Source organism: Dendrobates tinctorius, unplaced genomic scaffold (genome assembly GCF_039654945.1).
Source record: "Dendrobates tinctorius isolate UK_male_01 unplaced genomic scaffold, ASM3965494v1 ptg000136l, whole genome shotgun sequence".
NCBI lineage: Eukaryota > Metazoa > Chordata > Amphibia > Anura > Dendrobatidae > Dendrobates > Dendrobates tinctorius.
The window spans coordinates 6095032-6167120 of NW_027361804.1; the positions used below are offsets into that span (position 1 = coordinate 6095032).

The 72089-nt window shown below is 46.7% G+C and overlaps 1 protein-coding gene across 1 annotated transcript; it reads right to left on the reverse strand.

Moving 5' to 3' along the window:
* Positions 1-30885: 30885 nt before the first annotated feature.
* On the reverse strand, positions 30886-33790 carry LOC141048528 (E3 ubiquitin/ISG15 ligase TRIM25-like). The gene has a single exon (XM_073544218.1). The coding sequence runs from the start codon at positions 33770-33772 to the stop codon at positions 31736-31738; it is 2037 nt and encodes a 678-aa protein (XP_073400319.1). The 5' UTR covers positions 33773-33790; the 3' UTR covers positions 30886-31735.
* Between the last annotated feature and the right edge of the window lie 38299 nt (positions 33791-72089).

The window sequence follows — 72089 nt, forward strand, 5'->3', positions numbered from 1 at the left end:
GACGTCCAAGAAGTCAACACCTCTGTCATCATACTTATATGTCAAATGGATGTTACAATTGTTGTCATTCAAAGACCTCATGAAGTTCCCAAGCTGGTCGACAGTACCGTCCCACAAAAATATAATGTCATCTATGAAGCGGTACCAGCACAGCACATGGGTAACTCCCTGCGGGCCCCCGTCGCCAAACAGGTTCCTCTCCCAGGCGCCCAGGAAGAGGTTGGCATATGAGGGCGCACAGGTCGCCCCCATGGCCGTGCCCCGCCTCTGTAGATAAAACTGATCCTTAAAAACAAAAAAATTGTGGGTCAAGATAAAGTCAACCAGCTCGAGAACCAGCTCACATAGAGGGCCATCCAAAAACAAGCGAACAGCATCAACACCCACCGAATGGTCGATACAAGTATAAAGGCTTTCAACATCTGCAGTGACAAAGATGGTAGAAGGTTCCACAAGGATGCCATCGACCCATGCCAGGACGTCCGTCGTGTCACGGATATAAGATGGAAGTGTTTCCACCAATGGTTTTAAATAAAAGTCTATAAATCGGCATGCAGGCTCACATATACTGCCAATTCCTGACACGATAGGACGCCCCGGGGGGTCGAGGGCATCCTTGTGGACCTTAGGTAGGAGGTAGAATGTGGGAGTTCAGGGGAATCTCACCACTAAACCATCCAGGACCTTTTTGGTAATAACTCCACTTTTAAATGCCCTCTCCAAGATTAATCTGAGCTCGTGTGAAAAACGAACCCCAGGATTTGAGGGCAGTTTTTGGTATGTTACTGGGTCCCTCAATTGACGGAAGGCTTCTTTTTCATATTTACAATTAGGCCACACCACTACATTCCCCCCCTTATCAGCTGGCTTAAATACCACATCCCCCAATACCTGTAATTGGGAGATCGCCAAGCGTTGTTTTTGGGTTAGATTGTCCAATCTCCGCCGTGAGGACAGCTTCTTAAAGTCCTCACTCACTAATTTAGTGAAAATGTCCACAGAAGGACTGAGCGACAAGGGGGGGAATCTAGTGGATTTAGGCCACACCGAAGGAGGAAACTTACTTGTAGATGGACCATTCTGTTCAGCAAGCAAATCCTCCAAGTCACGGATTGCCTCCCTCTCAGTAACACTCAGGGACCCAGGAACATGACATACGGTATGGAGTTTTTTCAAAATCAACTTTCTAGAAAAAAGTTGGAGGTCTTTTAAAGCTGTAAAATAATTGAATGAGTTAGTAGGTGAGAATGTTAACCCTTTCCCCAGAACCTCCAATTGTACATCCGTAAGAACATGATTAGAGAGGTTTAGTACCTGTAAATCACCCCGAGAGCCGCTCCGGGGGACCCCCGATCCTGACACTTTGTTTTTGGTAAACTGACGAGTTTCAATTCTCTTGGTGGGAGCCACTTTAGAGCCAAGGTTCACCCCAGTATCCCTCAATCCCAGATCATCCTCTTGAATAGAAATATTAGAGCGCAATGAGGTGGATCTTGACCGTGAGTATGATGTATTCCTATATCTTGGACGAGATCGACCAGTCGTATCCCACCATCTATAGACCCTAGATAGTTGTTTATCTTGAATATCCCATCTAAATTTTTTTGCCTTGTTTGCTTGGATGTCCTGAGCCCATTTTTGTAAATCCAAATCAATTTGGTCATTCAATTTTTTTAGGGCATCACTGGACATCTCTTTATGTAGCATAGACTGTAATTCATCAATTTCTTTTTCAATAGCAATGAGGGAGTCCTGATCCATTTGTTTTAATAAGGTCATAAAAGCTTTTGAGCAATTATTAATTAATTCCTCCCATTTATTTTTGAAGGTCTCGTCTAGGACCGGAAATGAGGGAAAGACCTGAATCCTAAGCCCCCTAGGGACCAAACTTTCTGGATATATTGATCTAAAAATTCATGGTTCCACCATATCCTGGTGCGTTTACGTAACAATTCCTTAAAACGAACAATAGCCTCCTGTAAATCCTTGTTGGAAGTCCCGCACTCCCCGTCCACATCATTCTGAAACACATCATTAAGTTGTGATCGCCACGTAAGGTCGCGTGAGCGAAAGTCCATAATATAAATAGGGACCACTGTGAAAAACACAGAAACAATTATTAGCAACCGAAATCCCATAAATACAAGATGGTGAGGAGACAAGGGACAACCCAGCTCCAACACCTTAAGCGCCAGCTCAAAACAGATATTGAAACGAGGTGAAAAAAAAGAGCACGCAATCAATCAAATATAGAAAAATACAAAATTTTTTATTTATTACTGAATTACAAGAAAGCAGGTAACAAAGAAGTGTTCATGAATAAATGTGGACAATAAATCCCATGGAACACCCTCTCACACTCCCCCAGATGGAGAACCAGGTAAGCATCAATACTGGGAAACATATCTTAATCCTAACAAGGTGCAACACTAGCACCTAAAGGGTGAATCACTACAGCAGCGGTCACAAAATGTAATAAAGCAAGTGCCAAGTAATGATAGAAATAGCAATGTGCCCAATGTTAATTGACCCTAAAGCTGTAGATAAAGACCCGTATAAAAACTTACCGGGAAGGGGAGGGAGAGGGAGTGCAGCAGTGAGGCCTCCGACGCGCGTTTCGCGGCGTCCCCCGCCGCTTTATCAAGGAGGAAAGTAGTAAGAAAGAGCCCCTGTAGGGCCTTCAAATAGCCCCTGACCCCGGTCACATGACCGGCGTTCACCAATTATAGTGGCGCTTGCGGCGCATGCGCAGTGGCGTCTGCAGGTCCTAGACTGTGGTAAGGCGTCACACATACTGCGCACGTGCCGGAAAAACCGGGCAGAGCGCACCATGCTTGACAGACGCCGACCACAGAATGGAGCCACACACAACACAGCGATGCGTACGGCCATAAATGGATAGAAGGGCAGCAGATCAGAAAAAAGAAATATATGTAACACTGGATCGAAAAGATCAAATAGGGGGACAATATAATATAACTGATTGACCCCATGTCACAATTCAATCCCACATACATCTAGGATAAAAAGCCGCATACAATGTAATAGATATACATCAAAAAGCTCAAATGTTAATTTTATAATTAAACACCTCAGATCATGTATAAAAATACAATGAGATAAGAAATACACAAAATAGGAGTATGAATCGCTACATAGCAGGTTCATTACAACATATACACAATAGAGGGGCAAAGAGCCATAAATACAAATATAACACGGGTATAATGTGCGGCCCAGTAGCAAAGATGTACAAACATCCAAGGGTATGCTTGATTGAAGAGATGGTACATCCGATCCGTTATATATGGCTAATTTGAGACCAAACAGGGACACGTTGAAAAATAACTGAAGAAATAGAAAAAAAAAAATATATATTAAATAAAAACAATGAATAAAAATAAGAAAAAACATGTTTAAAAACAACCACTGCTGGGCAGCATGGAAAATATGAAGTCATGCGAGAACAGCAGGAAAGGAAGAAGATATATGTGAAACATATATCACACGTATCTCTGCTACCCAGACCTAAGCGTAAAAGGAGGAAAAGGAATGTCACGAATGTCTTTTTTCTGATCTGCTGCCCTTCTATCCATTTATGGCCGTACGCATCGCTGTGTTTTATGTGGCTCCATTCTGTGGTCGGCGTCTGTCAAGCATGGTGCGCTCTGCCCGGTTTTTCCGGTGCGTGCGCAGTATGTGTGACGCCTTGCCACAGTCTAGGACCTGCAGACGCCACTGCGCATGCGCCGCAAGCGCCACTACTATTGGTGAACGCCGGTCATGTGACCGGGGTCAGGGGCTATTTGAAGGCCCTACAGGGGCTCTTTCTTACTACTTTCCTCCTTGATAAAGCGGCGGGGGACGCCGCGAAACGCGCGTCGGAGGCCTCACTGCTGCACTCCCTCTCCCTCCCCTTCCCGGTAAGTTTTTATACGGGTCTTTATCTACAGCTTTAGGGTCAATTAACATTGGGCACATTGCTATTTCTATCATTACTTGGCACTTGCTTTATTACATTTTGTGACCGCTGCTGTAGTGATTCACCCTTTAGGTGCTAGTGTTGCACCTTGTTAGGATTAAGATATGTTTCCCAGTATTGATGCTTACCTGGTTCTCCATCTGGGGGAGTGTGAGAGGGTGTTCCATGGGATTTATTGTCCACATTTATTCATGAACACTTCTTTGTTACCTGCTTTCTTGTAATTCAGTAATAAATAAAAAATTTTGTATTTTTCTATATTTGATTGATTGCGTGCTCTTTTTTTTCTCCTCGTTTCAATATCTGTTTTGAGCTGGCGCTTAAGGTGTTGGAGCTGGGTTGTCCCTTGTCTCCTCACCATCTTGTATTTATGGGATTTCGGTTGCTAATAAATAATAATAATAATAATAAAGCATCTTCTGCTGGGTATGACGATGCATAAAAGACACTGTGTGCACATACCCTAATGGAGCCACCGCTGGACTCCTCTGGTGGTGGCTTATCTAGCCGACCACAAATGGATCAGTGATCCGAAATCGGACATATCAGATGCTTATCAGAATATAACAATTAATAGTTTATTGGTTGAATCAGTACAAATAATCCATGTGGCATACAAATCGAAGAACCCATTAAAAGCATTTAAAAAGTGCACAGCAACAAAAAACTAGACATAAATTTGTGAACACCATGAGAAATGTTGGGGTCAATACCTCCTATCCCATTAAAGAATACAAAATACAACATATAAAATACTGTGTAAAGTGCCATGTGCTAAGAGAATCTGTGCATTGTAGGTATTGGGACAACAATTCTCTTCTCTTTCTGTTCTCCATGCTTATTGTGGCACACACATACACAATGCAAAGTTTGAGTCAATGTCTCCTCTTTTTATCTGGTTTCAGGTGTGATTTTCATATTGCCTACACCTGTTACTTGCCACAGGTGAGTGTGAACGTGCTTCGCATACTTGTTTAAGCACAATTTTGGAAAGGCGCCAAGAATTTTATACAGCTCGTTATCTGGGTTTTGTGTGAAATTATGTCCAATTTGCCTTTTGTCTATGTTTTTTTTGTGCTGTTCCAATACACAGAAAGAAAATAAACATGTGTATAACAAAATGTGTCATTGTAATAATTTTCTGGGAGAAATACTTCATTTTCTGGAACAATTTCAAGGGTGCCAACACTTTCGGCCATGACTGTAGATGCTGCCCACTATTTATGTTTTTTTCGGATGCTTATCAAATGATGTTAGGGTAATGGTGTTGGGAGTCCCCCATAGACATTAAACGTCGATGGTCTCGGCCAACGTTACTTAATGCGTATCATGAGGGGACCTTAGTAGGGGCCTACTGATAAACTATGTGTTTATTGAAGAAGTTTTAGATTAGGAGGGATCTGCTTTACAGCACTGGGGTCCACAGGTCAAATCCCCCCAAGGCTAACATTTGCAATGAGTTTAGATGGTCTCTCCGAGTTTACGCGGGTTTTCCTTCCACGTTCCAAAGGCATATTGATAGGGAATATAGATTGTGAGGCCCGATGGGGACAGTGATGATGATGTCTGTACAGTGCTATGGAATTTATGGCCCAATATATACAAGGAAAATAATTGCTTATAGAATAAGGTGACAGCACAGGAACATAGACGGTGACGTGTAAAGAGATGAGATAAAGAATGTTTATTGATCTACCATCCAGGGAGATATAAATGGAGTTTATCACTAGTGAGATGATGTGTGTGAGGGACTGAGTGTCATTTGTTGTTCAAAAGTCAGATTTATGGATTTTTATGTAAGGTAGCATATTTTTTGTCTTTGCAGATAATATAAGATGATATTCTTGTAGGGTTACATATAGGTTGAGCCAAAAGATTCTCAGGACCTTGGTTCAGTGACCATATCGGTAGTCTCCTGACCAAAGCCCTACTAAAGTCCTACTTCTTTGGGGCCAGGGCGTGACATGCTGCAATGTTAGGACTTCACAGGGGCCTACTAATCAGAAGAGGAGGCAGTGATGCCAAAAAGGCCCTAAGAGTAATAGACAGTCATACACAAACAGAACAAAGCCAATAAAGAAGAAAAATCCCCATAGAAAAGGTGCAAACATAAGCAATCTTTATTGAATGACAGAGGAAATTAATAAAAACATTAAAATCCAAGTGAGTGGGGAATAAATATGACAGAAAAAAAATCAGTGACAACACATGATACACAAATCGATTGCATAGATGAATCATAACACTTTCTGTTCCTGACAGTAATTGAAAAATAGAAGCCTGGAAAATCAATAAACGATCATTAGAGAAGTATAGAGAACGCTATTAAATAGATAAATAAAAGTATCCATAAAAATGTTCAGTGCAGTAATTAATTGTAGAAAATACATCAATGGATGGTTATTAAAGCTACCTAATAATACAGCACAATAATATTCAGGTGATACTATTAGAGAGGATTCCCAAATAAATGACAATAATTGAGTAAAATGCAAATCTTTCCAATAATAACAATACCATGTACTGTATGTTCCCCATTCATAAATGTGCGGATATGGAAAGAGGGAATCTCCTACACGTCAATTAGGAGACATCTCCTGTAGCTGTGAAACCCATAACTAGGAATCTATATAGTCACATAGAATAAAATAAATAAGGTGCATAGTGCATCAAAGTCATAAACCTACATGATCATAGATAATTCACAGTTCAAAATGTAATCAGAAGGGGCGTAAAGACCAGAGAGTAATGAGGAAAGTGCCTAGTGCATATTAATCATTCTCTCATGTAATCAGAGAGAATCCACAGCTCCCAAATATCAATTTGGAAGGAAAGCATAGAGCCCCCTGTCAGTCAAACATCACCATGTGTTCCCTGACGCGCGTTTCACATCTAGCTTCATCAGAAGAGGTCTCCTCCTTTCTGATGAGCAAACCAGCCCAGCAGCTATCAACAACCACTATAATAACACCAGATCGTGGTAAAATAAAATGCGGTATACAAGTCAAACTACATAATGCGGCCTTATACTACACGCATAATACTGTAAATCGGTTCCCAAATATTCTGATCATATATTACTAAATAATCCTGGGTGGCTTTGGTCTGTTTCCCTTAAATTGAAAATGGCCCTGTTTACGTACTAGCAAATGTGTCCTTATACATTGCATATATATGTACGTATATACTTAACATAGTATATAGATAGTAGCAATTCGGTTGGGGTAACAACCCTCATCCCTGCCGGTAACAAATGTGACACATCCACTCCGCTTTCTCGGTCTGGGACTGCCTATACGTTCCAAGATTTTGTTTGAAAATTTGTGACAATCCTGTAAAGTTCAAAACAATTAGCAGATATGAAAAGGACAAACCCAAAGCCTGTACCACCACCGCACACAGTCATCGGACCTATTAATGACTAGAACCTAAAGCTTAGGGAGCCCACACAGACCCTCTTGCCTGCACATCAACTTTATCTATTTGTGCCAGGTAGTTGTCATAATTTACTACAATGTCTTAAACAGTCCCTCGATTCCTCCTCAGCCGTCTACCGGTGACAGAGCTCATAGTAGCGGCCAAAAGCAACAAGAATATGTGGGGATCAGGAGCGGCAGACTGGCCATCAATAGTGTGGTAGGTCCCATTTTGACACAGATATATTTCCAAAGCACTTTTGAATCTTCTCAAGTAATGGGATGCGAGGGATGTGACGGATCTTACCCTGTTGACTCCCAAAGGGTTAAACTTTTACTTTATATATTTCTTGCAAATTACTTTACTAACCTTGAGTCTCTATATATTACTTTATCGCGGTATACCTTTGAGTTTCAGTCGGCTCTTGTTAAAGCTCAAGGCTCAACTTTTATCATTTTAGTATCTTACTGGCCTTTGTTCCCAGTCTACTATCTGTGAAAAGCTTTGAGATTTTGGTCATACGTTAATTTTTTTTTCTACACACGTGGTCAAAATTGTTGGTACCCCTCGTTTAATGGCAGAAAAACCCTCAATGGTGACAGAAATAACTTGAATCTGACAAAAGTAATAATAAATTTAAAATCTATGAAACTGAAAAAATTAAAGTCAGACATTGCTTTTCAACCATGCTTCCACAGTATTTAAAAAAAAATAAAACTCATGAAATCGGCCTGGACAGAAATGACGGTTCCTTTAACTTAATATTTGTTGCACAACCTTTTGAGGCAATCACTGCAATGAAACGATTCCTGTACCTGTCAGTTAGACTTCTGCACCTCTCGACAGGTATTTTTGCCCACTCCTCAAGAGCCAACTGCTCCAGGTGTCTCGTGTTTGAAGGTTGCCTTTTCAAGACGGCGTGTTTCAGCTCTTTCCAGAGATGCTCAATAGGATTTAGGTCAGGGTTCATAGAAGACTACTTAAGAATAGCCTTCTATGAAGGCTAAACATTCCCAAATCCTACAACCTTTCCTCATAAGACAGGGTTTGCAGACCGGTCACCATTCTGGTCAGAACTTGCTCCAGTTTGTTGATGTCTTTTTTAAAATGTGGCGCCCAAAACTAGACACAGTATTCCAGATGAGGTCTGACCAAAGAGGAGTAGAGGGCAATAATGACTTTGTGTGATCTAGACTGTGTGCTTCTGTTAATGCATCCTAGAATTGTATTTGCCTTTTTTGCTGCTGCATCACACTGTTGACTCAAATTCAGTCTGTGATCTTTTAGTATACCCAAGTCTTTTTCACATGTGCTGTTGCTTAACCCTATTCCTCCCATTCTGTATATGCTTTTTTACATTGTACTCTGCACAGATTTTAGACACCCTGTGCCAGATGCAGCAAAGCAGCCCCAGAACATAACAGAGCCTCCTCCATGTTTCACAGTAGGGACAGCGTTCTTTTCTTAATATGCTTCATTTTTCCATCTTTGAACATAGAGCTGATATGCCTTGCCAAAAGTTGCATTTTTGTCTCATCTGTCCATAGGACAGTCTCCCAGAAGCTTTGTGGCTTGTCAACACGTAGTTTGCAAATTCCAGTTGGCTTTTTTATGATTTTTTTCAACAATGATGTTCTCCTTGGTCATCTCCCATGATGTCCACTTTGGCTCGTACAACAACGGATGGTGCGATCTGACACTGATGCTCCTTGAGCTTGAAGTTCACCTTTAATCTGTTTAGAAGTTTTTCTGGGCTCTTTTGTTACCATTCGTATTGTCCGTCTCTTTGATTTGTCGTCAGTTTCCCTCCTGCGGCCACGTCCAGGGAGGTTGGCTGCAGTCCCATGGCGCTCATTTCTGAATCCATGTTGAGTGTCATACACACCATGTCACCACACAGCACAGGGACTATCTGTAGCCTCTTTACCGGCCACTCATTGTAGACACCTGTGATGCTAATTAGTGGACACACAGCGATTTTACATGTCCCTTTTGTCACATTATTATCAGGGGAACCATCATTTCTGTCCAGGCCTATTTCATGAGTTTTATTTAAAAAAAAATACTGTGGCAGCATGATTGAAAAGCAATGTCTGACTTTCATTTGTTCAGTTTCATAGATTTTTTATTTATTATTACTTTTGTCAGATTCAAGTTATTTCTGTCACCATTGTGGGTTTTTCTGTCATTAAACGAAGGGTACCAACAATTTTGACCACGTGTGTAAGAGTTTCCTTTTTCTTTTTTATGAAAATCTAGGTGAAGTTTCAATTATTATATTGCAATCTGATTAACAATATCTGTGACCTATCAGTAATTATATGTGTCTATGTAACATGGAAGCCAAGAAGCAAGTACGGTCAATAACTTCTCTTATATATAAATTACTTTAACACAGTTCATATTTTATGCCTTTTTTGCTAATATTTAAGAGGCTTAGCTAAGAAAATCCTGTTTCTAAACTTGATTAACAAAAAAGTTTAGCTGTAAAGTTTAGTTATAATATGACAATCTGGGCCTGCGGAGCAGTTCGTCTTTCAAATTAGAAGATGCCATGGCTGACACTACTTAGGAGCAGAGAAGCCAATTGTGGCCGACGTTACGTTACTGGCAGAAGAGTGGATCCCAGCATATACCGTATTTTTCGAATTATAAGATGCTCCGGATTATAAAACGCACCCCAAATTTTGTCCGGTGCTCCGAGTGTCCGGTGCTCCTGTGGGTGTCCGGTGCAGTTGCTGGTGTCCGCTGCAGCTGTGGGTGTCCCGTGCAGCTGCGGGGGCTCTGCCGACATTTTGTGAAAGGCCAGAGCCCCCGTAGTTCCATGGTTTCCTATGCGGTGGACTCCGGGAAAATGGCTGCCGGATTTGGGGTTCTTTGCTGGTGACACTGCTGGTGATTTAGGCCAAATTCAAGGCTAACTTACCCTGCATGTGATAACACTCACCTGGTGAGGTGGATTCATCAAGCTGTAGGTCAGAGTGTTAAAACGGATGCCCGTCTTGGCATAGCAAGCTAAAAGGCTTCTGAAACAGTAAGGATCTTGACAGCAGGCCATGCTGAAGGACCCACTAACAAGTGAGGCAAGGCAGACTGGAAGGCACAGAACCAGGACAGCAGATGAAGTACAAAACGGCAGTTTTGCAGCAGAACTTAGATGTATGATGGAGAATCCGCAGCATATTGTAGTGTAATGAAAACAGAGGTCGCCAAAGTAGTTGCATGCTAAAGCTAACAGACAGTTCTCTATCCTCCTCCTTCTTGACCTGTCGTCTGCCTTTGACACAGTTGACCACTGCCTACTGCTACAGATTCTTTCTTCCCTTGGCATCAAAGACCTTGCCCTGTCCTGGATTTCCTCATACCTTTCTGACCGCAAATTCAGCGTTTCCCACTCCCACACTACCTTCTCATCCTGCCCCCTCTCTGTTGGAGACCCCCAAGGCTCTGTCCTGGGGCCCCTACTTTTTTCCATCTATATTCTTGGCCTAGGACAACTCATAAAGTCCCATGGCTTCCAGTCAGGGTGGATAAAAATCAATGTTTTTTTTAAAAAAATCAAAAAAATCGGATTTTTTTTATTTAAATCGGATTTTTTTTATTTAAATCGGATTTTTTTCAATAAACTGCTTTTTGAGGAAAATATTTTACCATCCAAAGGTTCTTCCATCATGAGATAAAGCTCAGTTGTTTAACTCAGTAGAATAAAGGCTGTATATGTGTAACATTCAGGCTGAGTTCACACGTGGCGTTTTTTTTGCGTTTCCGCGGCGGTTTTAACCGCGCGATTTTGCTGCGAAAACGCGAAAAATAAGCATCCCATGCATTCCTACGGGATTCCGCAATGCTGTGCTAATGCTGCGGTTTTTACCGCGGCGGAATCGCTTCGCGGTAAAAACCGCAGCATGCTCATTAATTTGCGGAATCGCGGCGATCCCGCACCCATAGGAATGCATTGTTCCGCTTATTTCCCGCATGTGGCTGTGCCCAACATGCGGAAAGTAAGCAGAACAATTGCGGATGGTACCCATGGTCCGGAGGAGAGGAGACTGTCCTCCGGGCATTGGGTACCATATCCCTGTAAAAAATAGAATTTAAAATAAAAAATATTGTTATTCTCACCCTCCGACGTCCCGCGCAGTCTTTCCGCTTCTCTTCACGCTCTCGTTCCCAGTAGTCCTTTGCGAAAATGCCCGCGATGACGTCCCTTCTCGCGGGATCGCAAAGTCTTGCGGTCATTCGCGCGACGTCATCGCGAATTACCGCGAGACGTCGCGATCCCGCGAGAACTGACGTCATCGCGGGCATTTTTGCAAAGGATTACTGGGAACGGATGCGCGGGACGTCGGAGGGTGAGAATAACACCGTTTTTTATTTTTTTTTTACATTCTATCTTTTACTATTGATGCCGCATAGGCGGCCTCAGTAGTAAAAAGTTGGTCACACTCGTCAAACACTATGTTTGACAAGTGTGACCAACCTGTCAATCAGTTTTCCAAGCGATGCTACAGATTGCTTGGAGAACGCTAGCATTTTGCAAGCTAATTACGCTTGCAAAATGCTAGTTTTTCCGCGGGAAAATCGCGGGAATTTAAAATGCGATTTTCCCGCGGACTGGAATTCCGGAATTCTCGCGGTAATTTTTGCGAGAGTTCCGGTACATGTGCACTTAGCCTCACAATGCCATGCTCTTCCAGAGGTTTCTGTAGGATTAGTGCGCAGTTTCTCTCCTATATTATCACAGACGCTCGCTTTACTTACGCAGTTCTGAAAACTGAATTTGACTCCGCAGAGGTCCCAGCCTCTTCTTCACGGCAAAAATGTTACAACATGAACAGAGTTGAGAAAAAGACCTTAATCCTATTGTTCTACAAACCTATGAATACAGAATCAACCCCTTCAGTGCCAAGTCCAAGAAGTTAGACAATATGTTTCTGATTGTTTGGAATGGAATAGATCTGCACAACACAAGAAGAATGTGAATCTAAGTGTGAGGAGGAGGAAGGGCAAGCAGACAAGAAAATGAAAGTGAAACTTTGAGCACAATACTGCAGCATAGCCACAGACAGACAAGTCTGGATCTGTTTGTGTGTACGATCTGAGGTTTATTACATTCTTTCCTTATAATGGCAGCAGGCCGTAAAAGAGACCCAGTTTGGGAATATTTTAATGAAGCTCCTTCGCCTATCGGTAAGGCAGGCATGCGTGCAAAATGCAAATGATGCAACAAAGAGATGCAAGGCCTGGTGGCGCGAACGAGGCAACATCATGAGAAGTGCGGTGATGAAGATGACCAAAGAAACACTTCTGAACAGGCAGGATCTTCAGGTTGGTAAACATTTTTATTGAATCCTATTTCTAAAGACTGAACTGTCATGTGTGAGAAAAATTATATTTCTTATTATTACTGCATGTTACTGTCATTTGGTACAGTTATGAAGAAAAACAAATATTCCTTTTGGGGCAGGGGCAGTGATGTGTTGTGTACAAGAAGCAGAAATTGTATAAACAATAAAATAACAGCATTGACTTTTTTTGTTTAGGGGAATTCATGGATTCTGGAAACTATCCACCTCCAAGATCACCATCATCCTGTTCTACAGTTTCAGAGTTATCCATCCAGGATAGTGCTTCATTAGCAGCAGCAGCATCATCATCAGACACCCACAGCCACATATCACCATCACCCAAAAGGAAGAAAAAACCTTTGCCTCCTGGAACCACCATAGATAGGTTTGTGATAAGAACTAGCAGATTAGAAAAAGAGTTGATTGATGAAAAAATTGCCCAGTTTATTTATGCAACGAACGCTTCTTTCCGTCTGACTGAGAACCCACATTTCATTAATATGGTTCAGTCACTGAGACCAGGATACAGTCCACCCAGCAGAGCTGATGCTGCAGGGAAACTGCTGGATCAAGTGTATGACAGAGAAATGGAGCAATGTGCAACAGCTCTGGAGGGTAAAATTGTTAACCTAAGTATTGATGGGTGGAGTAATGTCCACAATGATCCTATTGTATGTGCTTGTATAACAACAGAAGAAGGTAAAGTCTTCCTTGCACAAACAACTGATACGTCAGGAAATGCACACACAGCAGAATACTTACAAGAAGTGGCAGTAAAAGCTATAACGACATGTGAACAAAAATTCAAATGTCTAGTACGCAGTTTGGTCACTGACAATGCTGCAAACGTATCCAAGATGAGAAGAGATTTAGAAGAGCAGGGAGGGAATACAAAGCTGCTAATAACATATGGTTGCAGTGCTCATTTGCTGCACCTCTTAGCCAAAGACTTAAGTGTTCCAGAAATAAAGGCTAATGTTGTTGAAATTGCTAAATACTTCCGTAATAATCATTTTGCTGCAGCAGCTCTGAAAAGGATGGGTGGAACCAAGCTAACGCTCCCACAAGATGTTAGATGGAACTCTGTGGTGGACTGTTTTGAGCAGTATATCAAAAACTGGCCTATTCTGATGACACTTTGTGAAGAAAATCGAGATAAAATAGATGGCACTGTCACGGCCAAAATCCTCAACATTGGGCTTAAGAGAAATGTTGAACATATGCTGAGCTTCCTGAAACCCATCTCTCAAGCTTTAAACAAAATACAGAAAAATAGCTGTTTTATTGTGGATGCTGTTGAAATTTGGAAGGAACTGAGTGAACACTTAAAAACAGAACTACACATGGACAGAATTAAATTACAAGCAGTAAACAAACGAATGGGACAAGCACTGACTCCAGCTAATTTTTTGGCAAATATTGTCAATATCCAATATCAGGGTCAAAACCTAAGTGCTGAGGAAGAGGAGTTAGCTATGACATGGGTATCCAGCAATCATCCATCTTTAATGCCAACTATAATAAACTTCAGAGCTAAGGGGGAACCATTCAAGAAATATATGTTTGCTGAAGATATTTTAAGGAAGGTCACACCAGTAAACTGGTGGAAGTCACTTAAGCGCTTGGATTTAGAGACTGTTCAAGTAATGATTTCACTTTTAACAGCAGTAGCTTCTTCTGCAGGCGTTGAAAGAATATTCTCTTCCTTTGGACTCATTCATTCTAAATTGAGAAATCAGTTGGGACCCAATAAAGCAGGAAAGCTTGTTTTTCTTTTCCAGATTATGAATAGGAACAAAGAAGAAGATGATGATGAAGATGACGACAAGTGAGCTACAGAGGACAGCAGGGACAGTAGTATTTAAGTTTTTCATGTGTCGGCTGGGCTGACAGTCTAAGTTTCTTAAAATATATATATATTTTGTTTAGCCAAATTAGTTAACAAACATGGATGTTTGTTTAAGCAAATAACTTATGCTGTAATGTTGTTATTGTTTCAGTTGAATAATTCTATTTAAATTGTTATTAAGGTCAGGATTATTTTTCTCCTTCCTAAGTACAACAGAACAGTGGTGTCCAAATATGAATGATTAACCCATTAAACTGGGGAGAAAAAAGTAATATAAAAAGTGATTCTAAAAATCTTCATCTACTTGCATGTTAAAGTAGCAAGAACTAGTTTAGGTAGAAACTTTGATTTAAATCACTGATTTAAATCAAGCCTTACTGACTAGTGATTTAAATCGTGATTTAAATCGTGATTTAAATCAGTTAGATTTAAATCAAATCCACCCTGCTTTCAGTACCACCTATATGCAGATGACACTCAGATCTACCTCTCTGGCCCAGATGTCACCTCTCTGCTGTCCAGAATCCCGGAGTATCAATCAGTCATATCCTCCTTTTTCACCTCTCGCTTCCTAAAACTCAACGTAGACAAAACTGAACTCATTATCTTTCCTCCATCTCACGTATCTTCCCTACCCGAACTATCTATTATGGTAAACGGCATCACGCTCTCTCCCACACCTGAAATCTACTGCCTCGGAGTAACTCTCGACTCTGCCCTGTCCTTCAAACCACACGTCCAATCTCTTGCCACCTCCTGTCACCTCCAACTCAAAAATATTTCCAGAATCCGTCCCTTCCTCAGTCCACAATCTTCTAAAACTCTTGTACATGCCCTCATCATCACCGCCTTGACTACTGCAACACTCTCCTCTGTGGCCTCCCTGCTAACTCTCTTGCACCACTCCAGTCTGTCCTCAATTCTGCTGCCCGACTAATCCACCTCTCTCCTCGCTACTCCCCTGTCTCCCCCCTCTGCAAATCCCTCCATTGGCTCCCAATTCCCCAACGAATCCAGTTCAAACTACTAACACTGACCTACAAAGCCATCCACAACCTTTCCCCTCCCTATATCTCTGAACTAATCTCCAAATATCTTCCCTCACGTAATCTTCGATCATCCCAAGACCTCCTACTCTCCTCCACACTTATTCGATCCTCACACAACCGCCTCCAAGATTTCTCCCGAATATCCCCCATCCTCTGGAATTTCATGCCTCAACACGTCCGATTATCCACCACCATTATCCTTCAAACGGAACCTGAAAACCCATCTCTTCAGGAAAGCTTACAGCCTGCAATGACCATTCTGCCGCCTCACCACCGCCTGAGCTGCCGCCTCATCACCACCAGAGCTGCTGCAGCCCCGACCTTCTGTCTCTTCCCCACCATCACGTAGAATGTAAGCCCACAAGGACAGGGTCCTCTCCCCTCTGTACCAGTCTGTCATTGTAAATTTGTTTACTGTTAACGATATCTATAACTTTGTATGTAACCTCCCTTCTCATGTACAGCACCATGGAATTAATGGCGCTATATAAATAAATAAATAATAATAATAATGCTAAAGAATCCACAGCAGATTGTAGCGTAATGTGAGAAGAGTGTAACAACAATTCATAAGGATTAGGCCGGGGTCACACTGCGTTATGGCAGTCCGTTAGATGGACTGCGTTACACCGTGGCATAACACAGTAACGCAGTCCGTTAACGCTGCCATTGACCCCCATTATCGGGCGCATCGTGACGCATGCATTCACGATGTGCCGTCATTCAGTGACGGAGCCTCGGACACGGGCTGCAGAGTCTGAGGCTCCGTCACTGCTAGTGTGGATGAATCATCTGCGCTAGTGGGTATAGCATAGCGTGATCACGTTATGCTATACCGTTTAACCAGCCCATCAACGCTATGTGTTGAACGGGCTGGTTAAACGCAATGTGAACGCAGCCTTACAGCAAACGATAGGTCTTGTGGAGCAGTAGATGCAAATTGTGGAAATCACTGGAGTTTGAGGAGATGATAGCAACCAAACAAAATTGATGATGGCAACCTCTAAACAAACATTTCAGACTCAATACTCAGACACAGTGTCTAATTGGGCTTTAAAAGGCCTTGGGAGATGATGTAACTTGTAAAACCCATTGTGGAGCACAGAAAAGAATGGTGCCCGGGAAGGAAGGGGAGCGTGGCTCTGAAAATGAAACAGGTATGTACCTGTGCCATAACCCCACCACCGCTACTTCTTTTAGGGTCTTTGCCAGAAGAGTCAGAAAGAGGAAGAGCAAGACTGGAGCACTAATGTTCTTTTTGAATACCCAGAATCTCTACTTGGGACCGTATCCTTTTTAATCTACCAAGTAGAAGAGATACCCACAAACCTTCCTAGAATCCTGAATTTGGTTTATATTATACTCGGAATCTGGATCAGAGGCAGAAGCACGAACTGACTTGACTTTAGGAGAGAACGTGTTGAGGACCAGAGGATGAAATATGGAGACATTAAGGGTTGTAGCTTCTGATGAAAAGTGACTGGATTAATTTGATGAACAATTTGGAAAGGGCCAATAAACTTACGAGCCAACGTTTTGCAAAAAAAAAATCTTTAAACAAACATTTTTTGTTGAAAGCCAAACTATATCCCTGGGACAGTTTAAAAAAAAAATCTTTATTTATGCAGCGTGCGAATAATAGAAAATATAAATATTTAAAAAAAAAACAGAATTGCTGTTTTCTATTTCTGCCTATAAAGTGTTAATACATGTTGGCAATAATTTATTTGTACCTCTAAATTCTGTCACTGACAAATACAATTCATCCCGAAATAAACAAGTCCTCCTACAGCTACGCCAACAAAAACATATAAATACTATGGCTCCTGGAATGTGACGATGCGTTCTTGGTGCTGATTTGTTTCGGTGTTTTCTGTAGCACAGACTAGCTTCAATTCTGCACTTAAAATTGCAAATGCTTCTTTTATTTACATGCTTTTTTGTCAGGCTCCGTATAGAAACCTATAGAGAAAAAAAGCACCGAGCCTGCGCAGTTCAACAGCGTCTTTAGAAACACAGTGGGCTCAGTTTTCATGAAATCACATCCGCTTTGCTTAGACATTTAGGCCATGTACACAAGTAGCGCAAATTTAACTTTTTGGTCTTTTGCGTTTTTTTCACACAGAAAATCAGGTGTGTTAATTTTTCCAAGCAAAATGGATGTGATCTCATGAAAACTTCACCCACTGTGTGATTTTGCTTTTCTTTCCTCTATCGGCTTCTAAGTGGAGCCTAAAAAAAAATTATGGAAGAACTGGAGCCTGAAAAAAGATGTAAGAAATTAGCCAAAGAGGATCTAAAGGCCGAGTTACTATAAAGGGGTTATTGGACGGCAGGGAGTTTGTATAAAATAATAAATTCTGAGAGATTTCTTTTAAGAAATTTGATCACTACACCGTTGCATAGAAAAATCACTACAATCGTTATATAGGAAAATCACTATAACAGTGTAACAATGATGACGCGGACATTTCTCACACCTGCCCTCCTGATATCTTTATAGAGCCTCCACATACACCTAATATAGCATGTAGGGGCTCGGTGAAGGCGGCAGTGAAGGTGTGTAAGTGTCTGATGGGGTCACACAGGACATAAAAGGACAGCTGCCCGGCCTCATAATCCAGACAGATCCTGACCCCATCACTGGAGATCTGGTGAGGTAACCGGATATATTCATTGTCATGTTTCACTGAACACTGGTTAATATACCCTGGCCCTCCATATAAACCCCAGGACTCCTTATTATATCCAATATATGACTGATCTCCTCTCCTAACCATACTGGGGTAACACATCCCCACCCTCCACCTCCATGCCTCTCTGATCTCCACATCCCAGTAATGTCGTCCTGAGGTAAATCTGCTCCCGCTCATCACCTGATTATACTGGAATCTCTCTTCTACTGTTTCTGGATGATTCTAAGCTATTATTGTCCAGGTCACAGTTTTCAGGTCGTCGGATATTTGAAGATTTTCATCTGCCGTGTTTACATCTAGTAATATATTTGCCAGGCCCTCCCCATAGAGGGTCACATTTACATCGCTTATCATATCAGATAACATGAGTGATATGCGTGAAAGGTGTGAGATCAGCTCCACACCCCGATCACCTCCATCATGTCCCCGTGTCCTCATCACCTCCATCATGTCCCCCCGTGTCCTCATCACCTCCATCATGTCCCCCCGTGTCCTCATCACCTCCGTCATCCCACCGTGTCCTCATCACATCCATCATGTTTCCCTGTGTCCTCATCACCTCCATCATGTCCCCCTGTGTCCTCATCACTTCCATCTTCTTCTCCTGTGTCCTCATCACCTCCATCATGTCCTCCTGTTTCCTCATCACATCCATCATGTCCTCCTGTGTCCTCATTACTTCCATCTTCTCCTGTGTCCTCATCACCTCCATCTTTGTTCTCATCACCTCCATCATGTCTCACAGTGTTGTTAGTACCTCCATCATGGTCACCTGTGTCCTCATCACCTCCATCATGTCCTCCTGTTTCCTCATTACATCCATCATGGCCACCTGTGTCCTCATCACCTCCATCATGTCTTCCTGTGTCCTCATCACATCCATCATGGCCACCTGTGTCCTCATCACCTCCATTATGTCCTCCTGTGTCCTCATCACTTCTATCATATCCTCCTGTGTCATCATCACCTCCATAATGGCCCCCCGTGTCCTCATCACCTTCATCATGTCCCCCTGTGTCCTTATCATCATTGTCTCCATCCTCCTCTGGATCACACAAGTCACCGGTGTCTGGTTCCTGTAAGACAGTCAGTGGATCCATCCTGTTACACAGCTCCTCAATGTGCCTCATCTTCCTGGACAGCTCGTCCTTCTTTATTTCCAGCTTCTGGATCACATCAGACAGTGACAGTGATACTTGTTCTTTCCGCCTGGAGATCTCACTCAGGACCCTCTTCTCCAGGTCGTCCAGCTGTCTCCTGATGTCAATAAACAGGTCATTGACTCTCTGCATCTCTAGATGCTCTTGCTTGAGTTTTTCTCTTGAGCTCCACCACACTTTGGACTTTTTCCTAGGTCTCTTTTGTCTGTATGATCAGCTTCTGGAGGACATTTCTCAGGTTCTTCATCTTCTTCTCAAATGCCTCATCCAGCATCTCCAGCAAGTGTCCTATATATACTCTGGCTAAAACACTGGTCTCAGCTATGACGTGCACTGCCGATTTGCTGTGAACTCTCAGGTGATTATCACACATGGAAGCATTACACAGCAGACAGGATTTAACAGCAGGTATAGGTGAGTCCACAAAGAAAGTGCAGCAGATCCCAGTGATCTCCTCCTGAGACAGATGAGTAGACAGGAAAACATCCTCTACATCATAGAGAGTTAGGTTCCATTTTAGTGCAGGCCACTCCTGAAGCTCTTCTCTACATTCAGGACAGGAATAAACTCCAGATCCGTCCTGGGTATTCAGGACCTGATCAATACAGCCCCAGCAGAAGTTGTGTCCACATCTCAGGGTTACAGGACCTGTATACAGGGTCAGACAGATTGCGCAGTCCAGCTCGTTTCTCTCATCAGCAGACGCCATGGCTGACACTGCTTAGGAGCAGAGAAAATAAATGTGACCGATGTTACTAGCAGTAGGGAGTGCCCCAGCATATACTTTAATATTTTAGACTTTGATCTGGTTTTTGTAAGAGAAAGTTCTTACTGGGAGAGCTGGAAGAGCCGGACAAAATTGCAGACGATCTTCTTATCAAGCAGAGGTCGAAGTTTATTGAGAGATACACGGCAGAACAGGACAGATAGTCAGGAAAGCTGAAGCATGCAGGCAAAAACAGGAATTCAGACAGGCAGAGATTCGCTAGGAAGTCTGGCGGTGAAAAGGCCCTTTAGCCCTGGCCATGGTGTGGTACAGCGACATGATGGCGGTGGAATGGCCCCGAGCAACAGTAGCAGGGGCTTTTTATACATAATACAAAACAGAGAAAAGCTGCATTTTGCCGCAGAGGGCGTTTACATTATAATTCTAGAGGAACGTGTAGTACAGAACAAAGAATATAATGACATAATACGAAGACATTAATTAACGTTTCCCCAAACACTAAAACTCATAGAATTCAATATTCTCTCTAGCTACTGTTATTAATCTTATCACTACTTTCAGGCTTGATCCATAAATTCATGCATTTGACATTTTAATGAGTGTGTTCTTTTTACCAACATTATCATGTATACACACATTGACCATATATTTGTCAACCCTATTCCCCTATTGATCCAATTTTCCTTTGGCTAGCAGACATCTCATTTTAGTTCTTCCATCTGCTTTACCAAAGTACATCTTATTAGTTCTTTTGTAAAAGTTGAATCTTTTTCTAACTTTGACAAGATGGCTGCCTGATTCATCATGGCCGCTCAGTATATTATAGCTGACCATTCTCTTACAGTTTTCCGACAAGAAAAATATCTTCCTCATACCTTCCTGATTTCAATTCTCTTGAGGGCAGGGTCATCACTTCTTTTATACTTCTATATTTGTTTTTGCTGAATGTGAAAATATTGGTCATATAACTGAGCTTTATTAGTGAAAAGAACAATAGTAATAATAATTTTTATTTCTGTAGCGCCAACACATTCCGCAGCACTTTACATTTTAGCTTAAAAATCATAACTTTATTACAAGAAAACAGCGAGAAGTCAGTAATTTGTTAAGTTACAGAAATCCTGGCACAGATATATGTAAGTAATAACTGTACTTGCCAATTTCCCCAAATGTCTGGAGAAAACTTGGAGACAGGAGAAATTCCCTGTATTGCTGAAATACACATTGAATCTCCCGGGCATCGCACATAAACACCTTTCCCCAGTGGTGTAACTTAAAGCTCTTGGGCACCAATGCAAAAACTCCAACAGGGGCCCCAACTATCACAAGCCTTCAATAGTAATAGTTTAGTGATACAGGACAACAAAGTCCTTTCTGTCCCTTTAAGCGCCATGGACCGTGAGCAATTGCAAGTCCTTCACCTGTTATAGTTACGCACCTGCCTCTCCCCAGTTCTACGATCTCCTATCTTTGGCACCACCAGAGAAAATGTCCTCATCTTGAGCAGCATCAGAATGAAGTCAACAGGGGCAACTGGGAATGGAGAGAAGCTCAAGAACGTGGAGAAGTGATTGGCTAATTGCTCGTCTTATGTCTGTAATTGAGTAGTTTGGGGTTAGGGACTTGTAAATCAGGGCAGTCTAAACTGGAGTCTGTAAATTGTGATAACGGCATCTGGTCTGGGATTAGTATCAGAGGAGGTTTATTGTTTGGGAATATACAGTTAAAGCCAGAAGTTTCCATCCACTATATATTAAGACACATCTGCAAGTTTTTCTCAATATCTGACATGAAATCAGAATAAACCTTTCCTGTTTTAATTCAATAAGGATTACCATAATTATTAATGTTTGTCAAATGCCAGAATAATGAGAGAGAATGTTTTAAGGCATTTTTATTACTTACTGCAAAGTCAAAAGTTTCCATCCATATCATTAGTATTTGGTACCATTGCCCTTAAACTACAGTGGGTACGGAAAGTATTCAGACCCCTATAAACTTTTCACTCTTTGTTTCATTGCAGCCATTTGGTAAATTCCAAAAAAGTTCATTTGTTTTCTCATTACTGTACACTCTGCACCCCACCTTGACTGAAAAAAAAACAAATGTAGAAATTTTTGCAAATTTATTAAAAAAGAAAAACTGAAATATCACATGGTCATAAGTATTCAGACTCTTTTCTCAGTATTGAGTAGAAGCACCTTTTGAGCTAGTACAGCCATGAGTCCTCTGGAATGATGCAACAAGTTTTTCACCCCTGGATTTGGGGATCTTCTGCCATTCTTCCTTGCAGATCCTCCTCAGTTCCATCAGGTTGGATGGTGAATGTTGGTGGACAGCCATTTTTAGGTCTCTCCAGAGATGCTCAATTGGGTTTAGGTCAGGGCTCTGGCTGGGCCAGTCAGGAATGATCACAGAGTTGTTATGAAGCCATTCCTTTGTTATATTATCTGTGTGCTTAGGGTCAATGTCTTGTTGGAAGGTGAACCTTCGGCCAAGTCTGAGGTCCAGAGCACTCTGGAAGAGGTTTTCATCCAGGATATCTCTGTACTTGGCCGCATTCATGTTTCCTTCAATGGCAACCAGTCGTCCTGTCCCTGCAGCTGAAAAACACCCCCATAGCATGATGCTGCCTCCACAGTGTTTCACTGTTGGGATTGTGTCATGGCCCCCGGCTCGCTCCTGTCTACTTATCTCCGCGCTCCCGTGCCGCAGCATCCCACCTCCCGTCAGCTGCGGCTTCTTCCATTGACGGGTACGCGGCCGACGATGTCACTGCATGATTTGCGCATGCGCCGTGGGCCGCGGCCGCGTCTCCCTCCACCTCCTTGTGCTCCGGCGGTGCCCTGACCCGGAAGCACCGCCGGACCAATGGGAGGCTGTCTTGGGGTATTTGAGGCCGCCCTCCTGTCATGGAGGCACCTGATCTTTGTGTTTCAACCGCACATTAGGCCCTGTATCTGTGCTCATCACTCTCCTGTGCTTGCCTCCCTGCAGTCCCTGCTCCGTCCTGTTGCCCGTGCCTGTTTCCTGCCGTCCTGCTGTCCGTGTCTACCTCCTGCCATCCTACTCCAGTCCTGCCACCTGTGGCCTTGCACCGTCCTGCTGTCCGTGTCTACCTCCTGCTGTCCTACTCCGGTCCTGCCACCTGTGCCCTTGCTCCGTCCTACTCCTGTCCTGCCACCCGTGCCCTTGCTCTGTCCTGCCTCCGTGTCTATCTCCTGCCATCCTACTCCGGTCTCGCCACCCGTGTCCTACTCTGTCCGGGTGCTCCGTGGTACCTCGCACATAGTCCTACTCCAGTCCATCCCGAGCTGCCCCTCTTGGTACCGGCTACCGTGGTATTCGAACCTCTGGGCCTGTTCCTAACAATCCCTGTATAGGGGTCGGCTCCACCTGGTTGCTCGCCCAGAGACCCCTCGGTGCCACGGTCCAGAGGGTCCACTCCTGGAGTCTAGCCTCGCCAAGCTTGAACGCTAACAGATTGTATTGGGCAGGTGATGAGTAGTGCCTGGTTTTCTCCACAAATACCATTTAGAATTATCACCAAAAAGGTCTATCTTCGTCTCATCAGACTAGAGCATCTTATTTCTCATAGTCTGTGAGTCCTTCATGTGTTTTTTTTAGCAAACGCTAAGCGGGCTTTCATATGTCTTGTACTGAGGAGAGGCTTCCGTTGGGCCATTCTGCATAAGACTCCGACTGGTGGAGGGCTGCAGTTTTAGTTGACTTGTGGAACTTTCTCCCATCTCCCTACTGCATCTGTGGAGCTCAGCCACAGTGATCTTGGGGTTCTTCTTTACCTCTCACCAAGGCTCTTCTCCCATTATTGCTCAGTTTGGCTGGATGGCCAGGACTAGGAAGACTCCTGGTGGTCCCAAACTTCTTTCATTTAAATGATTATGGAGGCCACTGTGCTCTTAGGAACCTTGAGTACTGCAAAAATTCTTTTCTAACCTTGGCCAAATCTGTGCCTTGCCACAGTTCTGTCTCTGAGCTCTTTGGCCAGTTCCTTTGACCTCATGATTCTCATTTGGTCTGACATGCACTGTGAGCTGTGAGCTCTTATATAGACAGGTGTGCGCCTTTACAAACCAAGTCCTATCAGTTTAATTAAACTCAGCTGGACTCCAATGAAGGAACAGAATCATCTCAAGGAGGATCACAAGGAAATGGACAGCATGTGACTAAAGGCCCTTTTACATTTAGCCATGCACCAGCGATCCGACCAGCGATATGACCCGGTCAGGATCGCTGGTGCATTGCTAAATGATCGCTAGTGAGCTTCCACACAGGAAGATCTCACAGCGATGCAGCAGCGACGCAGTGGACGATACTCACCTTTCACACACACACAGCGATCCTGGCGTCCTCCCGCCCGCCTCCACGCGTCGCTCGTCTCCCACAGCAGGAAGCCCAGCAGGAAGCAGACGACGAGAAATGGAGCCGCCCGATCTCGCGCGACGAGCGATGGACAGCGGGGGAGCCGGTCGGAGGTAAGTATCACACATAGCGATATCGCTAGCAATATCGCTATAACGTCACAAAATCGGTGATGTTATAGCGATATTGCTAGCGATATCGCTATGTGTAAAACCCCCTTTAAATATGAGTGTCTGAGCAAAGGGTCTGAATACTTATGACCATGTGATATTTAATTTTTTCTTTTTTAATAAATTTGTGAAAATATCTACATTTCTGGGATTTTTTTCAGTCAAGATGGGGTGCAGAGTGTACATTAATGAGAAAAAAAATGAACTTTTTTGAATTTACCAAATGGCTGCAATGAAACAAAGAGTGAAAAATTTAAAGGGGTCTGAATACTTTCCGTATCCACTGTAAATGACTCGGGTCACACATTTGGGATTTCCTTCCACAAGCTTCTAGCAAAAGTTGGTCGAAATTTGGGCCCATTCCTCCTGACAAAACTGGTGTAACTGATTCAGGTTTGTAGGTTGCCTTGCTCTCACCGGCCTTTTCAGCTGTGCCCATAAATTTAAAATAGGAGTGAGATCAGGGCTTTGTGATGTCTGCTCCAAAACATTGACTTTGTTATCATGAAGCCAGTTTGTTATCATTTTGGTAGCATGCTGTCAGATATTGAGAAAAACATGCAGATTTATAGCGCATGCACAGGTACATCCGCTGCCGCCAGCTTCCAGCCGCTGTAAAAAAAAAAAAATAAAACTACTTACCTTCCCTGCGCGCCCTTGCAACATCTTGTTCTGTGCCATCAGCTCCTGCGGCCGGGCAATCACGTGTCCCGGCTGAGTGCAGAGAGGTGAATATTCATTACTTTAATGAGCAGGGACACCTGATCACTCGGCTTCAGGAGCTGCTGGCACAACAAGATGCTGTGAGGGTGCGTAGGGAAGGTAAGTAGGAAGTTTTTTTTATGCTTTTCTCATGAGGGCCATGCATACAAGGATAGGGATGAGGAGCCATGCAAACAAGGACGGGGATAAGGAGGCATGCATACCAGGACAGAGATGAGGAGCCATGCAGACAAGGACGGGCATAAGGAGCCATACATACAAGGATGGGTATAAGGAGCCATGCATACCAGGACAGGAGTACACCCTTCCAGCACTCCCTTACGTGTGCCTTTTCTGAACGTCTCCTTACTAGCGCTATTCTGAAGTACTTGTAGTTATGAATTACACTCAAGTTCCTCTTTCTTGCTGTTACTTAGAACTCCACTCACATGACAGGTAGCTGTAGCCTACTTCAGGGACTCCTTACAATCATGTCCCTGCTCACACACGTTGCTACTGTGTCGTCGAGTCTTAGGTGGGAATAAAGTGGTCACAACTTCTATTTCTCCGGTTTCTGCTGTAGAACCATTAGCATTCACACAGCCTCGGATACCGGTGCCTGGCCTTTGGCGCATAAACTTAGGGATGAGCTCTGCTCTATCTCCAATCCCCAGCTCTTCTCCACACGTTCCATTCTTTCCTTTCTATCCTTCTGAAGAACTGATCTTTCTCTTCCTTTCCTTGCCAGCAGCTCCAGCTCACAGGAGGCTGCTGCATATAAGTCCTCTCACTCTATCCCTCTCTGGGGAACTGCCCCTGACTTCCTATCTGTTCTCCCACTCTTTAGTGCAACCTAAGCTCCACCCACCTCCCAGCACCCTTCATGAACCAAGCTGGGGTCATAGATAGTGCCCTGCTGTTCTAAGGTTTCCGTGCTGGGTGCAGGTGCTGGATTCTGGTCAGGTGTCCCCACTGTTATGAATGGGTCACTGAGGAGGATGGCAGGAACAGGCTAAGCCACCAGGAAACCAGAGAGGTTGGTAACTGAGCGGATTGCAGACCCCTGATCCTATCAACACAACTAGCAGTAGCCGTGGAGCATTCCTACGAAGCCCTAGATGCCTCGGCACAGCCGGAGAACTAACTAAGCCTAAAGCCAGAAAGGTGAAATTTAAACTGCCCCGGCGCAGATCCCCAAAAGAATAGACAGCCCCCAAACATATATTGTCGGTGAGACAAGATGAAGCACAAACACAGGCAGAAAAATAGACTGAGCAAATGGTAGGGCCCAGGACAGAAAAGATACTGTCTGCAATCACGCAAAAACCATCAAAAATCCAACACATCTGATATACAAAAAACCTGAGGCCACACGACCTCACCCCCGCCAGATCAGCACTCTGGTGTGAACTGGAAGCAAAGCAAAAAGATACCAATATAACAGAGGACTGAACAAACTGACACAAGCTGTAACATATGGAGTGGGGCCCAGCGCTGCCGCCAGCAGGGAGTACGCTGAACCCTAGCAGCAAAGCAGAAAGCAAACAAAGGTACAACCAGATTAGATGCAAAGGATTAGCAAAACAATCACTTAACTGAACCATGCAGATCAGGCAGGAAACAAAAGAACTCCAAATGCACAAGGAGAAAATCACCAGCAACCACTAAAGGAAGCCTGCTCACTTATATGCTCCAGTCAGTAATCCCAGATTCCCAATCATCGTCGTCAGGTGGCAAACTTCCATCAACCTGGCCAGCTCCACTACTCCCAGTAACCACCAGAGGGAGCTCCGGCTCAGAAGTCCGAGCAAGGGAATTCACAACAGTACCCCCCCCTTGAGGCGGGGTCACCGAACCCTCATCCACGCCACCAGGCCGATCAGGATGGGCTCAATGAAAGGCATGAATCAATCTCTTGGTATGGATGTCAGAAGCAGAGACCCAAGAATTATCCTCCTGGCCATGACCTTTCCACTTGACCAAGTACTGAAGTCTCCGTCTAGCCAGACGAGAATCCAAAATCTTCTCTACTTCATACTCCAAATTACCTTTAACCAGTACAGGGTCAGGGGGCGCTGCCATGAGAACTACTGGCTCCACATACCTTTTCAACAAAGTTTTATGAAAAACGTCATGAATTTTAAACGTAGCTGGAAGAGCCAAACGGAAAGAAACAGGGTTAAGGATTTCCAAAATCTTATAAGGTCCAATAAACCTTGGCTTGAATTTTGGAGATGCAACCTTCATGGGAATATTTTTTGAGGACAACCGAACCACATCACCCACTTTAAACCGTGGCCAATGGTCCGATGCCGGTTAGAAAACCGTTGGGCCTTTTCCTGAGAGTGGGACAACTTATCCACTACTTGGTCCCAAATCTGCTGCATTCTCTCTACCACAGAATCCACACTTGGGCAGGCAGAAGCTTCCACCTGCCCTGAAGAAAATCGAGGATTAAACCCAAAATTACAAAAGAACGGAGACATCAAAGTGGCAGAACTATCCCTATTGTTTAGCGTGAATTCGGCCAAGGGCAAAAATGAAACCCAATCATCCTGATCAGCAGCTATGAAACATCTCAAATAGGACTCCAAAGTCTGGTTTTCTCTATCAGTCTGCCCATTGGTCTGAGGATGAAATGCAGAGGAGAAGGATAACTGAATTCCCAGTCTGGAACAAAAAGCTTTCCAAAATCTGGAAACAAACTGGACTCCTCTGTCCGACACAATGTTCTCAGGAATCCCGTGCAGACAAACCACTTGTTGTAAAAACAAGGGCACCAACTCAGAAGAAGATGGCAACTTTGGGAGTGGTACAAGATGGACCATCTTAGAAAATCTATCACAGATCACCCAAATCACAGTCATTCTCTGAGAGACAGGGAGATCAGAGATAAAATCCATTGAGATATGGGTCCATGGCCTCCTGGGCACCGGCAGGGGCATCAGCAAACCACTAGCACGAGAACAGGGCTTAAACTGAGAACAAGTCCCACAGGACTGCACAAAATTCCTGACATCATGAGACAAGGCAGGCCACCAAAAAGACCGACCCACCAGATCTCTGGTACCAAAGATACCTGGATGACCAGCCAATGCGGAGCAATGAACTTCAGACATCACTCTTTTCCTCCACTGGAAAGAGAAAAAATCTCTAAAAAATCAGCGCTTAACCCTCTTACCCATTATGAAGTACCTGAATATCGCACCGAGGCCCCAACGCATGTTTCGCTTTCGCTTCCTTGGGGGGGCGGTGTGTTATTGTGCTGGCGGGGGTCCTTAAATATCCCACGGTATAGTGAAATATCCAATCCAAGAGCAGGAGGACGGGATGATCCACCGCAATTATAGCGTGCATAGAGGCGGGACTAATTATTACATGTCTGTACGGTCGCACCATGATTGTACGGTCTGTTTTTATTAGTCATGTTTCACCGCATGTGTGGCGTAACTTACCGTATATACTCGAGCATAAGCCTACCCGAGTATAAGCCGAGGCATCTAATTTTGCCATGGAAAACTGGGTAAGCTTATTGACTTGAGTATAAGCCAGGTATGCATTGTCCCCGAGTGCTATGCAATGTTTTCTTGCATCGCACTCCGCCATATTCTACAGTAGTGTGACACCAGCCTTAGTTGTATACTCCACAAATCTGGCCTTTATGGAAGAGCAGCAAGACGAAAGCCATTTTTGAAAGCCGTAAGAACTCAACTCATGTTGAAGATGTTCCTTTAAAGAGGAGCAATCACTACATCATTATATAGAAATAACACTTTAACCCCTTAACGACCGCCGATACGCCTTTTAACGGCGGTAATTGAGTGTACTAAAACCACAGTGCCGTTAATTCATGGCGCTGTGGAGAAAGTACATAGCGCTCCCCAGTGTCGGATTTTCTCTGGGGTCTCAGCTGCCAGGGGTAGCCGAGACCCCAGAGAACATGAATCGGTCGGTTTTTACCGACCCCGCTTTTGCGATCGCCGTTATTAACCCTATAACGGCGACCGCAAAAAAAAAAAGAAGCCGCGATTATGCATTAAATTTCACTTTCCTCTGATGTGATCGCACATCAGAGGAGAGAGAAATAGGGTCCCCGATCCCCCCCAGTACCTCTCCGTGGTCCTCCGTCCCCTCCCGGTGGTCCCGCGTCCCGCCGGCGTCCTCCGATGGGCGCCGCCATCTTGAAAATGGCGGGCGCTTGCGCAGTGCGCCCGCTGGGAATCTGCCGGCTCTGGCTGGCAGATTCCATTCATTATTTTGATCACTATGATAAACGATCATAGTGATCAAAATAAAAAAAATAGTACATAACCCCCCGTTTATCACCCCCTTATATAGGCAAACATAATGAAATAAAGAAAATATTTTTTTTTTCAGTTTTCCGTTAGGGTTAGGGCTGGGCTAGGGTTAGGGTTGGGCTAGGGTTAGGGCTAGGGTTAGGGTTGAGCTAGGGTTAGGGTTAGGTTTGGGCTAGGGTTTGGATTGGGCTAGGGTTTGGGTTGGGCTAGGGTTAGGGTTGGGCTAGGGTTAGGGCTAGGGTTAGGGCTAGGGCTCGGGTTAGGGCTAGGGTTAGAATTAGGGTTAGGGCAAACTAGGATTAGGGTTAGAATTAGGATTATAGATTAGGGTTGGGATTAGGGTTAGGGTTGAGATTAGGGTTAGGGGTGTGTTGGGGGTTAGGGTTGGAGCAAGAATTGAGGGGTTTCCACTATTTACCAACTTTGGGGGTCTAAAATTTGGGGTCTAAAAAAATCACTTTTGTGGAAATAAAAAAGACTTTTTATTTTCACGGCTCTGCGTTTATAAACTTCTGTGAAGTGCTTGGGGGTTCAAAGTGCTCACCACACATCTAGATAGTTCCTTAGGGGGTCTAATTTCCAAAATGGGGTCACATGTGGGGGGTTTCCACTGTTTAGGCCCATCAGGGGCTCTACAAACGCAACATGATGCCTGCAGACCATTCCATCAAAGTCTGCATTCCAAAATGGCACTCCTTCCCTTCCAAGCTCTCCCATGCGCCCAAACAGTGGTTTATCCCCACATATGGGGTATCAGCGTACTCAGGACAAATCGCACAATAACTGTGGGGGTATGATTTCTCCTGTTACCCTTGTAAAAATAAAAATTTGGGGGCGAAAAGATCATTTTTGTGGAAAAAAAATGGATTTCTTATTTTCATGGCTCTACGTTATAAACGTCTGTGAAGCACTTGAAGGTTCAAAGTGCTCACCACACATCTAGATAAGTTCCTTAATGGGTCTAGTTTCCAAAATGGGGTCACATGTTGGGGGTTTCCACTGTTTAGGCACATTAAGGGCTCTCCGAACGCAACGTGGCATCCGATCTCAATTCCAGCCAATTCTGCATTGAAAAAGTCAAATGGCGCTCCATCCCTTGCGAGCTCTGCCGTGTGCTGAAAAAGTGGTTTACCCCCACATATGGGGTATCGGCGTATTCAGGAGAAATTGTACAACAAATTTTGTGGATTATTTTGTCTTTTACCACTTGTGAAAATAAAAAAAATTGGTTCTGAAGTAAATTTTTGCAAAAAAAAGTTAAATGTTAATTTTTTCCTTCCACATTGCTTTAGTTCCTCTGAAGCACTTAAAGGGTTAATAAACTTCTTGAATGTGGTTTTGAGCACCGTGAGGGGTCTAGTTTTTAGAATGGTGCCACTTTTGGGTATTTTCTGTCATGTACACCCCTCAAAATGACTTTAAATATGATGTGGTCCCTAAAAAAAATGGTTTTGTAAATTTTGTTGTAAAAATATGAAATCGCTGGTCAACTTTTAACCCTTATAACTTCCTAACAAAAAAAAAATTTGCTTCCAAAATTGTGCTGATGTAAAGTAGACATGTGGGAAATGTTGTTTATTAAGAAATTTATGTGACACATCTCTCTAATTTAAGGGCATAAAAATTTAAAGTTTTAAAATTGCAAAATTTTCAAAATTTTCGCCATATTTCCGTTTTTTTCATAAATAAACACAAGACTTATCGAAGAAAGTTTACCACTAACATGAAGTACAATATGTCACGAAAAAACAGTCTCAGAATCTGCGGGATCCATTAAAGCGTTCCAGAGTTATAACCTCATAAAGGGACAGTGGTCAGAATTGTAAAAATTGGCCTGGTCATTAAGCTGCAAACTGGCTCTGTCGCTAAGGGGTTAATCGTGTAAGAAGGATGATGCAGAAGAGGCCCCTCCCACTGCTGTATCTGATAGGCCGAACAGTCCACCAATCAGATATCATTTTACTCTGCTGCTCCTCCCTGATATCTTTATAAATCCTTTATATACATATAATGCAGCAAGTAGAGGCTCGGAGAAGGCGGCAGTGAAGGTGTGTAAGTGTCTGATGGGGTCACACAGCTCATAAAAGGACAGCTGCCCGGCCTCATAATCCAGACATATCCTCACTTTTGCACTGGCGATCCGGTGAGGTAAAGGGATCACTTTACTGTCATGTATCACTGAATATGGAATACCATATGCCCCATATAAACACCAGGACTTGTTATTATATCCACTAATTGACAGACGGACCCTCCTGTCTATACTGGGGTAACACATCCCCAAACTCCGCTCCCCTGATCCACTGAACTCCACATCCCAGTAATGTCGTCCTGAGGTAAATCTCCTCCCGCTCATCACCTGATCCATATCTTGGAATCTCTCTGCTGTTTCTGGACGATTCTGTGTTACTTCTGTCCAGGTCGCAGTTTTCAGGTCGTCTGATATAAGGAGATTATTACCAGCCGTGTTTACATCCAGTAATATGTCTGCAGGATCCTGAACATGGAAGATCACATTTATATCTCTTATCATAGCAGATAATGTGTGCGATATATGTGAGAGCAGCTCCGCACCCCGATCACCTCCATCATGTCCTCCTGTGTCCTCATCACCTCCATCATGTCCTCCTGTGTCCTCATCACCTCCATCATGTCCTCCTGTGTCCTCATCACCTCCATCATGTCCTCCTGTGTCCTCATCACCTCCATCATGTCCTCCTGTGTCCTCATCACCTCCATCATGTCCTCCTGTGTCCTCATCACCTCCATCATGTCCTCCTGTGTCCTCATCACCTCCATCATGTCCTCCTGTGTCCTCATCACCTCCATCATGTCCTCCTGTGTCCTCATCACCTCCATCATGTCCTCCTGTGTCCTCATCACCCCCATCATGTCCTCCTGTGTCCTCATCACCTCCATCATGTCCTCCTGTGTCCTCATCACCTCCATCATGTCCTCCTGTGTCCTCATCACCTCCATCATGTCCTCCTGTGTCCTCATCACCTCCATCATGTCCTCCTGTGTCCTCATCACCTCCATCATGTCCTCCTGTGGTGTGATCACCTCTCTCCTCCTCAGGATGACACAAGTCACCGGTGTCTGGATCCTGTAAGACAGTCAGTGGATCCGTCATGTTACACAGCTCCTCAATGTCTCTCATCTTCCTGGACAGCTCGTCCTTCTTTATTTCCAGCTTCTGGATCACATCAGACAGTGACAGTGACACTTGCTCTTCCTGCCAGTAGATGTCACTCAGGATCCTCTTCTCCAGAACGTCCACCTGTTTCCTGATGTCTATAAACAGGGCAGTGACTCTCTCGGCTTCTCTAGTTGTTTTTTCTTGAACTTTTCTCCTCTGCTCCTCCAGACTCCGGACTCTTTCCTCAGTTTTCTTTCTCTTTGTGATCAGTTTCTGGAGAACATTTATCAGTTTCTTCTTCTTCTTATCAGAGGCCTCATCCAGCATTTCCACCCGATGTCCCCGATGTTCTCCGGCCAAACTGCAGGACACACAGATACAAGCAGCGTCCTCAGTGCAGTAATATTCCAGGATGTTCTTATGGACAGAACATCTCCTGGTCTCCAGAGAAGTGCTGGGATCAGTGAGGACGTGTTCTGCTCCTTTGCTGTGAAATCTCAGGTGATTATCACACAAAGAAGCCTCGCAGTGTAGACAGGATCTAACAGCAGGTACAGGAGAGTCCACACAGTAAGAGCAGCGGATCCCGGTGATCTCCTCCTGATGTGGCTGAGTAGACTGGAAGTTCTCCACTACTTTACACAAAGTTATGTTCCTCTTCAGTGTTGGCCGCTTCTGAAACTCTCCTCTACATTCAACACAGGCGTAAACTCCAGACACGTCCTGTGTATTCAGGACCTGATCAATACAGTCCCGGCAGAAGTTGTGTCCACATCTCAGGGTTACAGGTTCTGTATACAGGGTCAGACAGATGGAGCAGTTCCGCTTGTCTCTGAGACTTGAAGACGCCATGGCCGACACTACTTAGGAGCAGAGTAACCAAATGTGACCGATGTTACAGGCAGCAGCGAGTGTCCCAGGATATTCTTTATTATTTTAGACCTTGAGCTTTGGTTTTCCACTGAGATAAACATTTATTTCCCTCATATCTTCCTGATTTGTAGGCTCTTGAGGGCACAGTGATCACTTCAGTTATATTTCTGTACCTGCTTTGCTGATTATCTAATACTTGGTCATGTAACTGAGTTTTATCTGCAAAGATAGTAATAATTATACAGTGCCTTGCGAAAGTATTTGGCCCCCAGGAACTTTTCAACCTTTTCCCACATATGCTTCAAACATAAAGATACCAAATGTAAATTTTTGGTGAAGAATCAACAAGTGGGACACAATTGTCAAGTTGAACGAAATTTATTGGTTATTTTAAATTTTTGTGGAAATTCAAAAACTGAAAAGTGGGGCGTGCAATATTATTTGGCCCCTTTACTTTCAGTACAGCAAACTCACTCCAGAAGTTCATTGTGGATCTCTGAATGATCCAATGTTGTCCTAAATGACTAATGATATTAATATAATCCACCTGTGTGTAACCAAGTCTCCGTATAAATGCACCTGCTCTGTGATAGTCTCAGGGTTCTGTTTGAAGCACAGAGAGCCTCATGAAAACCAAGGAACACAACAGGCAGGTCCGTGATACTGTTGTGGAGAAGTTTAAAGCCAGATTTGGATAAAAAATGATTTCCAAAAGGTTAAACATCCCAAGGAGCACTGTGCAAGCGATCATATTGAAATGGAAGGAGTATCATACCACTGCAAATCTACCAAGACCCGGCCATCCCTCTAAACATTCATCTCAAACAAGGAGAAGACTGATCAGAGGTGCAGCCAAGAGGCCCCTGATCACTCTGGATGAACTGCAGACATCTACAGCTGAGGTGGGACAGTCTGTCCATAAGACAACAATCAGACGTACACTGCACAAATCTGGCCTTTATGGAAGAGTGGCAAGAAGAAAGCCATTTCTCAAAGATATCCATAAAAAGTGTTGTTTAAAGATGGCATCAAGTCACCTGCGAGGTGAACATCACCTTGAACACACCATCCCCACTGTCAAACATGGTGGTGGAAGCATCATGGTTTGGGGTTGATTTTCTTCAGCAGGGACAGGGAAGATGGTTAAAATTGATGGGAAAATGAATGGAGCCAAATACAGGACCATTCTTGAAAAAAAAACCTGTTGGAGTCTGCAAAAGACCTGAGACTGGGATGGAGATTTGTCTTCCAACAAGACAATGATCCCAAACATAAAGCAAAATCTACAATGGAATGGTTCACAAATAAACATATCCAGGTGTTAGAATGGTCAAGTCAAAGTCCAGACCTGAATCCAATCGAGAATCTGTGGAAAGAGCTGAAAACTGCTGTTCACAAACGATCTCCATCAAACCTCACTAAGCTTGAGCTGTTTGCCAAGGAAGAATGGGCGAGAATTTCAGTCTCTCGATGTAGCAAAACTGATAGAGACATACCCCAAGCGACTTGCAGCTGTCATCGCAGCAAAAGGTGGGGCAACAAAGTATTAAGTTAAAGGGGCCGAATAATATTGCACGCCCCACTTTTCAGTTTTTGAATTTCCACAAAAATTTAAAATAACCAATAAATTTCGTTCAACTTCACAATTGTGTCCCACTTGTTGTTGATTCTTCACCAAAAATTTACATTTGATAGCTGTATGTTTGAAGCATGATATGTGGGAAAAGGTTGAAAAGTTCCAGGGGGCCGAATACTTTCGCAAGGCACTGTAACTTTATTAACATGAAACATCAGTAATCTGTTGAGTTGCAGATGTCACTCAGAACCCTCTTCTCCAGGTCATTCACCAGTCTCGCGATGTCTATAAACACTAGAGATGAGCGAACTTTTCAAGGTTTGGTTCCATTCACCGAACGAACCGCATTGATTTCAAATGGAAACCATGATGAAAGTACCCGAACCCCATAAAATTCAATGGTAAGCGAAATCAATCATATACACAACATCTTAAGGGGTGACAAAAAGCTTCCCAAACAGCTACAATTAGGGGCAGACATCATGAAAAGTGGCATCAATTGACCCACAGTAGAAATTTGCAAATGGCACAACAGCAGTTAGCCATGGGCCATGCATGAGATATCGGGGTCTGGCCCAGCATTTACAGCTTGGAATTGAAGTGTCAATGAGGACCTGGAAGTTAAGGGAGCGATATAAGCCTTCTTAGCTGGAAGCCCTGATACCTCATGCAACGGCTCCATTTTTTTTCCTATCCACACACAGATGGCATAAACATCAGTTTCATACTATTGTTAGAAAAATGTAAGGAAAGTAACACAGGTATTTGACTGATCAATTGACCCACAGTAGAACCTTTTCTAATGACACAGAAGCAGTCAGCCATGGGCGATGCATGAGGTATTAGGGTTATACCCAGCATTTACAGCTTGGAATTGAAGTTTCAAGAAAGAGCTAGCGGTTAGGGGAGTGGTGTAAGCCTTCTTAGCTGGGAGACCTCACACCGCATGCAACACTTTCAAATTATTTTTTTTCCAGCCACACTCAGATGGCACAAACTTCAGTTTCATACAGTACTATTAGTAAAAAAATGTAAGTAAAGTAACACAGGTAGATCACTGAAAGTAAATGCAGGCCTGCCTGTCTGGGAGACCTACTTCCACAGGCAACCCACCAGATAAGAGACACAACTTGTAGTCTCCACATTTCAAAAAATTGTCACACACCACTAAAGTGGCATCAATATCCACAGAGTAGGAACACTATAATCAGCCTCTGACACACCTACCACTACAGGCAACCGACCAGATGGAGACCCAATTTGGAGTCTCGACATTCCATAAAATTGTTTGTAACATCAGCAGCAGTAGCAGCAGCAGCAGGCACAGAAGCCACAAAAAAGGTGGTACAGACAGCAATAATATCAATGCATGACACTAAAAACTACACCATCGCCTAGTCTTCCCCTTGAGAATGCGGCGTTGAGCCAGCGAAACGTGCGTCGGTGTGGACATCTAGCCCTGGGATCACCTCTCTGATGCCCTTATAACCTTGGTAAGCCTTATTTTTTGTGGTTACTGTGGAATCTTTTCCACTCTGCTAGCGGTATTATGTATACCAATTGGTCACTTGGCCATGGCTTCCTATATTTAACAGTGGCATGCATGTAGGGGTGTTTGCTTTCCTGCCTGTATTGTCTTGTGCACCATAGTTACTATGTGATTTTTATATGTGAGTTTTTCTGTTGAATAAAATTTATATACTATTTTTAAAATCCTATCACCTAGTACTCCTTTATTCTTTTGTTTCTCTATGTCTTTTGGAGTTGGTGTGGCTTGTTTTAGGGAGGTTCATCACTGGGTGCTCCTTTCCCTGGCATCATTATGCAACTGGGCTTGTTATTAACCATCACCTAGTTTGCCTAGTCTGAGACTGGGGTGCAAAAGTCATTGGAGATCCTTGACTTGTACGTTTTGATGAAAGTTAGGCGGTCTTCACTTTCAGGGGACAGCTCGATGCGCTTATCTGTCAGGACCCCACCAGCATCACTGAAGACACATTCTGCGAGAAAGGTGGCTGCCGGGCATGATAAAACCTCCAGGGCATGACAAGCGAGCTCAGGCCACTCTTCCATTTTTGAAGACCAAAATGTAAAAGGGTCCAAACCCCCCCCAGATGGCATTGATATTGAGCTCCAGATACTCCTGCACCATCCTTTCCAGTTGTCCACAACGTGTCAGAGTTGTACTCTGTTCTGCTGGTGCACAGGCTTGTCTAAAAAATGTGTGAACCGACTCACAGAAATTGGTAATGCCACTTACACTGCTGCTGCCGCTAATGATTTTTAGATGACGCCTTGATGTTCCCAGGGTTGGACGTCTAGAACTGCGATGCACACTGTGTGCCTCAGTGCTGTCTTGGGGAAAATCACTCTTAAGATTGTATACAAGCATGTTTCGATACTCCAGCATGCGTGCGTTCCTTTCCATGGGGGAAGCAGATGGGTAAATTTAGTCTTGTACCATGGATCTAACATAGTGGCAACCCAATAGTCAGCAATATTTCTAACCCTAAGAATACGAGCATCATGTTGAAGATAGTGCAGCAAGAAGGCGATCATGTGTCACGTACTTCCATGAAGTCCAAGTCCATGGTGTGTTGGTGGTCGTGCAACACTCAAGGTTGATTCCTCCATCCCCTCCCGCCAACCACAGACAACAGAGGGGGGATCATTATCCTCTTCATCTCCTCACTGTTGCGCGTCCATCAGCTCTTCCTCCTCATCCTCCTCCATTTGTTCCTCAGCTCCTGCACTTTCGTTAACAGTTTGTCTGGTATCATGAGCCCCCCTCGATCGCTGTAAGCCATGGTACCCACTTGTGCAATGACAGTGTGTAAATTTGAGATATTGTTATCCCTTCCGCATCCTCCTCTCCTTCCACCTATTCCTCTGTGACTACCACCTCCTCACACAGACTATTCAAAGTGTGCTCCCGCATGTAGATGACCGGAATAGTGATGCTGATGATGTCATCGTCAGGGCTAACCATATTAATAGCCATTTCAAAACTGAGCACAAGGGTGCAGAGATCCTTCATCTGTGCCCACTCCGCAAGAGTGATTTGCACCACATTCGTACTGTGTTGTCCAGGCTATGCAAAAGAGCATACTGCACCAGGGCTCGTTGTTGCTGCCACAGTGCTGTAACATGAGCAGAGTGAAATTCCAACGTATCGTAACATTGCAAATCAAATGGTTAACCAGTAGACCTTCTGTAGCGATGCAAGTTCATCACCTGCAGAGTGAGATCATCGTAAGTGAGCACACAGCGACCATTTTTCTGCAGCAGCGCATCCAGGGTGGGATAGTGGTGGAGAAATTGCTGTACCACCAGGTTGAGGATGTGAGCCATGCAAGGCAAGTGTTTAATGTCTGGTGACATGGGTCTGGATTCTGCTCGGACCCAATTTTGTCCAGATTCAGATCCAGCATGAAAGAATTTTGGGTATCGGTGCAGATGCTTTCCTCCTCTGGATTCTGTGAATCTTCAGAGCAGACCTCTGATGTCCATGGAATAGAATGTGTGGACAGCTCTACAGAATGGCCCATCTGTGATTCCCCGCAGTCAGTTGGGCGACTGGAAATTTGTGACGCGAGGGGAAATGGGTGCCACCTCTGAGGATTGTACAGTGTGTGATGTTAAAGTGGAGGAATAGGAGAAGAGGCCACTTGATGCAGCACTTGCCATCCACTTGAGCACATGCTCTTACTGGCCCTTATTTAAAAGGATATTTTTAATTCAAGGATGCAGCATAACTCTTTTTTGTCTTTGGATATATAGACTCCCATGGGCCAGTGGCTGTTACCTACAAAGTGGGCCACCAGCCTTTTAAAACTTCTGACTAAAGGACCTGTGTGCATGCGCTGACAAGGGCTGTGGCAGTGCGTGAGCATGGCAACAGCCACCGTTACTGCGAGTGTGTAGCTGCGGCCCTCGTTACTGCAGATGCACGGCTGCGGCCCTCGTTAGTGCAAGCACTCGGCTGCAGCCTTCGTTTGTGCGGCTGTGGCCTTCGTCCGTGTGGGAGCACAGCTGCGGCCCTCGTCAGTGCGTGCATGCAGGAGAGCGAGCACACACAGGGCCTTTAGTCGGAAGTTTGAAAAGCCCGCCACAGCGTACACAGGGTGCCTGTACCAGCGTCAGAGAACATGTTCTACTCACCAATCCCAGGGATCAACTCTTCAGCACCTCCAATGCTGGACAGTGAGTGAACCCACTTCACCTCTTCATCGTACCCCCATCTCAGGGATCTGGATGAGTCCCAAGATTGAAACTTTTTTATGCATATACATCAATTGACATTTCACCAGTATAATGTATATAGACTGCGGTATATACAATATATAAGTGATACTGCTACTGTTGTAATCGCAGTATCACCTATATATTGTATATATTGCAGTCGCATTATCACCTGTATAATGTATAGTTGGGTCGACCTCCCAGGGCTGTGGGGTACTCGGTACCGGGCCGGTGTCAGCGGAATGTGTCACAGCAGCAGTGACCCGGTCCGTGGCCCTGGGCGCCCAAGCAATGGGGGAATTGAAATGGTGGAAGGTAGTTGATTAAATGAATAGTTCGTGACGCCACCTGTGGTGTTCGGCAAGTGAGATGTTAAGCTGACGCTGCATGCAGATCCTCTGGGACAGGTGATGTGTTGCAGCCAAGATGGTGAAGCTCCCCACAGGTGGAGCTGTAGTCCCAGGGCAGTGTAGATGTAGGGGTAGAGGAGAGGCACAGGTGGTGTAGAAGCTGGTACCCAGATGTAGTGGTACAGGGTGTGTTAGCGCAGGAATAATTGGAGGACACCAGAGCATGTAGTTCCAAAGCTTTACTCACAGTCTGTAGTACACACAGGTGTCTGCCTCCGTGCTGTGTTCTCTGGGTCAGGGACTCAGTCAACCTCCAGGCCAGATGGAATGCTCCCTTCCAACACTCCGCCAACATGTGCCTTTCTGAACGTCTCCTCTTATAGCGCCTTTGGTGTGAAGTACTCTTAGTACTGAGTTACACTGGAGTGCCTCCTGACAGATGTTCCCAAGAACAATACTTGTACGGCAGACAGCTGTAGCCTGCTTCGGGGACTCCTCACTCCTAAGTCCCGGCTCACTATCCAAGTTGCTGTTGTGCCCCCAAGTCTTAGATGGGAGTAGTGCATTTACAGCTCACTACTCCACCGGTGTCTGCTGTAGGACCATTAGAATCCATAAAACCTCGGGGACCGGGACCCGGCCTTGCGCTTAGAACTTCTAGGCAGGGTTCTCTCCTAACCCACGTCCTCTTTTCCCTTTTATTCATACGTTCCGTACTAGTCTCTCCTTCTTATGGAAGATCAGGTTTCTGTTCAATGTCGTTCTCCTTCTTTCCTTTCCCATGGCGGCAGACCCAGGTCACTAAGATCTGCTGCAGCACCTCCTTCCTCCATCCCTCTCCCCGGGATCTTCTCTCCTCTGACTCTGAACTGAACTGACTCGAACTCAACTCCTAAACCTTCCCGCTCTTTTTATGTATTCTAATTCCACCCACCTCCCAGCACATTTCGTATTCCAAGCAAGGAGCCACCAAAGGTGCTCTGCTACACTCCAAGAAGGGAGCCGCAATGTGGCTTTGCTGAACTACTGTGTTGTGTGGGATGCAAGTGTTGGAGCGTGGTCAGGAGCCTCCAACTTACCTGGATGGTGGGGTACCACTCCTCAGGAGGAGGTGCAGTACCTCTGTGGCAACTGAATCCTCAGGGGCGCCACATATACAACAGTCTATATATGGCACATTATATAGGTGATACTGTGACTGCTGTATATACGTTATATAGGTGATAATGTGACTATGCAAAGTAATGAGAGTGTTACATACAGTTAGGTCCATTTTTCTAATTTTGGTTCTAGACATTACCACAATGAATTTTAAACAAAACAATTCAGGTGCAGTTGAAGTTCAGACTTTCAGCTTTCATTTGAGGGTATCCACATTAACATTGGTGAAGGGTTTAGGAGTTTCAGCTCCTTAACATGTGCCACCCTGTTTTTAAAGGGACCAAAAGTAATTGGACAGATTAAATAATTGTAAATAAAATGTTCATTTCTAGTACTTGGATGAAAACCCTTTGTTGGCAATGACTGCCTGAAGTCTTGAACTCATGGACATCACCAGACGCTGTGTTTCCTCCTTTTTGATGCTCTGCCAGGCCTTCACTGCGGTGGTTTTCAGTTACTGTTTGGTTGTGGGTCTTTCTGTCTGAAGTTTAGTCTTTAACAAGTGAAATGCATGCTCAATGGGGCTGAGATCAGGTGACTGACTTGGCCATTCAAGAATATTCCACTTCTTTGCTTTAATAAACTCCTGGGTTGCTTTGGCTTTATGTTTTGGGTTATTGTCCATCTGTAGTATGAAACGACGACCAATCAGTTTGGCTGCATTTGGCTGGATCTGAGCACACAGTATGGCTCTGAATACCTCAGAATTCATTCGGCTGCTTCTGTCCTTTGTCCCATCATCAATAAACACTAGTTACCCAGTGCCACTGGCAGCCATGCATGCCCAAGCCACCACACTGCCTCCGCCGTGCTTTTCAGATGATGTGGTATGCTTTGGATCATGAGCTGTACCACGCCTTCGCCATACTTTTCTCTTTCCATCATTCTGGTAGAGGTTGATCTTTGTTTCATCTCTCCAAAGAATGTTCTTCCAGAACTGTGCTGGCTTTTTTTAGATGTTTTTTAGCAAAGTCCAGTCTAGCCTTTTGATTCTTGATGCTTATGAGTGGCTTGCACCGTGCAGTGAACCCTCTGTATTTACTTTCATGCAGTCTTCTCTTTATTGTAGATTTGGATATTGATACGCCTGCCTCCTGGAGAGTGTTGGTCACTTGGTTGGCTGGTGTGAAGGGGTTTCTCTTCACCATGGAGATTATTCTGCGATCATCCACCACTGTTGTCTTCCGTGGGCGCCCAGGTCTTTTTGCATTGATGAGATCACCAGTGCTTTCTTTCTTTCTCAGGATGGACCAAACTGTAGATTTTGCGGCTCCTAATGTTGTAGCAATTTCTCGGATGGGTTTTTTCTGTTTTTGCAGCTTAAGGATGGCTTGTTTCACTTGCATGGAGAGCTCCTTTGACCGCTTGTTTCCTTCACAGCAAAACCTTCCACATGCAAGCACCACGCCTCAGATCAACTCCAGGCCTTTTATCTGCTTAATTGAGAATGAGATAATGAAGGGATTGCCCACACCTGTCCATGAAATAGCCTTGGAGTCAATTGTCCAATTACTTTTGGTCCCTTTTAAAAACAGCGTGGCACATGTTAAGGAGCTGAAACTCCTAAACCCTTCATCCAATTTTAATGTGGATACCCTCAAAAGAAAGCTGAAAGTCTGAACTTCAACTGCATCTGAATTGTTTTGTTTAAAATTCATTGTAGTAATGTCTAGAACCAAAATTAGAAAAATGTTGTCTCTGTCCAAATATATATGGACCTAACTGTACATATTGTATATACAGCAGTCGCAGTATCACATACATAATATGTATATATGGTAGTCTATACACAGGGGCTGGCTGGCAAATTTTAGCCTGGGGGGCAAACACAAAGCACTGGCCCAGGAGTGGTGGCCCATCTTTTTGTTAAAGAGTCTAAGGTCTCACATACCATTCAGCGTGAGTAGTGCGCATCCGAGGTGCAACTGATAAGAAGCCATTTCATACATACTAAACTTAAATTGTCTTAGTAGAGTTGATTGAATATTTCAAAATTTGGTTCCGATTATGATCAGCGGCAAATATTGTATTTGCAATAGTGGAGCGAAACGGGTCGGTCAAATTCAAAAGTCGCCGACTTTCGCTAAAGTCGGGTTTCGCTGAGCAAAACCCGACCATAGCGTGAGGTCGGCCATGCGGTCGCCGACCCGAGCGCCATAGTCGGATTTCCCAGAATGCTTGCATGTGACTTTTTTCAGCCACTGAGCAAGGACGTACACTGTGGGCAACGAGATGACATGTGCAGCGTCCGGGGAGAGAGAGAGAGTTTTCGCGCACTTTAAAAAAAGCGGTCCGGCATGTAGGTGTTTTTACTGTCCTCCAATCCCTGCCAACTTTGCTTCCCCATTAACTTGCATTGGGTTATAGAATCATAGAATCATAGAATCATATAATCATAGAATCATAGAATCGTAGAGTTGGAAGGGACCTCCTGGGCCATCTGGTCCAACCCCCTGCTCAAAGCAGGATTCGCTAAATCATCCCAGTCAGATGTCTGTCCAGCCTCTGTTTGAAGACTTCCATTGAAGGAGAACTCACCACTTCTCGTGGCAGCCTGTTCCACTCATTGATCACTCTAACTGTCAAAAAGTTTTTTCTAATATCTAATCTGTGTCTCCTCCCATTCAGTTTCATCCCATTGCTTCTAGTCTTTCCTTGTGCAAATGAGAATAAAGTTGATCCTTCTACAATGTGACAGCCCTTTAGATATTTGTAGACAGCTATTAAGTCTCCTCTCAGTCTTCTCTTTTGCAAACTAAACATTCCCAAATCCTGCAACCTTTCCTCATAAGACAGGGTTTGCAGACCGGTCACCATTCTGGTCGCTCTTTTCTGAACTTGCTCCAGTTTGTTGATGTCTTTTTTAAAATGTGGTGCCCAAAACTGGACACAATATTCCAGATGAGGTCTGACCAAAGAGGAGTAGAGGGAAATAATGACTTCACGTGATCTAGACTGTATGCTTCTGTTAATACATCCTAGAATTGCATTTGCCTTTTTTGCTTCGTGTTTCAGTCGGACCTTCGACCGATTTCGTTCGACTCGACTTTTGAGAAACCCAACTTGGCCCTAAAAAAGGCAAAGTCACTTATCTATAATTTGCAATATTCGCTGAACACAGCCAAACGTCATTGGAGTCAATGGGAGTAGAAATGACTGAATATGTTGGTACTATTATGGCACGAATATGGCAAATTCCGTTTAGGTGATCGATTCCGAACATATTTGCTCAACTCTACTACTTAGCAGCCATACCGTAAAGTGTTACACACAACAAATGCTATCTGAGATGCCAGCCTTAACCTGTTTATGCTTATAATCACATGCCTTCTTGCAGTAACACCCCAGTGTGTACAGTCACACATAATGTAAGTGTTACACCGCTCCGCCATACTCACCCGGCCTCCGCTCCCACGCCGCAGTCGCCCTCCGCTCCCACGCCGCAGCCTCTCTCCACCCGACGGCCGCGGCGGTCACCTGAGACAGGCCCGCGACCGATGCCTTCCCTGCATGCTATGCGCATGCGCCATAGGCCGCGGCCGCGCCTCCTTCCTGCTTCTTATGCTCCGGCTGTGCCCTGACCCGGAAGCACCTTTGGACCAATGGCTGACCAGACGGGGCCATATCAGGCCGCTTCCCCCTGAGGGAGGCGCCTGATCGTTGTGTTTCCTGACACTCTGGCCTCGCTCCATCGTGCACACTCTGCTCCTGCAGTTCCTGTCTCGGCTGCTCCTCACAGCAGCTTCTCAGTCCTGCCTTCAGTGTTCCTGCCGTCCTACTCCAGTCCTGCTTGTGTTCCTGCCGTCCTACTCCAGTCCTGCCTTGTGTTCCTGCCGTCCTACTCCAGTCCTGCCTTCAGTGTTCCTGCCGTCCCACTCCAGTCCTGCCTTCAGTGTTCCTGTCGTCCTACTCCAGTCCTGTCTTCAGTGCTCCTGCCATCCTACTCCAGTCTCAGTCTTACTCCGGTCCATCCTGAGCCGCCCCTCTCGGTACCGGCTACCGTGGTACTCGAACCCCTGGGCCTGCTCCTAACGGTCCCTGTATAGGGGTCGGTTCCACCTGGCAGCTCGCCCGGGGTCCCTCGGTGCCACGGTCCAGAGGGTCCACTCTCGGAGTTCCCGCTCCTGACCACCCGCGCTAACAGTACGATCAGGCCATGGACTCCGCCGGTACTACGGCTGCTACCCAGAAAGAGTTGCTATTCCTACGGGAGAATCAGGGGCGCATTATGTCAATCATGAAGTCGATGGACACCCGTTTGTCGGCCTTACAGGTGTCCGATCCTGGAAATGCCACTCAGCTGGCCAGTCTCCAACAGGAGCTGGGTCAGCAGCAAGATACTCAAACCCACATTTTGTCCTACATGGCCTCCTTTGATAGTCGTTTGTCGGCCCTCCAGGCTGCCGCTGCAGTGCCGACTCCTCCCCCTGCGTCTACTGCTCCTCCGACGCCCCGCCTCGCCAAGCCGCCTCGTTTCACCGGGGATCCCAAGTTCTGTAGGGGGTTCTTAAATCAGTGTAGTCTCCACTTTGAATGGCTGCCGCAGCAATATCCCTCGGACCGGGCCAAAGTGGCCTTCATCATGTCCCATCTGGAGGGAGAGGCCCTTTCTTGGGTAAACCCGCTCTGGGAACGTGACGACCCGGTCGTTTCGAGTCTCCCGGTTTTCCTGGATACGTTTCGTAAGGTTTTCGATGAGCCGGGCCGGTTAGCCTCTCTCACTGAGTCACTCTTTAACTTACACCAGGGCTCTCTCAAGGTCGGACAGTACGCTATTCGCTTTCGCACTATTTCCTCCGAGCTCGGCTGGAATAACGCAGCTTTGGTGGGGGCATTCTGGCGCGGTCTTTCTAGTAAAATAAAGGATGAACTCGCAGGTCGAGATACCCCGTCCACCTTAGAGGACCTTATCTCGCTGGCTACCCGCATTGACCTGCGCTTCCTGGAGCGCGCTCGGGAGTCAGTGAGAGACAGGCGCTCCTCCAGGTCAGTTTCTCCTTTCACTCAGTCGGCCAGCTCACGTTCAGTCGGATCTTCTTCCCTCTCTTCGGGTGAGCCCATGCAGATAGATCATCTCAGGTTGGCCGAGTTACGTCAGAGAGAGAGACGGGCACAAGGTCTGTGCCTCTATTGCGGTCATTCGTCACACTATATCCGCACCTGTCCTAAGAGACAGGGAAACGACTCCACCTAGGTCAGGTAAGAGAGGCCTTCCTAGGTGATGATGATGATTCCTCTCAACCCCTTACGATTTCTGTGCTTTTGGTTTCAGGAGGGAGGCGTGGTTCCGAGGTGGCCTACGTGGATTCGGGCTCAGCGGGTAACTTCATTCGGCCGAAAGAGGTAGACAAATACCAAATTCCTGTAGTCACTCTATCTAACCCAATTCAGATTGCCACCGTGGATGGCAAACCGCTACAGGTGACCGTCACCTTGGTCACTGAAGAGGTGGAATTGCAAATCGGAGCCTTACATCGAGAGAAGATAGCCTTTTACGTTTTACCTAAGCTCTCTCACGCCATTCTACTCGGTCTTCCATGGTTAAGGACTCATCAGCCGGTTCTCAACTGGTCTTCTGGGGAGATACTCCGCTGGGGGCACCCGTGCCAAGCTCGCTGTCTGACTCCTGTCCGCCTGGTGGCCGCTCCACGGTCACCTCCAGACCTCCCGGGTCTGCCTCCAGCTTACAGCTCCTACGCCGATGTTTTTGATAAGAAGGAAGCGGAGGTCCTTCCTCCACACCGGCTGTTTGACTGCCCAATTGAACTTGCTTCTGGCTCAACCCCCCCAAGGGGCAGAATCTACCCTCTGTCTCCCGCGGAGACCACCGCCATGTCTGAGTACGTCCGAGAGAACCTCGCCAAAGGCTTTATACGGAAATCCTCTTCGCCCGCGGGAGCCGGGTTCTTCTTCGTCAAAAAGAAGGACGGGACTCTACGGCCATGCATTGACTATAGGGGCTTGAATGAGATTACCATCAAGAACAGGTACCCTCTTCCACTCATTCCAGAACTGTTTGACCGTCTCAGAGGGGCTCGGGTCTTTACCAAGCTGGACCTCAGAGGAGCCTACAATCTGGTCCGTATCCGTGCAGGTGACGAGTGGAAGACCGCTTTCAACACTCGAGATGGCCATTACGAGTACCTGGTCATGCCCTTCGGTCTTTGCAATGCTCCTGCAGTCTTTCAAGAGTTCGTCAATGAGATCTTCCGGGATCTCTTGTACTCCTGTGTGGTCGTGTACTTAGACGACATCCTCGTCTTCTCACCGGACCTCTCGTCCCACAGAAAGAGTGTCCGCCTGGTGCTTCAGCGTCTTCGGGAGAACCGTCTGTATGCAAAGATCGAGAAATGTCTCTTCGAACAGACCTCTCTGCCATTCCTGGGATACATTATTTCCGACGCTGGTCTAAGGATGGACCCCGAGAAGTTGTCTGCCATCCTCAAATGGCCTCGCCCCGTCGGATTAAAGGCGATACAACGATTCCTCGGGTTTGCCAACTATTACTGGCAATTTGTCTCCCACTTCTCCGCGATCACAAGACCATTTCTGTGGTCACCCGCAAAGGGTCTACTTCCAAGGATTGGTCTCCTGAAGCAGAGGAGGCCTTTCTGACCCTAAAACGGGCTTTCTCCACGGCTCCGGTCCTGCATCGCCCTGAGAGCGATCGACCTTTTGTACTCGAGGTGGACGCTTCCTCGACTGGTGCCGGGGCGGTGCTGTCCCAGAGAACCGCCTCCGGTCGCCTGCACCCTTGTGGCTTCTTCTCAAAGGCCTTTTCTCCATCCGAGTGTAACTACTCGATCGGTGACCGGGAACTTTTGGCCATCAAGTTGGCCTTGGAGGAATGGCGCCACCTCCTGGAAGGAGCTGTCCATCCTTTTGTCATCTTCTCGGACCACAAGAATCTGGCCTATCTCCAGTCTGCCCAGAGACTAAACCCTCGCCAGGCCAGATGGTCTTTATTTTTTGCCCGATTTGATTTCGAGCTCCGATTCCTTCCCGGCAACAAGTATTCCAAAGCCGACGCCCTGTCCAGGGTCTTCCAACCACACGAATCCACGGAGGAACCGTCACATATCATTGATCCCACTAGGATCATCACCGTAGCTCCAGTGAACTGGCTTACTCCTCCGCCTGGCAAGACGCTTGTGCCAGAGGATCTCAAGCAAAAGGTTCTTCTATGGGGGAACTCCTCCAAACTGGCCGGCCATGCCGGAACTAAAAAGACCCTTGACCTTATCAAACGTCACTACTGGTGGCCCTCACTTCGCCAAGATGTACTCGACTTTGTGGCTTCTTGTCCATCCTGTGCAAAAAACAAGGTGCCACGGAGATCTCCGTCCGGCTTGTTGCTTCCGTTGCCTGTTCCTACGGTTCCTTGGGAGAACATCTCCATGGATTTCATCACTGACCTACCCTGCTCTGCGGGCTGCACAGTCATCCTGGTGGTGGTGGATCGTTTTTCCAAGATGGCTCACTTCATCCCTCTGCCCGGTCTTCCCTCAGCGCCAGAGCTGGCCGAAATCTTCATTCATCAAGTCTTCAGGCTTCATGGACTACCTCGACGCATTGTGTCTGACCGAGGGGTTCAGTTTACCTCCAAGTTCTGGCGTTCGCTTTGTAAGCTCATGAACGTTTCCCTCGACTTCTCCTCGGCCTACCATCCACAGTCCAACGGACAAGTAGAGCGTACCAACCAGACGCTTACGGGATACTTATGCCACTTCTCTAACGCCCACCAGAACGATTGGGTCAACCTACTCCCCTGGGCAGAGTTCGCTTATAACAACCATGCTGGTGAGTCTTCGGCCAAGTCTCCGTTTTTCATTGTTTTTGGCAGACATCCTGGTGTTCCTCTTCCGATAACCCCTGCCTCTGAGGTACCCGCGGCCAATGCCTTGTCCTCGGAATTTTCTAAGATTTGGGCTGAGACCAACACATCACTCAAGAGATCCGCTGATCAGATGAAGAACTATGCAGACAAAAAGAGGTTGGATTCTCCCCCGTATCGTGTTGGCGACAAGGTCTGGCTCTCCTCCAAATTCGTCCGACTAAAACTGCCCTCCTACAAGTTGGGTCCACGCTACATTGGTCCGTTTGAAATTCTGGGACGTATTAACGAAGTTGCCTACAAATTGAGGTTGCCTGCTTCGCTCCGGATCCCGAACACCTTTCACGTCTCTCTCCTGAAGCCTGTGGTGCTGAATCGTTTCCATTCCTCGCTTGATCTTGGTCCTCAGCCGGTGGGTGCCGACAACATTTTTGAAGTGCAGGACATCCTCGCTGTGAAAAGGGTTAGAGGTAGGACTTTCTTTCTCGTTGATTGGAAGGGCTTTGGTCCTGAGGAGAGATCCTGGGAGCCTCGGGAGAATATTAATGCTCCCCGTATCCTCAAGAGGTTTCTTGTTAACCTCCGGGGGGGGCGGCTTAGGGGAGGGGCTACTGTTACACCGCTCCGCCATACTCACCCGGCCTCCGCTCCCACGCCGCAGTCGCCCTCCGCTCCCACGCCGCAGCCTCTCTCCACCCGACGGCCGCGGCGGTCACCTAAGACAGGCCCGCGACCGATGCCTTCCCTGCATGCTATGCGCATGCGCCATAGGCCGCGGCCGCGCCTCCTTCCTGCTTCTTATGCTCCGGCTGTGCCCTGACCCGGAAGCACCTTTGGACCAATGGCTGACCAGACGGGGCCATATCAGGCCGCTTCCCCCTGAGGGAGGCGCCTGATCGTTGTGTTTCCTGACACTCTGGCCTCGCTCCATCGTGCACACTCTGCTCCTGCAGTTCCTGTCTCGGCTGCTCCTCACAGCAGCTTCTCAGTCCTGCCTTCAGTGTTCCTGCCGTCCTACTCCAGTCCTGCTTGTGTTCCTGCCGTCCTACTCCAGTCCTGCCTTGTGTTCCTGCCGTCCTACTCCAGTCCTGCCTTCAGTGTTCCTGCCGTCCCACTCCAGTCCTGCCTTCAGTGTTCCTGTCGTCCTACTCCAGTCCTGTCTTCAGTGCTCCTGCCGTCCTACTCCAGTCTCAGTCTTACTCCGGTCCATCCTGAGCCGCCCCTCTCGGTACCGGCTACCGTGGTACTCGAACCCCTGGGCCTGCTCCTAACGGTCCCTGTATAGGGGTCGGTTCCACCTGGCAGCTCGCCCGGGGTCCCTTGGTGCCACGGTCCAGAGGGTCCACTCTCGGAGTTCCCGCTCCTGACCACCCGCGCTAACAGTAAGATTGATATACAGACTGTCATGATCTCAGTGCGGGTTTGACTCGCACACGTGGGGTTAATGTATGGAACCAGTACTGATGACTGGCATTTCTGGGGTTAAAGGTTGTGATCCCGGTGCAGGCTTACCTGCACACCTGGGGCTATGATTGTGGCCTCTCGCTGGTTCTGGGGGAGGCTTCTTATAGCCTCAGGACGCTCCCATCCCTGTCAGTTATACTTTCGCCCTTGGCATTGTGTTGTGACCCCTGAGTGTGTTTGTGCTGTGTTCTGGTTACTTGATTCTCTGTGTATGACTCGGTCTGTTCTCTGGATTCTGCTTTGGATTCTGCCTGGTACCTTCTACATCTGTTTGGTTTTTGATCTCTGCTTGGCCCTGATTATCCGCTCTGTCTCATCCCTGGTACTGTACTGTGATCCTGTGTATGACCTCTGGCTTTATCTGACCTCCTGTCTGTTTGTCCCTCCTGTGCCTCGTTTGCCCGTACTGCTGTGACCTCTGTTTTGCCTGACTCTGAGTTGTTGTATGGTGTCCTGTCATATCTGAAAGCAGGACGCTAAGCCACGCCCCCTTGCAGTCACATGACCATAGGTCCTGTGCAAGCTTGTTCATTTTCAGTGTCCGCAGGTCCCGTGCCTCTTTACTTTCCAGCGCTGACTGGACCCTGACACTAATAGTTGAAGCACGCCTGGTCACCTCTGCTGCCCTGCTCCCCAGGTAACTCTTAGCACTGCTTCTGTACTCAGGACACGCGCACTGGCTCTATGAGCAAGTGTAGTGCGGTGTCTTTGACACAGACATGACAAATGCCTAAGACACTTTACTTGTGTACTGAATCTGTGACGAACAGCCCACCGCCGTTCGTCTACTTACGGGCGACACTAACGGGGGTCCCGCTGCCACCAAAACGTGACGGACAGCGGACCCTGTGTCACCACTATGTCACAATCCCACCACTGACCCGGGTGTATCAGCGGACGGAGGGACGTGACACAATGCCGGCACACGGCTATCACAGGCACCGTTGGGGCTTATCTTAGTTATCCCACCACCGGCACCATGTGACAAAAATATCCAGCAAGCTAAGCTCGCTCTACAATTTGCCGCAGGGGGAGTTTAATTTGGATGCCCCACCACTGCTATCAATCTTCCAAGTACTGCGGGGATTTATGTATATCCCACTTTCTCAGTTCCACTTTGGAACTCGCAGCTCTCCGGCGCCCCCCTTACCCTCAGGTCAGTCAGGGAACTGCACCTAGGATAATTGGTCGCCGGACGGGCTGCCTGTTGTGAACCGGCAATTAGGCTTCTGCAGTAAGGGAATTATCAATGCTGTGGCTGAAGCCCCTTACTCAGCAATATAAGACCCTTCTAGACTGCCAGCAAGCCATAATAGCCGTACACAACGCGCTGCCACCAGTCACGGTTACTTAATTCACAGTGTTAAATTAAGAGGGTCCGTGGCAAACCCCTTGAATTAGTAGCGATTATCTATCAAAGGCATATAGTTCGAGTCTTAGAGCATAGAGACAGATCTAAATAATTATTTCATTTATTTTCCGAAAGAGGACAGTGATTACAGATAAAAGTTGCTATAAAATTGAGACATAAAATATGTACAGTACAGGTATAAAATAAAAGTGGAGAAAACAAAGAGAGTACACTCACAGTTCCATATTGTTCCTTAGGCAGACCATGTGGCTTTAAGGTGGGTGGAGGCGGAGCTGCACTTCTCCGCTCATCTGAGTTCTTGTCAGCACGGACTCTGCAGCTGTTCTGAGCTGGTTTGCCCAGGAAATGCCTTATAGACTTTCCTATGTGACATCACAGAGAGGTGCATTCTGGGTTGATCCCACCTCTCTTATCCAAGTTATGTTTTGGCTACAAAACTTAGATTAGCTATAACTTTATGGGAGAAGCTGGTATGGACTCATCAGTGGTATCATGTTTCCCAGCGTAATGAGCCCATCAAGAAAACATCAAACATCTATGCGATATGACCGTCCATTTGGGCGCAAATCCTATCTCATGTTCTGGACAGGGTAGAACTTCGAAACATACGCGGTCTCGAAGCTGGGACCGCTCAGGTTACAAAAATATGATTTTCATATCTCTAGGGTATTTGGTTCTTATCGTATAGTCTCTCATAGTTTTATTCGTTTCAAACAAAGAAGTTTAGTTCCCGCACTTTTTCTCTTTCAGCTGAGAGAAGCCAAATGGTGTGAGGAAGATGGTCTAGCTAATTAACATTCCTGCTCTTCCAGAGGAAGTGGCAGGGTTGGTAAAACCTGGGGGGAAGGAATTCCTACTACTGACAGTTTACAATGTCCTAGGATGGAGGATTTGTTAGCACATTGCAACAGAAAACATATCTTGCAGACATTGTACATCACACCTCCCCCCTTAAGAGGGCGCTAAGGAGGCATTACCTCTCGGTAATCGGCCATGCGCACCTCAGCGGGTTCGCCCCGGCGGGACAACCCATCGGCATTGCCGTTTTCACTGCCCTTCCTGTGTTTTACAGTAAAATCGTACTGTTGAAGGGCAAGGCTCCAGCGGAGCAATCTTCCATTGGTTCCGGACACTGTGTGCAACCAGCTCAGAGGGTTGTGGTCGGTTACCACCGTGAAGGCGCGCCCATACAGGTAGGGCTGCAAACGCTGCAGTGCCCACACCATGGCCAGACACTCCTTCTCGATGGTCGAGTATGCCACTTCCCTCGGCAAAAGTTTCCAGCTCAGGTACAACACGGGGTGCTCTTGGTCCCCCGAGTCGACCTGGCTAAGCACAGCACCGAGGCCAAACTCGCTGGCGTCGGTCTGTACCAGAAACGGGCGACTGCTGTCGACTGCTCTCAACACTGGAGAGTTGCACAGGGCTGCTTTCAAAGCTTGGAAAGCCGCCTCACAGTCATCTGTCCAGTTGACTGTTTGGGGTAGCCTCTGCTTGGTGAGGTCAGTCAAGGGTTTGGCAAGGGCGCTATAGTCCTGTACGAACCGCCTATAGTACCCTGCAGTGCCCAAGAAGGACTTCACCTGTTTCTTGGTCCTGGGGGTGGGCCAGGACACGATTGCGTCCACTTTTTCTGGCTCCGGGCTCATGGAACCCCCGCCTACCCGGTGCCCCAGGTAGTGGACCTTGCGCATGCCTATCTGGCACTTCCCCGGCTTGATGGTCAGGCCTGCCTGGTGAAGACGCTTGAGCACCTCCTGGAGGTGCTGAAGGTGTTCCTCCCAGGTGGAACTGAAGACGGCAATATCGTCTAAGTACGCCACTGCGTACTCCTCCAGTCCCCGAAGCAGGTGGTTGACCATCCGCTGGAAAGTGGCAGGGGCATTCTTCATGCCGAAGGGCATGACCGTGGACTCGTACAGTCCAAAGGGGGTGATAAAGGCGGATTTCTCCTGCGTCTCAGGGCTCAGGGGAATCTGCCAGTATCCCCGACTCAAATCCATGATGGATATGTAGTTGGCGTTTGTCAACCGCTCAAGCAGATCCTCGATGCGCGGCATTGGGTGGGCATCAGAGGTTGTGATGGCGTTGAGCCCCCTGTAGTCCACGCAGAACCGGGTGGTTCGATCCTTTTTAGGCACGAGGACTACAGGTGAAGCCCACGCGCTTTGTGACCGTCGAATCACCCCCAGCCTTAACATCTCATCGATCTCTTGGCGCATGACTTGTTGCACCATCTCAGAGATCCGATAGGGTGTTCGCCGTAATGGGGCGTGATTCCCGGTGTCCACCTCATGAACCGCTAACTCCGTCCTCCCAGGACGGTTGGTGAACACGGGCCGGAAGAGTTCCAGGGTGGCCATCAACTGCAACCGCTGGGACACGGTGAGCGAACCACTTATCTCCATGTCCTCAATGGACCCATTGGCCTTGGCCTGGGCCAGCATGTCCAGGAGGGAATCTTCCTCCCCATCCTCTGGCAGATTGCAGACCGGTAGGATGCAAGCTTCACGTTCGTAGTGCGCCTTCAGCATGTTGACGTGAAAGGCCTTGCGCCTACCCCGAGCATGGTCAAGCGTGACCACGTAGGTGACCGGGTTGAGCTGTTGGTGGACGACGTACGGGCCTTCCCAGGCTGCCTGAAGCTTATCCGTTGGTACAGGGACCAGCGCCCACACCTTTTGGCCCACCTGGTAGGTCCGCTCCCGGGCGTTCTGGTCGTACCAGTGCTTCTGGTCAGCCTGAGCCTGCGTCATGTTGTCATGCACCAACTGCGTCAAGGTCTGCATCTTGTCACGGAAGCGCATGACATAATCCACGATGGACACTTCTGTGGGGTTTGGCTCATCTTCCCAGGATTCTCTTATCAACCCAAGGGGTCCCCGGACTCGCCTGCCATACAGGAGCTCGAAGGGGGAGAACCCGGTCGAGGCCTGCGGAACTTCTCTGTAAGCGAACAGCAGGTGTGGGAGGTACCGCTCCCAGTCGCGCCCTTGGGTCTCAACCAGTATGCGGAGCATCTGTTTGAGGGTACCGTTGAAGCGTTCACACAAACCATTAGTCTGTGGGTGATACGGACTCGATACCAGGTGCGTCACCTGCATTTTCTCACAGAGAGCCTCCATTAGGCGAGACAGGAATTGGGGCCCTTGATCGGTAAGCATCTCCCTGGGAAATCCTACCCTTGAAAAGATGGTCACCAGTGCGTCAGCCACCTTATCTGCCCTGGTTGAAGACAGAGCTACTGCCTCTGGGTACCGGGTAGCGTAGTCTACCACGGTGAGAATGTATCGCTTTCCGGAGCTGCTGGGGACGGACAGCGGTCCTACAATGTCCACCGCGATTCTCTGGAAAGGCTCCTCTATCACCGGCAAAGGAATAAGGGGAGCCTTAAGAGCAGGCCCCGCCTTACCCACTTTTTGACAGGTGGCGCAGGAGCGGCAGTAGTGTGTTACATCTGTCCCCATCTTGGGCCAATAGAAGTGTTGAGACAGCCGTGCCTTTGTTTTGCTGATCCCCAAGTGTCCAGCGAGTGGAATCTCATGGGCAATCCGCAACAACTCGGTTCTGAACTGATAGGGGACGACCAGCTGTCTTTCCCTCAACCACTCCTTTTTAGGATCTCCGGGTACTGTCTCCCGGTACAACCTTCCTCGTTCCCAGAACACCCTCTCCTTATCAGGCTTGGAGGTGGGCGTCTCGGCGAGACCTCTCAATTTCTCCAGGCTGGCATCTGAGTGCAGAGCAGCCTGGAACTCCATGCTGGAGGCTGCCAGAAGTGACGTCAGGGTACCTCCTTTACTGGGACCCTCTGGAACCGGCTCTGGGTTCACCTCTGGTTCAGTCTCTCCTGTAGCAGCAGAGGGTCCAGAAGACAGTGCGTTACCTGCGATCTGGGCACTCTGACTGCGTGTGACAGCTGCTATGTATGCTGTCTCCCTGGGGATTTCTACAGACCCACCAGCCGGTGCTGCCCTGGGCTCTCCCTCCCCATCCACCCCCAACACTTTAGGAGCAGTGCTACTTATGGGCCAGTTACCTTCCTCGGTGGCACTGGTCAGCTGCATGGCATTACCTTCCTCATGGTCCCCATGCACCTCCCCATTCTCTTGAGCACCGTTGCTTGCTCCTGCCAGGGGTTCCTCAGCTGTCTCACTCCGCAGAGTGATGGGGCTGAGCACCTCGGTACCTGTGGACACATCTACCGTTTCAAAGAAAGGGTTAACGGGTTCAGTCGGCACAGATACATCAACATCATCATTCCTAGGAAAAGAATGGTTATCAGTTTGCTTTGGTACATTCACATCAGCATCAGCATCATACCTTGGGAAAGAATGGTTGTTAGTTGCATCATTACTCATCAAGGCATTAGCAGGTAACACATTCAGTTTCCCATCATCAACATCATCAGGGTTAACGTTACCCTTATTATCAGTTTGGGGAAGGGTGTCAGGGACATAGTATGCAACCATCCTCCCCAAGTCAGTCCCCAATAAAACATCAGTGGGCAAATTTTCAGACACTCCCACCTCCCTCAACCCGCTCCCGGCACCCCAATCAAGAAAAACTCGTGCCACTGGCAAGGGACAACGGGTGCCTCCAATCCCGGTGACAGTCAGGGTTTTCCCCTCAACAAACTCTTCAGGGGCCGCCAGTCCAGGACGGATGAGGGTTCGTTCAGCCCCGGTGTCCTTGAGGCCTGTAGCAAGACGGGCCCCCACCTGAACAGGTTGAACGTTGTCGTCAGCCCTCCCAACCACACCTCCCACCAAAAGAACAGAGGCGTTGGGCCCGGGGGCCTTGGCTGGGGGGTTCTTCGGCCTATCCGGACAGGTGTAAGAGAAGTGACCAGGCCGCTTGCAGTGGTGACACAGGCGACTGTCAGTAGCCGGCCGGTTGTTGGCAACAGGGACAGGGCCTCCGGAGGGACGGCTAGCTGGGGCATTGGGGTTGGTTGCTGGCTTACCCCCTTTCCAGCTGGTGGCGACTGGCCTCCGCGTCTCGGGCTTCCGGTTGGCCTCGTGGTTGTCGGCGATCTGCGCCGCTTTGTCCGCGTTCGTTGGTTCGCGGTCCAGGATGAACTGTCGGACCTCAGCTGGGCAGAGATGCAGGAACTGGTCTTTGATCATCAGGTCCCGTAGCTGCTCAAAGGTTTCAACGGACAGTCCATGGATCCACTGGTCAAAGTGGGTCCTGAGTCCTTGCACCACATCACTGTAGCTATCGTGTGGGCCACGTTGGAGGTGTCGGAACTTCTTTCGGTATACCTCAGGTGTCAGCCGGTATTTGGCGATCAGCGCCTGCTTTATGGCGTCATAGTCGTCATCGGCTTCTGGCGGAAGAGAAGCAAATGCCTCCAGGGCTTTGCCTTTTAGCCCTGGGGTCAAGTACCTTGCCCATTGGTCTCTAGGCAGCTGGTACTGTCTGCAGGCTTTCTCAAAGGCTCGCAGAAATGTGTCCAAGTCCCCATCCTTTTCCATCACGGGAAAATGCTCTGGCCGGGGTTTAGGAGTCTGGACGCTGCTGGGCTCACTGCTTCGGGCTGTGGGGGCATTCCCACCCCGCTGGAGTACCTCCAGTTCATGGGCCCTCTGCGCCTCCCTGTCGGCTCGCTGCTCTGCTCTCTCAGCCTCCGCTCGGCGCTCAGCTCTCTCAGCCTGGGCTTGACGCTCAGCTTGGGCCTCCTGCCGATATTGCTGGATCAGCCTCACCCGCCCATCACTGTCTTCGGCGGGGAGCGCGTCCAAGGCCATTTGCAGATAGGGGTCCAACCCGTCCTGGTTGAATGTGGGGCCAGCGCTCAGGAGTGGAGCCTCTGCTGCAGCCCCATTGCCACTTGGGCCAACTTCTGCGCTCGCTGGATTCTGGTCGTTGTCCAGCTGCACTAGAGCCGCGATCATTTGAGCTCTGTTTTTGTTTGTGGCGTCAAGGCCTTGGTACGTGCATAACCCAGCAAGAACTTCCTTTGTCTGCCGGTTGTACCAAGGTTCTCCTTTTGCCGCCATGGTTGCCAAATAAAAGATAGAAAAAGAAAACCGAAGAAATGGGAGGGAATACTTGTACGTACACACAAATGTCTCAGAACTAGTAACCACTGAGTCTGTTCTCCAAAACCTATGATGCAGGATTCCCGCAGGAACCGTGCAGGTTTTTAGTGAGAGGAATGATTGTTCAAACCAAATCACTAATGCTCTAGGATGATCCCACCGCTCTGCCACCAATATGTGACGAACAGCCCACCGCCGTTCGTCTACTTACGGGCGACACTAACGGGGGTCCCGCTGCCACCAAAACGCGACGGACAGCGGACCCTGTGTCACCACTATGTCACAATCCCACCACTGACCCGGGTGTATCAGCGGACGGAGGGACGTGACACAATGCCGGCACACGGCTATCACAGGCACCGTTGGGGCTTATCTTAGTTATCCCACCACCGGCACCATGTGACAAAAATATCCAGCAAGCTAATCTCGCTCTACAATTTGCCGCAGGGGGAGTTTAATTTGGATGCCCCACCACTGCTATCAATCTTCCAAGTACTGCGGGGATTTATGTATATCCCACTTTCTCAGTTCCACTTTTGGAACTCGCAGCTCTCCGGCGCCCCCCTTACCCTCAGGTCAGTCAGGGAACTGCACCTAGGATAATTGGTCGCCGGACGGGCTGCCTGTTGTGAACCGGCAATTAGGCTTCTGCAGTAAGGGAATTATCAATGCTGTGGCTGAAGCCCCTTACTCAGCAATATAAGACCCTTCTAGACTGCCAGCAAGCCATAATAGCCGTACACAACGCGCTGCCACCAGTCACGGTTACATAGAGCATAGAGACAGATCTAAATAATTATTTCATTTATTTTCCGAAAGAGGACAGTGATTACAGATAAAAGTTGCTATAAAATTGAGACATAAAATATGTACAGTACAGGTATAAAATAAAAGTGGAGAAAACAAAGAGAGTACACTCACAGTTCCATATTGTTCCTTAGGCAGACCATGTGGCTTTAAGGTGGGTGGAGGCGGAGCTGCACTTCTCCGCTCATCTGAGTTCTTGTCAGCACGGACTCTGCAGCTGTTCTGAGCTGGTTTGCCCAGGAAATGCCTTATAGACTTTCCTATGTGACATCACAGAGAGGTGCATTCTGGGTTGATCCCACCTCTCTTATCCAAGTTATGTTTTGGCTACAAAACTTAGATTAGCTATAACTTTATGGGAGAAGCTGGTATGGACTCATCAGTGGTATCATGTTTCCCAGCGTAATGAGCCCATCAAGAAAACATCAAACATCTATGCGATATGACCGTCCATTTGGGCGCAAATCCTATCTCATGTTCTGGACAGGGTAGAACTTCGAAACATACGCGGTCTCGAAGCTGGGACCACTCAGGTTACAAAAATATGATTTTCATATCTCTAGGGTATTTGGTTCTTATCGTATAGTCTCTCATAGTTTTATTCGTTTCAAACAAAGAAGTTTAGTTCCCGCACTTTTTCTCTTTCAGCTGAGAGAAGCCAAATGGTGTGAGGAAGATGGTCTAGCTAATTAACATTCCTGCTCTTCCAGAGGAAGTGGCAGGGTTGGTAAAACCTGGGGGGAAGGAATTCCTACTACTGACAGTTTACAATGTCCTAGGATGGAGGATTTGTTAGCACATTGCAACAGAAAACATATCTTGCAGACATTGTACATCACAGAATCCACTAATACACTTAGGCCACAATTCATCAAAGTATTTTTGCTAGAATTCTGGCATAATACACTTTGAAAAGTCAGAAAATTTGTGCACATCTCAAATTTGTTAAAAAAATGTTGTGGCTTTTGCCATTTTCACCCAGTCTTAGTCAGACACACCAAAGTAGGAAGAACATGGGCGGCAAGTGGTATGGCAAAGCCCGTCAACCAAATTCTTCAAAAGTTACAATACTTTAGTGGCCTAACTTGATCCAGAAATGTAGACTTTTGGCAAGGCGCACACCAGTGATAAGAAGTGCCCAATTCACTACGTGATCAGTGCGCCTCTTAATGAACCTTACACCTGCACTGCCAACATTAGCGGGATGGTCCGGTACCTAGAATGTCCTCTGTAAATTTCTATCCTTACACCCTAACCGCTTTGTAATGAGCTTTATTACACAACACCCTACACTTCTCCCTACCTATCTAATCTCTAAGGCTGTGTACCCACGTAAGCGTTTTTTTTGCGTTTTTTAAGCGTTTTTCCCAGTAAAAACACTTCAAAATCGCATACAAGAAGCATCCCATTCTATTTAATGAATTCCGCAATTTTTGTGCACATGATGCGTTAATTTCTAAGAAAAAAACGCATCGCGGAAAAAAACGCAGCATGTTCATTAATTTTGCGGAAAAAAAAACATTTCCAAGTATATTCTCTTAGCAGGAGGATGCTCCTGTAAAAAACGCGAACAAAACACGCAAAAATCGCACAAAAAACGTGCAAAAAACGCATAAAAACGCACGTTTTTCCTGGGGAGAAGTCTGTTTTTTTCTGCATACGTGGCTACATAGCCTAAAAGTAGTTTTTACTCCATTTCCGGTGGTGTTTTGTTTAAAGGGAACCGGATTGCGGAAATACGCTATTAATCTGCAGATATGGGAATTATCTGCAGATTAATAGTGTTACTAACCTGCCCAGCGCCCTCACTTAGCCGAACGCTGGCAGTCACGGGGTGGGGGAAGTGCTGACGCAGGTTCAGTCACCGCTCTGAGTATACAGAGTGATGGCTGTAACTGCGTCCCCAGCCCTGACTGACAGCCCTCCCCAATGCAGGGAATCAGTCAATGCGAGGGTGCGGTTGCAGAGCGGTGACTGAACCTGTGTCGGCACCGTCACCGTGAATAAAACGCGAACGCTACATGGAGAATAAAGTAAATTTTCTCCCTGCAGTGTTCGGCTAAGTGCAGGCACATGGCATGTTAGGAACGCTATTAACCTTTAGATTAACCCCATAGCTGCAGGTTGATAGAATTTTTTCTGTTGACAGATTCCCTTTAAGAGGAGCCTCTTAAGATGCCTTGTAACCATAGTCTGTGGGAGATGCGCTTCTATCTCTGCCCACCACATCTTCTAACTGTGAAACAAGAGAGAGAATTTTAGCGGCTCCCGGGACAGCATTTCAGGGTTAAAACTGCTCCCGGCTTTCACCTTTCAGGCATGCGCAGTTAAAAATAGCGGACCGTCAACCAAAAAATGTTGCAGTGTCCGTCTGGTCCGCCCGAGAGCCCCTAAAATTCTCACGGATCCGTCAAATAACGGACCCAAAGGACGACCATCAGTCAAAATCCGCCACTAATGCAAATCAATGGGAGAAAAAAACAGATCCGCCCCTTTTTTGTCGGATCCGTTTTTTTTATAAAATTGGCGGATTTTGAATGATGACCAAAAACAGATGAGTGAAACAGGCCTTACTGCACATTAACAGGGATACAGAGATCTGCAAGTACACATCCCCACGTACGTTACCATATACATGAATGCACACATACACAAGTCACCACAGAGGCACAAACATCACCATGTACACAGACACCCGCACGTTACCATATACATGGATCCACAGGTCACCACAGAGGCACAAACATCACCATGTACACAGACACCCGCACGTTACCATATACATGGATGCACACATACACAGGTCACCACAAACTCACACACATGTCACTATGCACACATACAAATGCATTCATATGCACATCACCATTTAAACGGACGCACGTATACAAACGTCACCGTAAACTCACATCCGTCACTATGTACACGGATGCACACATCACTACATATACACAGGTCACCATGTGCACTCTTACACACGTCACCACATACACACCCACACTGTATATATGTTACATAAGTGATACTGCAATTATACATAGCCACCACAGTATCACATACATAATTGTTAGGTGTCGGGTTCCTGTCGCTGCACAGCAGGAATCCCGAACCTTGCAATCAGCAGTCTCCCTTTCCTTTCCAGCCGCAGAGGAGGCTGCTCAGCAGACTCGTCGATCCCGGCGCTCTGCTCAGACCAGCTCTGTGGGTTTGGTTGCTGCTGCCACCCCTGGTCCAGCTATAGCAACACATGCTGGTCAGCAGCGAGCTACTCCAGGGACTAAGTCCTTCTTTCGGTCCACTGAGCATGCCCGTGGGACGATCTCTCATGGGAGATCGGAGGTCACATGCTCAGGTCCTTCTCCAGCTCGGATTGGACCATCAGAAAGGTCAGGAAGGATGCTGCTATAAAAGGTTCACATGACCGCTCAGCCATGCGCTAGTATAGACTGCATTACCAGACTATGAGGAGTGAGTGTTGTATGCATGTATGAATGTCTCTGGTGACTGACTCATTAAGAAACCCCTACCCTTGGTACGCATGTGTTGTGCAGCCTAGCCTGTTAAGCGCCTAAGCTTAGGTGTAGGTAGAGGCAGAGTCTGAGACTGGTGTCAGTGTCCACCGCTGGCTCTGCACGCCACAGTGCACTAGCTCGACACTCCACCATAGTCAGCGTCTATAGTGGCGTCCGCAGGTGCGACGCCGCGTGCTCAGTAGGTCTAGAGGGACTCTGACCCCGTGTCCTTGGGGCAGAGTTCTGTGACCGCATTCTGTGCGCTCCCTTGCCGAGCTCTGTGAGCTTTAAACAGGCTTCGGCATTTATGTTCTGCGGTAGTGCGGCTCTGTGAAGCAACAGAATCCGCCCCTGTACTGTACAAACTGGGTGACGCTAACCCGCATGTGTTTTTCTATTATACCGCCATATAGCGTCCGCCATTAATGAGCAGCAGTTTACCACACCTGCACAGTGGACCCCAGGCTGCGAATGCACCTTATTACCATCTTTTAATATTTGGTGCGTTCCGCCAGCCCTAACACATAATGTATATACAGAAGTCACAGTTTCACCAATATATTGTATATACAGCAGTCACAGTATCACATACATTATGTATGCACAACTTCTTCTGTCCTGTATACTGTATGTACACTGCACAATACCACTTCTCCTGTATATGTACACTGCACAATACCACTTCTCCTGTATATATACACTGCACAGTACCACTCCTCCTGTATACACTGCACAATACCACTTCTCCTGTATATATACACTGCACAGTACCACTCCTCCTGTATACATACACTGCACAGTACCACTCCTCTATATATACACTGCACAGTACCACTCCTCCTGTATATATACACTGCACAGTACCGCTCCTCCTGTATATATACACTGCACAGTACCACTCCTCCTGTATACATACACTGCACAGTACCACTCCTCCTGTATATATACACTGCACAGTACCACTCCTCCTGTATATATACAGTGCACAGTACCACTCCTCCTGTATATATACAGTGCACAGTACCACTCCTCCTGTATATATACACTGCACAGTACCGCTCCTCCTGTATATATACACAGCACAGTACCACTCCTCCTGTCCTGTATACAGTGGGTACGGAAAGTATTCAGAGCCCTTTAAATTTTTCACTCTTTGTTTCATTGCAGCCATTTGGTAAATTCAAAAAAGTTCATTTTTTTCTCATTAATGTACACTCTGCACGCCATCTTGACTGAAAAAAAAACAGTAATGTAGAAATTTTTGCAAATTTATTAAAAAAGAAAAACTGAAATCTCACATGGTCATAAGTATTCAGTCCCTTTGCTCAGACACTCATATGTAAGTCCCATGCTGTCCATTTCCTTGTGATCCTCCTTAAGATGGGTCTACTCCTTCATTGGAGTCCAGCTGTGTGTAATTGGCTTGTAAAGGCGCACACCTGTCTATATAAGACCTCACAGCTCACAGTGCATGTCAGACCAAATGAGAATCATGAGGTCAAAGGAACTGGCCAAGGAGCTCAGAGACAGAATTGTGGCAAGGCACAGATCTGGCCAATGTTACAAAAGAATTTCTGCAGTACTCAAGGTTCCTGGCCGCCCTGCCAAACTGAGCAATCATGGGAGAAGAGTCTTGGTGAGAGAAGTAAAGAAGAACCCCAAGATCACTGTGGCCGAGCTCCACAGATGCAGTAGGGAGATGGGAGAAAGTTCCACAAAGTCACCTATCACTGCAGCCCTCCACCAGTCGGGCCTTTATGGCAGAGTGGCCCGACGTAAGCCTCTCCTCAGTGCAAGACATATGAAAGCCTGCATAGAGTTTGCTAAAAAATACAGGGAGGACTCCCATACTATGTGAAATAATATTCTCTGGTCTGATGAGACGATCGGGGCCGTAATTGCCACTAGGCACTTGATGGCACGTGCCTAGGGTGCCACGATGTGGGGGTAGGGGGGCGGCACCTGAGCAAGGTTTTTTTTTAAGTCAAGGGTCGCCCCGCCCACCCACCTCAGTCGTCCGGCAGCTGCGGGGGGTCTTGGATCCCGCGCTGTCACCACAATGGAGGGCGAGTTACTGCTGAGGAGGAGTGAGGACGTCCAGCAGAAGGTCTGGAGGAATCTCTGGGCAGCGCTCAGGTAGCTGCGGCAAAGGCTTTGATAGTTCTGTACAGTTCAGACCATTAATTTCAATGGGCATCATGTACTACTTAATTTAACCTATGGTGGCGCTACAGGGAATCCAAACTCTTGCTGGAGGGTTTCCGCACAGACTACAGCTGATCGTTGAGCGTTCTCTGAACTCCTAGCTGTGCTGCAGTCACATCGCAGAACCTTCTGTTACGTCTTCTCCATTACAGCATCTTCTAAGTGGCAGATTCCCTTTAGATTTCCCCTTTAAGGCTGTGTGTCCACGTTGCGCTTTTTATGCATTTCCACCGCAGCGGAAACGCTTACAAAACGCTAATAAAGCGCATCTTCATGCAATCCTATGGGATTCCGCAGTTACTGTGCCCATGCTGCGGAATTTACCTCTGCGGAATCGCATAGCGGTAAAATCCGCAGAATGGTCATTATTTCTGCGGAATCGCAATGATTCCGCCGCCATGGGATTGCATTGAAACGCTCACTTTACGCATGTGGCTATGCCCACCATGCGTAAAGTGAGCGCTTCATGTCCGGATGGTACCCAGGGTCTGGAGGAGAGGAGACTTTCCTCCATGCCGAGTACCATATTCCTGTTAAAAATAATAAAAAAAAAAATAGAGATATACTTAACCTCCGTCGGCCCCCGGAATCTTCCCGCCCCTCATTGGCGCTGCCGGCAACTTCCGTTCCCAGGGATGTATTGCGCGAATGTCCTCTGATGACGTAGCGGTCTCTATTTCTTATTTTTTAAATTATTTTTAACATTCTTTCTTTTACTATTGATGCTGCATAGGAAGCATCAATAGTAAAAAGTTGGTCACACTTGCCAAGCACCATGCTTAACAAGTGTGACCAACCTGTCAATCACTTTTTCAAGCGATGCGTTTTACCCGCGGCGGGGAGCTGTGAAAATGCTGCGGACATTTCCGCAGCATTTCTGCAACGTGGGCACATAGCCTAAATTTCAGGAGGCGTTACTGCTTAATCTTTACAGCTTTCTCAGAGTGGTTAAAAATACATTTCTAGTATAAAGTCGCCCGGTGAGTGAATGCTGGGCTTGTGCACATTCAGGACAGAAAAGGATTAATGAGTTGTTTCCAAAACTGAAACTCCCTCATTTGCTGTGTAATCAGATATTAATAGGATGAGGGAAGTATGGGCCAAGAGAGTACCCCTGTGCTGCAGCCCCACAACTCCCTCCTGTAACCCTGTGCTGCAGCCCCACACCTCCCTCCTGTCACCCTGTGCTGCAGCCCTACACCTCACTCCTGCCACCCTGTGCTGCAGCCCCACATCTCCCTCCTGTCACCCTGTGCTGCAGCCCCACATCTCCCTCCTGTCACCCTGTGCTGCAGCCCCACATCTCCCTCCTGTCTCCCTGTACTGCAGCCCCCACCTCCCTCCTTTCACTGTGAACTGTGACGAGTCCTGGAGTGGACCCACTGGGTCGTGGCACCAACCCACCTAGGGCGAACTGACCTAGTGAGGACCACCCCCTATACAGGGACTGTCAGGGGCAAGCCCAAGGGAGTAAGGTACCACGTCTGCTGGAACCAGGTGGCCGGCTCTCAGGAGACACGAGTAAGTGTGTTTAGCAAGGTGCAACAGGGAATGTGCAAAGTACAAGAGTGTGCAAAGCATGGACACAGGGGCACGCAGGGTGTTATGAATGGGTCACCGAGGAGGAGAGCGCAATAGGCTATGCCACCAGAACACCAGAGAGGTTGGTCACTCGGCGGATTGCAGACCCCTGATCTTAACAACACAACTAGCCGTAGCCGTGGAGCGTTCCTACATTGCCTTAGACGCTTCGTCACAGCCGGAGGACTAATTAAGCCTAAAGACAGAAAGGTGAAATCTATGCTGCCCCGGAGCAGATCCCCAAAGGAATAGACAGCCCCCAAACATATATTGTTGGTGAGACAAGATGAAACACAGACACAGACAGAAAATAGACTGAGCAAATGATGGGGACCACACTGACTAGATAGGACAGGACAGAAAAGGCACTGTCTGCAATCACGCAAAAACCCTAAAAATTCTAACATGACTGAAGTACAAAAATACTGAGGTTAGCACAACCTCGCCCCCACTATATCAGTACTCAGGTGTGAACAGGCAGCTAGCAACAGGCTAATACAGCAGAGGACTGAGCAAACAAACACAAGATACAAAAATACAGGGCAGGAGCCAGCAGCCCCAGGGGGAGCAAGCTGACCCCTGACAGCAAGGCAAAATCAGATGCAAAGGGTTTAGCAAAAGACACTTAGCTGAAAAATGCAGGATCAGGCAGGAGACAGATATCCTCAATAAGCAAAGAAAGGAGGATCACTGGCAGCTACTGAGAGAAGTCTGCTAGCTTATGTACTCCCAGTCACCACGCCCACTCCTCCAATCATCCTCTGCAGCTGTTGGGTTAACCTCATGTTGACCAGCTCTGCTACCAGCAGCATCCACCAGAGGGAGTGCTGACTCAAAAGTTGGATCAAGAGAGTTCACAAAAGCAGGGTAAAGGACAGTACAGGGCGAATGTACGGAAGCACGGAGGATTCAGGACAATATGGGGCATGTACATAGGCGGGTACACGGGAGCGCATATAGCGCATGCAAACAAGCATGCTCGGGTTCGGGCAAAGCAGGGCGCGTGCAAGGGAGCACGCCAGAGCACAAGGTAAAACAGAGCGTGTGCTGGGAAGCCCACCTGAAAACAAGGCAAGGCAGAAGGTGTGCTAAGAAGCTGTGGTGCTAATAAAAATCTGGATATCTTATAGCCTACATATTATAATATATTGTTTATATGCTTTGATATAGTGTGGTCATTAGACCAAGGGTGGAATGTATTTCAAAAGTTTTAAGTCCAACAAATCTTAGGCACACAGAACCCGATGGCATCGGATCTCGTCATCCTGTTCGATGGCATCGGGTCTCGTCATCCTGTTCGTGACGCCAAGTTGGGTCACCCTCCCAGGGCCGTGGGGTACTCGGTACCGGGCCGGTCTCAGCGGGATGTGTCACAGCAGCGGGGGCCCGGTCCATGGCCCTGGGCACCCAAGTAATGGGGGGAAGTTTGAATGGTGGAATGTAGTTAATGGAATAGTTCGTGATGCCACCTGTGGTGCTCGGCAAGTGAGATGTTAAGCCGACGCTGCATGCAGATCCTCTGGGACTGGTGGTGTGATGCAGCCAAGATGGTATACCTCCCCACAGGTGGAGCTGTAGTCCCAGGGCAGAATAGGTGAAGTGACACTTAGATGGTGTAGTGTCTGGCGCAGGGGATGTAGCAGTACCAGGCAGGCGGACGCAGGAATGAATGGAGGACACCAGGGCATGTAGTTCCAAAGATTTACTCACAGTCTGTAGTGCCCGCTTCCATGCCGTGTCCTCCTGGTCAGTGTGTGGGGAAGGTGACTTGACGGACAGACGTGACTGGTAGAAGGAGGGGACGGTTTGTGCACTAGGGACAGAGATTGACAGGTTAGAAAGGTAACAGCAGAGAAAGACAGAAAAGGGAGTGCAGTACCGTGAAATGACCACAAGATGGCAGGGGAGAGTAGTACAGGACTTAACATCAGCTTTGGGCTTAGGAATCCGCTTAGTCATGGGGGGCGGGGAGATAGGAGCCCGGGTGGGAAATTCCCCTGTGAGAGAAGGGATAAATAGAAGAAGGCGGGGCTCCAGGAGAGTCTAGTCCCGGGAGGAGCTCAGAAGACGGAGAAAGTGAGAAGAGCTCGGCCAGGGGGACGGACAGAGAAGAGACAGTCAGGGGGGTGGCCCTGACCCAACGGACCGCAGGACAGGCAAGGAGAACAGACAGCCAGGGGGAGACCCTGACTCGATGTACCACAAGACAGATGAGGCCCCGGGGTACCGATTGGAAGACGACCTCGGGCAGGTGAAGCGCTGGGGGTAGATTGGTCTAGGACAGCCCCCAGTGAAAGATCCGCGAGGTGTGTTACTGCGACTGGAGCTGAAGGATAGGTACCCGAGCCTGGCGATACAGTGGTGTAAAGAAGCTGCGGTGCGTGTTTGGTGGTCGTCAGGAGGACGACAAATAAATCCGGAACTGTTACAAGTGGAATCTGTCTCCGTCTCGTCTTTGCCTCATCTGGTAAGCAGTGGTCCACCCCCCAATCCCGGGCCCCCTACCACAAGTGACTCAGTCAACCTCCAGGCAAGATGGAATGCTCCCTTCCAACACTCCGCCAACATATGTGCCTTTTCTGAACGTCTCCTCTATAGCGCCTTTAAGTGTGAAGTACTCCTAGTACTGAGTTACACTGGAGTGCCTCCTGACAGATGTTCCCAAGAACTCTACTTGTACGGCAGACAGCTGTAGCCTGCTTCGGGGACTCTCTACTCCTGAGTCCCGGCTCTCTATTCAAGTTGCTGTTGTGCCCCCAAGTCTTAGATGGGAGTAGTGCATTTACAGCCCACTACTCCACCGGTGTCTGCTGCAGAACCATTAGTGTCCATACAACCTCGGGGACCAGGCCCCGGCCTTGCGCTTAGAACTTCTAGGCAGGGTTCTTCCTCTAACCCACGTCCTCTGTGTTCCCTTTTACTCCTACGTTCTGTACTTGTCTTTCTTTCCTATGGAAGCTCAGGTTTCAGTTCAATGTCTTTCTTTCTCCTTCTTTCCTTTCCCATGCCAGCTGACTCAGATCACTGGGGCAGCTGCAGCACTCCTTCCTCCATCCCTCTTCCAGGGATCCTCACTCCCCTCCGAGTGACTCTCTCTCTCCGACTCTCCTACTGACTGACTGAAATTCTAAACCTTCCCGCTCTTTTATGTATTCTCAACTCCACCCGCCTCCCAGCACGTTTAGTGTTCCAAGCAGGGAGCCACCAAAGGTGCTCTGCTACTCTTTAAGCAAGGAGCCACAATGTGGCTTTGCTGAACTACTCTGTTGTGTGGGGTGCGAGTGTTGGAGCGTGGTCAGGAGCCTCCAACTTACCTGGATGGTGGGGCACCACACCTCAAGAGGAGAGAGGAGGTGCAGTACCTCTGTGGCGACTGAGCCTCAGGGGCGCCACATATTCTTACACATGTGCTGGGAAAAATTACAAACACAATAGGAAAAACAACAACTGTACAGATAATGAATATTTATGATGCTTGAACAAGGAAGTCTTGTGTTCAATAATAGTATGATGCTCAGAGACAAGGGAGACCAAAATGTTTTGATGGTCTCATGTAGCAATGGTCATGCATGACATCAATAATCAAGGACCGATTGTGATACAAATGAGACGAGTATGAGTATGTGACTGGGCTATGATAGGTATCCAGTTTTCAGAATAGGTGATTATGGAAGTCATGGTGACCATATGCTACCATTTTAGAGCGTTATGCTATGATCATGAAGAGTTAACTTTGTGACAAGCAACATATGGGGGGAACTTTGAACAGTGACAGACAACCTTGAAGCATTGTGCTATTGTTGGAGGACATGCCAGTGTGCACACACCCTAAGATTGTAGTAATTTATAACAAACAGACCTTGAAGTCTTGTGCTGTCATCAAGACTACAACCTACTTCGCAATGGCAAGATACTGATGATTCAGCCTAAACATACTGCACAGATGTGATAGGGGTGGATGTCGGAGTTGGGTATAAAAAAGGGGACCCGGTTCAGCGAGGTAGGGACATTTCCAGAAGGTATCGTGGATGCACAGTTTCTGTGATGACAAGACCAGAGTATTTCCTTCTCGCTGACACTGTGGTTCCTCTAGTGGAGAAGTGATGCTACAATACTTGGTAATATATTGATGCTTATTTCTCTATGTACTATAATTCATATTAATTGTATGATTCACATGAAATGAATTAACAAAACAGGGTAATATTATATCTGCCATTCCATAATTCAGCATTATCCTGATGTAATCTTAATAAATTGATACATTATTGTTTTACCATAAAACTGTATTCAGTGTGCCTAATTTGTATATTAGTGAGCGTTACGTAAGTAAGGGCATACCCACCCTGTCACTTTGACGTGGTAAAACATAAATTGGCGTAGTCGGCAGGATTTTGAATATCTTCAGGGGTGCATTTGAGGGGTATATTGGACGAAGGTAAATGTTATATAGTCAAATCCATGGAATAGATTGATTTTGCAAGTTTTTTTTCTTTGTTGGGCACCAATCCAGACCTTCATAATTCCAAAAGTATAAAAGTTTTTAAGAAAATTGTTTATAAGAAATAAACCTCACGTCCCAACTTATTTTAGAGTAAGAGAATAATTTGTTGGCACTAGGCCAAGATGTTCGGCTTTTTGGCACAAAGTCAGAAAAACAAAATGTTTAAAAAAGGGAAAAAGAAAGAGGATGGTTGTGTGGAGATCCCTGGCTGGACCAGGGCTCCATACAATATTATAGCACAGGAAATGTGTTTTTGTGGCTTGGCAGAACCCTGGGAGAATAAGCTCAAGGGCTCAGAGCCCCATGATGTTGTTGGTGTACTCATGGGGATCCCTGCAAAGGCAGGTGATGCAGTGTTGGAATAATGCATATTGATCTGTATGTATTGCAACAACTACTACTGTACTGTTTGATGCATTGTGCATATTGTGAGATTGTTAACAAAGTTCAGTAAAAAAAAAAAGGAGGGAAACTCAGACAGGATGCCGCCTCCTTCTCTTCCCTTCTTGTTGTTGTAATGCTCCCATGCTGCAGACACCAGACTGATCACATTTCATGCTGTAAGCTGTTCAACCTGGATATGAATAAATCTACATTCTGTGTTGATGACACTGGATGTTACGCTGATTAATCCGCTGCTAACAGGTTATGGGCCCAGAGTCCTAGAGTCCCAGATCCCCAGAGCACAGAGAAAAGAAAAGAAAGGAAGACAGCAAAGATGGCCACCAGCAGCAGCAACTCCATGAAGTTTACAGTACCAAGTCTCACTAACCAGAATTATCAATCCTGGAAATTCAAAGTGAAAATGCTGCTGATAAGAGAAGGTACGTGGAAATACACACAGGAGCCTAAACCTGACCCAGTATCACAGGAGTGGATAGAGATGGATCAGAAAGCACAAAGTACCATATCACTCAGTATAGATGATGATCAATCAGATTGTGCATGTGTGTAAAAGTGAAACTACAAGAGAAATGTGGGAGCAGCTGCAAAAGGTGCATGAGAGGATAAATTTAAGCAATAAACTTTATCTCATGAGAAAATTGTACCAGTCTAAACTACAGAATGGCCAGGATATGCAGGACTACATGACAAGCATTCTAGAGATTGTAGAACGCCTGAGAGGCATTGGGGAAGATTTGAAGGACTTTCATGTAGCCGCATTACTGCTTAGTGGTCTTCCAGAAAGCTATGACACGCTTGTAACCGCACTAGATGCGCGCGCAGATGATGAGCTTACATTGGAGTATGTCAGAGGGAAGCTCATAGATGAATATAAGCAGAAAGCGGAAGGTGTAAGCAGCAGGACATGCAATGCAGAATCTGCTTTACAGACACAAAATCTAAATGATAATAGAAAGCACCTAAAAGAAACACGTGAATGTTTTGTTTGCAAGAAATCAGGACATTTGAAAGCCGACTGCAGAGTCTGGAAAGCTAGAATGAATCAGCTGAAAAAGCAAAGCAGTCTTCAAAGGGTTAAAAGTGCTGTGTCTGCAGAAAATGATTCTGTGAATACTGAAACTGCATTTACTGTCAGTGTAAATACATCAAAGCATGCATGGTGTATAGATTCTGGAGCAACTAGTCACATGACTAATAACAGAAACTTATTTTCTAAGCTTAACCAAAGTAAGTCAG

Bases quoted from the DNA above. Each gene is read 5' to 3' on its own strand.
- LOC141048528 (XM_073544218.1), bottom strand. From the start codon at position 33,772: ATGGCGTCTTCAAGTCTCAGAGACAAGCGGAACTGCTCCATCTGTCTG.